The sequence below is a fragment of the Anser anser genome (assembly GCF_964211835.1).
Source record: "Anser anser genome assembly, contig: HAP1_SCAFFOLD_73, whole genome shotgun sequence".
In the NCBI taxonomy this organism is placed as follows: Eukaryota; Metazoa; Chordata; class Aves; order Anseriformes; family Anatidae; genus Anser; species Anser anser.
In genome coordinates this window covers 78,743-149,300 of record NW_028154151.1, presented here as the reverse complement: position 1 = coordinate 149,300, position 70,558 = coordinate 78,743, and the positions used below count along the sequence as shown (strand labels likewise).

Sequence of the window (70,558 nt, the reverse complement as noted above, 5' to 3'; positions counted from 1 at the left end):
AACTGCCTTCGGGATCTGACTAACTCTGGATGCACGCGGTTGTCACCTTAATTTCTCCGTTAGTTTGCTGAAAACAACCCGCTTGGGTGACCTTTGTGTTTGTTTCTTCAAACTTGGATCGAGGAGGTCTCTGTTTCCTTATGTTGATGTTCACGACGAAAGTGCAGAAGGGATGCTTACTGTTGCCCGGGTCAGTCCTGTTGCCAGGATGGGAATGTTTAGCCTACCGGCCCTCTGGTGCTGTTAGGCTGCACTCGGAGTGTGAGCTCTGGGCCTTATTTGGAAAAGACTGCGTTATTTGAGTGTACAAACCCGAGATATTCTGCGGATAGGTGATTCTCAAACCACGTCAGAACCACCGCTGTGACGTGTGCTGGAGTCGGACGCGCGTTTGACTGATCAGGCGGAGCAGGTGAATTGAATTTGTTGCTGGATGGCGAGGTGTTCTGGGGGAAGAGCTAGTCTAAGGAAAACTTCCTCTTACTGCCCCTTCCCATCTCAAATGGCCACTGCCTGGGGAAATTGCTTCTTTATGACATTAACTACAACGTTACAGTGAGGATGAGGAATCATCATTACTCCCATAGTTATTTGCTGCCAGGCCGCAGCGTTGATTTCAGAGATTTAAAAAAAAAAACAACAGGAAAAAGAAAGGAAGTATGTATTCTTTCACATACTCTCTTTTCCCTGAGAGTAAATGTTGTAGCTTCAGCAGTACCCTTCCTCTGGAAACGATTCCCAGTGCCTGCTCAGACACTGGGGAGTAAAATGACAGAACAATGGAGGAGAGCCACCCGATATAAAGAAAGGAAAAAAGGGGTTATGGATGAAGGGAAAGCAACTACATAAAAAATTGGTGCTATCTAAAAATTGGTTAACGGTTTGGGACCTGCAGGTGCTGCCTACACGTGCGTGTGTTGCAGTCGTGCCTGTTGCCACTGCGCAAAATGGAGAGAGCTTCTTTGTCGAATGCAGCATGTTAAAGAATGCGCCATTGCCTGGAAGAAATGCACGGCCTTCCCTCGTGTGGGACTTCTTCCCCATTGATCTGTGGTTTACCTGAAGGTTTACCATAACCTACATAAGTTTCAAAAGCAAGCAAGCAACCAACCAAAAAACAACACCAACATTAAAGAGTGGCAAGGCAGATGCTCATCTGGGGACTCTGACTCATCGGTGACATCACCAAGCAAAGCATTGTGAGCGCTTCGGGTCGGGGCTGCTGTGGCGAGCCTCGCAGCCGGGAGGGAGAGCGGGTACGGTTCGCCTCTGGCGGGTCTGTGTCAGCCCTCTGCCCTGGTGGCTTCGTTAGCAGTGAGAGTTTGACTGCTGTGTTCCCAGCTTTCGCTTCTGCACCGACCGTGTGGCAGAGCCCGCAAGCTGCTTCCTCAGCTGGAAGAGGAAGAGGAGTGACCTCAACTGTGCCGAGGTAAAGCAGAACCGTTGAAAAGATTTGTCAAAGATGCGGCTGGTACCAGCGCAGCCGCTGCAGCTGCAGCAGGTCCTGGAGCATTGGAGAAGATAGAGAGGGGTTTCTTCGTGAAAAGAATGCTGTGAAAGTGTTTTCACGCCAGAAATTAGGAGAAGCGCCTCTGTTGTTTGGATATCCTCTATTGACCTGGCACACGGGCATTACAGCATACCTGGCACACTCTTTGTATTGTTTGTAAAAGAAAAAAAAAAAAAAGTGTTTTAGGGCAGGCCAAAAACCTGCCTTGGCACTTCCACATCGCAGCAGTGCTTGCAGGCCGTGCATCCTGGATGCCAGGCAAGGATCTAAATCCGATGGTGCTGTTGGTAACGTGAAGTTCAGGAAGCACTTCTGGGTTTTTCTGCTCTTCCATGTGAATTTTTGCCCTGTGAAGGTGGTGTACTGAGCTCTTTTCTTACCAACAAATAGGTTTAAAAGCAGTTACAGCAAGGATGAGCTGTGTTAGCAGGAGGCTCTTCTGTGCTTTGACCATGGGAAGATGAATGGTTTACCTATGCACCGTTAAATATAATTTGACACCTAGCACACAACACTTGCAGCCTGTGGGGTGCTTTAACAAGCAGGTAAATCAGCGGAGACTGTTTTGCAGCAAGGCTGATGCTGGGTGATTAAAAAGCAGGGTCACAACAAGGAGAAAAAAAAAAAAAAAAAGCTTTGGAGATCTTTTTTAAAATGAGACTGCTTTTTATGGCATTTAGGGCTGTGAGGTATCCTTGGTTTTTGCTTTCTTCCCATTCCTTAGACCAGATCCATTCATATCCTGAACAGCGTTCTGGGTCTGTTCAGGAAAATGGAAGGCAACAAGCAAAATGATGAGCTCCTTGGGCATTCAAAAGAGCTCAGTCTGGGAAAGATTTCAAGTCCAACTTCCATGCTAAGGAGCACCAGTAATTTTTAGAAGTAGATGCAGAGGAATCTGCATGGCACTAAGTGTGTTTCTGAAGGTGCTAAAGGTCAGAAGTGACGATTCCTCTCAATACTAAAGAAGAGAAGGAAACCTTGCACTTAACTACTGTTTTTATTCCCTTTGTCAAGCAGTCAAAACCAACAACTAATACGGGAACCCAACTTTTCCCCTCTTTACTTTAGATTTGGGAAAATTCCCTGCCAAAATAATACTTCCTGGAAAATTCACTAGTGTTTGTGTGAGTAAAAGGTTCCAACCTTTTATTATTAATTTGTAAGAACTATTTCATCCGCTTTTGTCCAGAAGAGTCAGAAATAATTTGCACAGAAATGTGCAGCATTTTAATGAAAGGCTTCAGAATCACTCTAATTTGAACTTTATCTGGTCTGGTTGCAGGTTTTATGACATTTAGTGTCTTAAAAAAAAATCAAAATATCTGACTTCACATCAGAAAAAAAAAACCTGCTTGTGGCTAAATAAAATCTGTTGCAGCTCTGGTCATTGAAAAATCATTGGCTGTTAAATTGGACCTAAGTCATCTTTTCTAACCTTTCATGATCTTGCAGCAATGGATGATGATGGATATATGGATTAGGGAACAGCACGTGATGGCAAACCTGTGGTATTTGCTACAGCGCAGAAAGAAAACAAATTGCTTCCAAAAAATCAAACTAATTCAAAATTCTTGGTATCATGCAGCCATGCCACTGGCAAAGTGAGCATTGCCCTGCCTCTCAAAGCTTGCTGTATCCTTGATCTGCTGTCTTCCTGCTGTTAATTGATTGCAACTCTACGTGTCTGATCAGGGCTACGAGTTGTTCTCGATATGGATACCATACGACATATACTGTGCACGCTTGTGTGTATAGATATGTTTATCCTGTATGCATGTACATATTTGATCTGGATAGGCTGGAGCGATGGGCTGAGGTCAACTGTATGAAGATCAACAAGGCCAAGTGCCGGGTCCTGCACCTGGGGCGCAACAACCCCAAGCAGAGCTACAGGCTGGGAGATGAGTGGCTGGAAAGCTGCCTGGCCGAGAAGGACCTGGGAGTGTTGGTTGACAGTCGGCTGAATATGAGCCAGCAGTGTGCCCAGGTGGCCAAGAAGGCCAACAGCATCCTGGCCTGTATAAGAAGCAGTGTGGCCAGCAGGTCTAGGGAAGTGATTGTGCCCCTGTACTCGGCTCTGGTGAGGCCGCACCTTGAGTACTGTGTTCAGTTTTGGGCCCCTCGCTACAGGAAGGACATGGACGTGCTCGAGCGAGTCCAGAGAAGGGCGACCAAGCTGGTGAGGGGTCTGGAGAACAAGTCTTACGAGGAGCGGCTGAGGGAGCTGGGCTTGTTCAGCCTGGAGAAGAGGAGGCTCAGGGGCGACCTTATCGCTCTCTACAGTTACCTTAAAGGAGGCTGTAAAGAGGTGGGGGTTGGTCTGTTCTCCTACGTGCCTGGTGACAGGACGAGGGGGAATGGGCGAAAGTTGCGACAGGGGAGTTTTAGGTTGGATGTTAGGAAGTACTTCTTTACCGAAAGGGTTATTAAGCATTGGAACGGGCTGCCCAGGGAGGTGGTGGAGTCACCATCCCTGGAGGTCTTTAAAAGACGTTTAGATGTAGAGCTTAGCGATATGGTTTAGTGGAGTACTTAGTGTTAGGTCGGAGGTTGGACTCGATGATCTTGAGGTCTCTTCCAACCTAGAAATCCGTGATACTGTGTGATACATATGTATGCATATTTGTGTGCTGGCCCCCAGATCACTCATGGTATAAAGCATTGGCCTCGAAGGCATACTCATCAAAATATTTGGTAGATCCTCCATTTTTTTCTAGTTCCCTCAAAATGAGAGAGTTTTTACGCGCTCTCTGTGTCAAAAAGGCAAAACTTCTGATTTCCACTGTCGCTCTCGCTAACTTTCTATCACTCACTCCTCGTGTGTGTGTCTAAACACATATGTGTGTATGCGTATGCACATTTGTGTATTTCTGTGCACTGGTGTGTTTTTTGCTGTACAGGTAATAAAGACGGGGAAAGGTTTTAGTGTTTTCTTAATAGGTGAAGAAATCTTGAAGACCAGAGATTGGAACATACTGAATTTTGAATTAAAAAAAAAAAAAAAAAAGTCAAATTTTCTGGCTGTGGAAGATGGAGCCTCATTTTTGCAGCCACTTTGAATCACGAGTTCATCTCTAAATGCACTGGGTTTTTTTGTTTTTGTTTTGTTTTGTGGTGTTTTTTTTTTTGGTTTTTATTTTTTGAAGAGCTAACTAACCCTGGCTGTCTCCAGTCTGAGAGAGTGTTCAGATGGACTTGCTTCCTCCATTAGTTATAAGCTGTTTAAAAGCACATCCTATGTTTGAATTGTGGATGAGAGGCTCCCTTGGCAAAGTGAGGAGGCAAATTCTTCCTACCCCTTTATCATTAATTCACGGATTCAGTGTTGGTTCGGCCTCCAGGAGAAGTTAACTGGAAGTCTTTGAAGATCGATAACTTTGCTGAGGTTGTCCAGGTAGGTGAACTCGAAGACCCACAGTGACTGGAACGTGCTATTTAATGCGTCATACTGCGTTCTGTAGAAGTTACTCGTAGCCATAGTTGATCATTGCCTTGCATGTATGATCAGGTGGTTTTTGAAGAAGTGACTCCCTTTTCAGGCTTCCGGATGTGCTCCAAGGCATATTATTGAGGACGTGGAAGAGAACACTTGCTGACAAAGCTCCTGGCAGCTTTACAGAACTTTAGTTTAATATTGTGTTAGTTCCCGTAACAGCTGATTTCAAGGCATTGCTCTCCTCAAGAGACTAATTTGATGAACAGAAGAAAGCTGGAAAAATGCTTGTTACTCATTATTTTTCACTTGTTGGTACTTTGTTTAGGGTTACTTTTAAAAAGAAGATTTCACTGATCACAAGCCAGTGGAAGACTTTCAGCCCAAGCAAGGGTGAAGACAGCTCTCTCCAAGAGCAGAGGAAGTCCCTGTGGAGAGAACCCGAGCTTGTTATCAGAACTTGTCGGCATGTCTAAACAAGGAGACGATTGCTACTTCTATTTCTATTCTACCTGTACCAAGGTATGGCTGGGTTTCTTTTGCTTTGCTTTGCTTTGTTTTTTTGTTGTTTTTTTTTTTTTTTCTTTTTTTTTCAGGAAGGGGTAGAGTAGGAGGAGGAGGCACACTGGTCTTTGGTTAACGTGATAACCAGATAGATTCTGAATTCAATCGTAGCAACCTGAGGCAGTAGCATGGACGTTTTTGAGGCTGTACTATATTTTCCTTGTTGGTTTCCTTTTGGTTACAGGGAGACAACTGTTCCTTCCGCCACTGTGAAGCTGCTCTGGGGAACGAGACAGTCTGCACGCTGTGGCAGGAGGGTCGTTGTTTCAGGAATGTCTGCCGATTCAGACACATGGAAATCGATGTGAGTGCCTAAAGATGTGTTCTCAAAATAAATCAACAAAAGCATTTTTCAGTGCTGTAGGTGTGCTGATTGTGCTTTTGCAGGACAGAGTCCTTTGCTTTGGAATTACACTGGTTTCTGTTAGCAGGGGAGGGGGTGGGAGGAAGGAGAGGGAAATAAAATCAATGCCTTAGGTATGTCTTAGCAAGATTTTCTTTTATTAGACGCCGACAGTATTTTCTCAACAGATGCAGAATAACCGCTAACTAGACTGCTAAAAGCTGCTGGAGCAGGGGGGTAATAAACAGGCTGTACTAGCCTCCTGAGAGCAGGCTTGATAATGATCTATCAGGTCTCTTGTGTCCCGGAGTCCTTCAGATAATGCTGTTCTAGCTGCCTGGGCTAGGAAGCAGTGGGGAAAGTTAAAGGTGCAGAAGAACGAAGTCTCCGAGAAGTAGTTCTGGATAGAGTTAACGTAGGCAATTTAAGATGTTCTTTTTCCCTCTGAATAATCCTAGTATAATCCTGGGTGTATTAGTTTAACCCACCCTAAACTGATGTCTGAGAGTGCCTGTCTTCTCAAACTGAATGATGACAAGGCTAAACGTGCATAGTGGTTACAGCTTCTGCAAACTTTGTGAATATGCCCGGAAATACTATACTTCCGTGATAAACTGACCTTTGGAATGATGTTTCAGCACTGTATTGTGACAGCCCTATCGCTGTCGTGACCTGGAACCGTGCATCTCTTTGCAAACCTTAGGTGCATGTTATCACGAGCTTGTCTTTCTTTCTGTCTTCAGAAAAAGCGCGCTGAGATTCCCTGCTACTGGGAGAAGCAGCCAGTAGGCTGTCAGAAAGCCAACTGTGCTTTTCATCACGCAAAGGGACGTTACATCGATGGCGTCTTCTTACCACCAAGCAAGAGTGAGTTTAGGTCCTTTTTCTTTAAGTATTGAAGAATTAATTTTGCATATTACTTAGTGGGTGCCAATAGTGTAGGAGACATCAGGTAACCGTTCATTTGTGAGTGCAGGAAAAGGTCTGCAGTCCTAGGTGGTCAGCTAAACCGAGTGTACTGCTGCTGTACTGCTGGTATTTGTTTTCTGCTTTCATGCTCAGCTTCTCTCTGCTTTGTGTGATATTTGCCTTGCAGTTTGCTTTCTGTTGTTTCGTCTTCTGCTGGGTGGCAGGGAGATGTGTTGTTGTTTGAAGGCAAGTCATTGTTCACGGTGTAAACAGTGGCGGGATGGGCAAAAGGAGATGCTGCATTCATTGCCTGTGCAGGTTATCTGCCTTAGCTACCATCTTCGTGCATTGTGGTCAAAGTTTTAAACTGCCATATTACTGATGATCCTCCTCTTCCTCTAGCTACACTGCCAAGTCCGCCTGAGTCCGCGGACGATGATTTGAAAGTGGCTCAGATGTCACTGCAGCAAAACAAACTTTCTGTCCAGTCCAATCCCTCTCCATAGCTAAGGCGGGTGATGAAAGTGGAAAACTCGGAAAATGTCCCAAGCCCTACACACCCTCCAGTTGTAATCAATGCTGCAGATGATGATGAAGATGATGATGGTGAGCATGGTTTGGTTCCTGGAAGGAATTTGTGCTGTAAATGATTGTGTAAGTCTTTGGTTCTTGGAAGGAATTTGTGCTGTAAATGAATGTATAAATCACAGATGACCTGAGGTCTGACTAGCGATAGGGCAGGCAGTCCGCTCAGGTCACTGGTGGCTTTGTCTGGCAGTCAGTGGACAGAACCTGAAATGTTGGAGGAAAGCTTAGAACCACTCTTGGCTTTAGCTGGTCTGTTGTGTAAAGCTCTATGTGAAACTAGGAAGGAAATTCCTTTTTTTTTGTCTGAAGAGTAATATGTCGTGTAGTAGTTAAAGCTGCAGAGAGAATCTAGAGTCCTAGATGTTTTGTCCTAGGGTAGTCTACTTACGAGTTCATCAGGTCAGTGTAGCTGTATTAAAAAAAAAAAAAAACAAAAAAAACCCAACTTTTTTATAGGAACCATGGACTGAAGTGTCATTGCATGAGCTAAATAATCACGAACAATCTGGCCTATGCATAACTGAATAGATTTTTCCCCTTCAGACCAGCTTTCTGCGGAAGGAGAAGAAACTAAAACTCCCGTCCAGCAACCAGCTGAGGAAGGCCAAAATGGATTACGGATGATTTCCACTCGGAAAGCCAGTGCTACTACTGCTAAACAAGGTATTCCAGCACCTGTAGTAGGATAAATCGGCAGGATAACTTGACAATTAACTCAAAAGCAATGTGGCGTAAAAACACAACAGAATGTAGGGGTGCTGAATGGACTCGGTTATTTCCATGATCTCATTTCTCCCTGATACCATCATGTGCCCATTGGGTCAGAAAGTTGAACTGCTTTTCTTTCCTTTTGGAGAACAAAACAGGGTCACAGCATGGAGTTTAAATGGCTGCACGTGCAGCCTGGCAACCACTGTTGAAAGCCATATCTAACGATAGAGGGATCTAATATCACGTAAATGGATTAAAATTAAAACTACAGTTTTTACCCTGAAGGGTGAAAGGAGGGGCAAAATGCCATTGATTCTATGGTTGTTTCACTTGTGAGGAGTGTTGACAGGCTTTATTCTAAATACTTCTGAAAGTTCCTGAGCACTAAGAAGCCTGAGGATCTGTGGTCCTCAGTGAGTGCCTCTAAGCCTTAGTCTCATTAACTGTTTTCTGTTTTCAGAGGACGGTCTGAATTTTGGAATAAAAACACTTGAAGAAATCAAATTGCAGAAAATGAAGGAAAAAACTAAGAGACACGGTGGTGAGTTAATATTCCCTGCTTCCTTACCCGGTTCACCTTCATCCTGTGTGATGATTTTTCTTTCAAAAAAAACCTCTTCCAGTAATACCGGGTAGCTGGCTATGCTTTGGTGAATCCAACTATTTTGCCAAAGAAGTGAAATTTGATTGGCTTCAGAATGGCAGGTGATGGTGGCTGGGAGCTGCTTGAGGGATAGACTTCCATGTTTAGCTGGGGGCATCGAGCAACCTGATTCTCAGCCAGCTGGTATTCTAGATGGGAATTCCAAGGGGAACCAGAGGCAAACTAGTCACCTCTCTTATTTGCATGCTCTGGTCACTGTATGTTTGACAGTAATGAATAATTAAAGTTTTTTGTTCTTCGTGATAGTTTTTTCTGTTTGGTAAACTTCCTTATGTTTTGCTTGCTCTGAGCAGAAGGTCCTTCAAGATCTTCTCTTCCTCCCGTCGATTCTATGATTTTTCCTGCTCCGGAAAAGGAAAATGTCCGGACAGTGGTGAGAACTGTGACACTGTCTACAGAGGAAGGTAATAATTCATGCTTTTGTTTTGATTTCATTACTCCTAAACTGGAAGGTTAAGCAAGAAGGAAGGCAATTCACCCCTGTTAGCCTCCTGGTGCTGCCGCCTTCTGTTCAAAACATGCTTTTATGCTGAAAGTCCCTGGTTGTACTGGAAAGCTTTGGTGCTCAGGTTAAGTGCAGTAGCAGGAGAAAGAAAAAAATGTGTCAGTATGCAAATAGGGGGATAACTGAAAAACAGGAGAGTAACGAGAAGAAAGAGCTCTAGAGGACAGTGCTATGTAAGAAGCAATTTCTGAAGCTTTAAAGAGGCTGACAGTGGCACGTGTGGACAGTAGTGCGATAGGAGTCTGTGTATAAATTATATTGTTTAGAGTTGTGCAAATTCCTTTGAAAGGGAAAGAAGTGAAGAAGTACTTCTACCCATAGACATTCACCTTAGAAAGGAATATTTCTCAGCATTTGTACCTAATAATATTCTGCTTGCTTATGCAGCTCTGTTCTGCACAAAGTATAGCTGTCAAGCAGACTCAGATTCATTCTCGACTACATTCAGCTGGAATTTGAGGGAAACACTGAGACTATGGATACTTTTTCTAAGTTAATTATAGTTGAAATATGAGTTTGTGTGGTTTAGCTGTCAAAACAGTGCCTTGCTGGGTTCTTTTTGGACATGGGCTAACAGTATACTATTTCTATTGGCTACTGGTTTCTATGAAATAGAAAAATTTTACTTTTGTTTTAGGGGAGGAACCTGTGGTTCGACTAGATCTTGCTGAGAAACAAGGAAAACGGAAAGCCTCCGTGGGTAAGAACTTTTTATGAGCTGTTATTTAGGTGCCGCCTTCTCTATATGACTGCATTGAAGAGTATTTTTGACGTATGAGAGGAAAATGCGTTGCAGTGGAGATCTGTGTTGACTGCAGAAATGGCAAAAAAACCATTTAGCAGCTGAAAGGCAATTTTATGAAAATATGCTTGAAAAATAGAAGCTTGTGGTTGACTGTTCTCAAATCTTCCTGCAAAGAAATGTTCTTAAAATATTCCTTGTTTTCTCTGTCTGAAGCTGATGTAAGCGCCCTTCCGGTGAAGCGCAGCCTTGCTGAAAGGCTGGGGAAGAAGGTGGAGGTTCCGGGAAATGCTGACAAAGCACCAAAGAGAGGTACAGCTACTAAACAGGCATCTGGATGTGATTCACGGGTTTTGTAGTTAGGCTTTCTGTTTGTCCTTTTCCTGCGATGTTTCTTTTTGCATGTTGGCTGAGGTCTTAATCACCGGGATTCAAAGTTACCTTTCCTGCCTTGTTTTTGAATGTGAACACAAAGTTGACGTTTATGCAGCCTCCCTAATTTGGTCTTTTTCTGTTTTGCAGTTCAAGTTCCCAAGTCTGTGAAGGAGAGGCTAGGATTACCTTCTCAACGGACTAGTACTGCGAAAGGTAACAACTGGCTATTAAATATACTTTCTCCTTCTTCCTTTCCGTGAACTTAGACCGTTTTCATACAGCCCTAAAAAGGAATTCAAATGAAAACAAAGAACTGATTCCTCTTGCTCGAGTGCTGAAGCTCTTCTGACAGCCACTATCAGAAATCTGGCTCTAGGTGTGTGTTTATTTTCCGCTTGTGCCTTGTCAAGGTTTTAAGCTGCTTCTGTGAACCATCATATACAATTAGAATAGAGCCACTGCCGGGAGCAGGAATTTGAAATGCAGTCTGAAAAAGTAATCAAGTAAACTAGCATTTCTGTGTAGCAACTCTCTCTGGATAGGGCTGGTCTTCAAAATACAACAAGTGGCTCAGAGGAGGAGGAGAATGTTAGGCTATTGTCCTAAGATGCGTTATTGGGAACGCTCAGGCTTAGTTTTCCTTAGTACTGTGACAAATTTTGGAGACTTAAACTATTGTTGGACTCTCTTTAAATGTTGGTGCTTCTCATTTCTTGATGATGACAGGGAAGGCTGCTAAGCCAAAGGGAGAGGTCCATGTGAAAACACTGGAGGAAATCCGTCGTGAGAGAGCTCTTCAGAGACGAGAATGTCAAGCCAAAGCCCAGGCTGAATGGCATGGTAAAACCAAAGATCCCAGCGCAGGGGCAAAAATTGAGGGTGAGCCCAAGAAGCAGAGCGTGCTCACTCTTTCCGGGCCCAGCAAAGTGCAGTCGAAGGAGCCGGCAGGTAAAGCCAAGCCAGAAGGAGAAGTGCGTGTTAAAACCCTGGAAGAAATAAAGCGCGAGAAAGCTCTGCGGATGCAGCAGAGTGGAGGAAATGTGCCAGCTCCCCCAGCACAACCTGGACCTGCCCCAGCCGGGCAGAAATCGTTATGGAACACAAAGCTATCAGGTAATAAGATGCTTTAATACCTGCCCCGGTGAGGTGCTTCCCATATTGAGCAAGTTCCGTTTGCTCAGGATCTGCTTTGCTTTTTCCTTCAATGCGGAGGATAAAAGAGTTTAAGGCTACAAAGTTCAAAGGCAAAGAAGGGCCAGAACATGCAACCATGTCTGTTTTCGTTAATTACGTGATGGTATTCTGTATTTCCCACTAGAAAATTAACACATTGAGGGGCTTTTTAGTCTAATTTTGGTATTCTGTTTTTTTCTGCCATCTGTTTATGGTATGAAGTCCTCCCTGCGTTGAGTTCAAGTTCACCTTCCTCTTTGGCATGTGTTGCTTAACTTGACACGTGTATGTGTTTGTAAAGCATGCTTCAGCGTCTTAATGTGGGGGGCCAGTTTCTGTCAAAAATGACAGAGGATCAAAGGCCTCGTTGTTAAGATTATATCAACTTTGTAAAATGAGATTGTGTGAGGGAGATAAGGAGGGCTTAAAGGCTGCATGCACTGCACATTGTAGCCTTTCTCTCTGTCTCATGGGACACGAGGAAATAAACACACAAAGAAAACAAGTACCCAGCTTTCTTTCGTTTCTTCTCCTGCCAGCCAGATGTTAGGTCAGGAATGGGAGACTAGAATATGACTCTACAAATTTGGATTTTGTAGAACAACTTAATAGATTTTGTGGGACATCACTGCAGGGGAGAGGAAGCTGGTACAACAGTTGCATACACTCTCTTGTCTTACTATACCTGCTGCTTTTCCTTTCCTAGAGGGAGCAAGACTTTAAATACAAAAGCTGTCAACATTTGTGAATCTTACTAGACTTCATACAACGTCTTAGAGTATTGCTTGCACTTGGGATCGCTCTGTGTCTGAGTTTCCCTCGTCCTGGATTATGATTTACTGTAGCTATTCAGTTCCTTTGTTCCTTTGTATGGATTGTTGGTAGACGGAGTTTACTATGTGGAAGATATTGCTGAGAATCCAGGCAATGGCAGTGTAATTCTGCTGGCCAAATACAGTTAACTGTGTAGACGGGCCGTGGAAATGAGGAAGAGAACGTGGATTTTTCATGAGGCAGAGCAAGACTGTATCAGTTCTCTCTTCCTTTTACTCTAGCCAACTTTAACATGTTTGCGAAGCCTTGGGATGGGAAAGTCGCTTCCCCCAAGAAGAAGGCACTGAAACGTAAGGCACCTGGCAGTTTTCCCTCTGCTGTAGCAGCTGTGAAGCCACGGACTGCCTCTGACGCTGACACAATGGGACCTCCAGCCAAAAAAGCAGCTATGGTAAGGACAGGGGCTAATGCAGAAATGGATCCCTTGTAAAATTTACACCCTCCTCTAGGAGAAAAGATGGAAAACTCAAAAGTTCTACAGGCTTTCTGTTTCCTTTTAAATCCAGTAGCTGCCTACAGAATTCTTGTAGTACCCTTCCATATTTATTAGATTAATGGCACTATTTACTTAGTCCTCTGTGATTCTGTGATTTCTCTGGTGTGGAGGATTTTGTCCATTAATGCTGTGTTCTTAAAAGACACAAGATCATTAGTAACCTCCAAGTGAATATTAACTTTCTTCAGGAGCACCTTGGTTTTGTATTTTGGCTAAGGCTCCGCAATGCCAGAGGAGAAGCAGCATGGAGGAAAAAGCTAGTAAGGAATCTTTTACCCATGAGTCCTAAATACTGTTTTGCTGCTTTCTAGGCTGTTCCAGCCACGCTGGAGCACGTCCCAGCCACCAGACTTGAAGAAAATCCCCAAAACAGGTGATGACCACAACTTGTTCTTTTTCTCAATCGGTGTATATCCCCAGTGAAACATAAGTTCTGTCACACGTGGGGAAAAAAGGAGGGTTCTGAGATAATTAAAGCCCAAATCCATCAGAGGAATAAGTCACGTGAAATGACTTTCTAGCAGCTAGCAGGAATGCTTAATTAGACTTACTTTCTTTAAATGCTGCAAGTCGGTACAGCTTTCCAGTGACTTCTTGCTCTGTCTGAATACCTAAATGAGGATGAGGTGAAGTTCTCCTACTTCCTCGTGAGGTGATAAATGATGAGTAGTGTCCTCTGCCTTTTGGTCCTCAAGAATGCCACCCGAACAAACATACAAGGTGACAAGAGTGCAGGGAGAGCAGAGGGAAGTGATGGCTGCAGATCAGCTTCCTGTAGTGGGGAGCAAACTCTGCTGAGTGTGCCGTGGGAAAAATGACTAACTTAGCAAACAGATATTTGCAGATGGAGACTTCTTAACATTTTTACAGGAAAATTAAGCAAGGTGGCAAAGTGCCTCTTGCTACAACAATTGAACCATCTTTGCTAGACTCCAGGTGCTCTGGCTTCACAGAGAAACCCCCAAACTGAAAAATGTACCTGCTAATATATTGGGCTCTAAATGTCGCCCTGGGTTAATTGAATAACAATCCCTGGGTAAGATTGAAGTGCAGGAGGGGTTGGCTACGGTTTTAAGAGCCGGTTTGCAGAAAAGGGATTTCCCGTTAAGAAATGGCATATACTGATTGTTCTCTTCCTTGCTCTGCCAAGACCTGAAGCACATCTTGGAAGCCAGGCAGAATCTGTGGAGCCAATGGAGTTCTCAAGCTCGACTTCAGCTTCTTCCCAGCTAGAAGAAGCAAGGACACGCCGGCTGAGTTCCACAGGCAACGCGCCCGTATCTGTAGACGAGGATTTAGAGACGCTACTTTGGGAACTCTCAGACGGCATACTGGAAGCCGAGCTCGACTTGGACCCAGGGAAGGATGAGGATGACCTCCTCCTTGAGCTTTCCAAGATGATTGATGATTGAACTGCATAGTCCTATGGTATATTAAAAAAACAAAAAAAAACAAAAAAAAAACAACTCTTCTTCTTGTTGGATACCCCGAGGTGATCCTTTTTCTAACTGAGGCTTTGCAATGAGACTTAAAGCACAGTTGGAACTGGTAGAAATTGGCAGGGTCTGCACTCAGTTGTCCTAAGTTTCCCTGCTGGTCAGAGTTAAGGTCTTGTGCATGGTTCCGTAACTATAGGTGGCTACCTTTGATATCAAGAGGACAAAGCACTTGTTTCTTTTGGCACAGAAAGATGTCCATCGGCACGCTGTGGTGGCTGTGAATTGACGTAGTGATGGAGCGATGCTCTGAAGGCTTAAACGGAAAGCTTCTTCCTTCCGCCCCCCCTTGGCACAGCTCGATGTTGGGCACATTGTGAAGCCTGGGTGTTCTGATTTCTCGGACAGTTGATACCCAAATCCCGGAGTTACTATGTCAACTCTTGACTTTTATTTGTGTATGCCATTGTTTTGACTGTAATCTTTTCAGATGATGAAGCTGTAGGGGCGGGAGGGAGCAGAATAATTATTCTAGCGTTGTGGACCAAACATGCTGCCAGGAGTGGTGGTGGTGGGGTCAGCCCACCCGGCCTTACTTTCAATTATCAGGGATGATAAAATGGTGTGAAAAGCAGCAGCTCTGCGATACGGCTACGCTACCCCCACTCCCTTCTCTTGTGCTGTACCAAAGTTCCCCCAAGCTTTGGTTGGTGCTTTTTGCTGGTGACAGTAGGACTCCAGGGCGAGTAGTCGGGACTCTCCTGCAGTAACTGGGTCAATTAAGGGTTGGTTTAAGTGCCTCCTGGTTTTTAAAATTGCTCCCCTGAGCTGCTGGCTCTGCTGCCTGCTACAGCAAATGTTCGGGTGCCGTCAGCGTCGCACTTGGGCGTGGGCACTGACTCTGCGGAGGAGAGCTGAGGCTCGGGTGTATTGTGTACCCTGCCGCCAGTGATCGTTTTCCCCTAGCAGATCTATTTTGAATTATTTCCCTAAATTTTAGAGGAACTTTAGGCTCTTTGTGCTATGATTTGTGAAGCTGTAGGGGCCCTCAGGCATTTGCTGCTGGCAGAGAAAAACCGCTTGTCGAATTTGTTGTAAATACTTTCTGTTTGGACAACAACGCCTGTGTGTGTGTGTGTGTGTGTGTGTGTGTGTACGTGCGTGCTTTGATGACCCCCTGCGACGCCCCAGCTCCGCGAGGGAAGCTTTGAAGCGGCTCTGGGAAAACCTCTGCGGAAGAAACTGCTGCTGGCGACTTGCGGAAAACGGACTCCACAATCAGTGAGATTGTAAAGTAGGTATGTTTATTCAGCGCTGGGCAGCACGGGAGGTCGTGGGCATGAAGATTGATGACTCTTCCTCGTCACCGCTAGTTGACCTCTTGTCTTTGCACAGACTCAGTTGCTCCTTGGCTCTTGTCCACCTGCAGGACCAGTTTCTCCGAGTTTCTTAAGACAGGCTCACTCTCTTATTAGGAGACTGACCTTGGTAAGGGGCCCAAGGCTTCTTGCTTTAGTTAATTGGCACAATGCACCATAGTTAGCAAAGACACTAAGTAGCATCCTAGTTTAATGCCGTCAGCGCTCTATCTCTACTTGATAAGATTCTCCTAACTCCCTCTCTCACTGGAGCCCACGCAGCCCTCCGTCCTGCCGAAGGACTTCACGGGGACTTCTGCCGGCTCCGGGTGCCCGCACACAGACAGAAATGGCTTTGAGAGAAAACAATCAGGAGGAGGAGAGCTCAGAGACTGCGGCCGGCTTCGGCCACCTTCCCCTCGCTTTCCCTCTCCGTGTTCAAACCGAGCACTGTTCTGCCGTCAACCTTCGCTGCCTCTGCCCGCGGCGCTGGGCTTTCGCGTGTGCCATTGCTCCTCTACATATTTTATCCTTCCTTTTGTAAGGAATGGTCCAGCAATTCGTGTCACTAAGGGATTTGAAGGGTTAACATCGAGGCCCGGGTCTAGGTGATAAGAGAACAAAGGGGTTTTTAGGGAAAAGTGCTGACTACTGCAGGGGATGTTGCTAGAGTTTCTGAAATCCGGCGCAGAGGCTCCCAAACGAGGAGGAAGGGGGAGATGAAGGACAATTGAAGGACAAAAGCCTGGGAGGAAGACAACCAGCATTCAGCCCGAGCAAGCCCCGAGAGACCACCAGAGACTGATACGCAGGCGCCCCTGGGAGGGGTTTCGGATTCCGGAAACCAATTCTAATAACCCTGCCTCTTCTCGAAGTAGTAATGAATATGTATTAGCCTGGGAGCATCAAAACCAGCCGCCTTACGTAACAGGTGTGCGTCCTGGGGGAGCAGAGACTCCCGGCGCACCCAGCGCTGCTTGCTTGCCTCTATTCGTTTAATAAATTGTAAACTTTGATTGTAATCCTATTTGGATTTATAACAGCCATTTATAACACTTTTTATATTTGTATTTTATTTAAGGCTGTCTTGCCCCCCTCCCCCCCCCAGCCTCGCTGCTCACCAATAAAGCTGGCGCAGGGACTCCTGCCTGCGACCATAGAGACGCGGTCCTCCCGGCCTGCTAGAGCGGCCCCCCACGCTCCTCCAGCATCCCAGCGTCCCTTGTGCGCTCCCGCCCGGCCTCAGGGGCTTCCGGAGGCGGCCCAGCAGGGGCGGCGGGAGCAGCGAGGCGGCGGCAGCCATGGCGTACCGCGGGCAGGACCAGAAGGTGCAGACGGTGATGGTGCAGCCCATCGTAGCCTTCCTGCGGCCGGGGAGCGACGGGGGAGCGGGTGGGGGGCGGCCCGGGCCTCAGGGGTCTCGGCCCGGACCTTGAGGCCTTGTCCCGGGGCCCTGGGGCCTCGTTGCAGGGTTTGAGGCCTTGTCTTGAGGCCTTGTCCCGGGCCTGGAGCTCTTGTCCCCGTGCTGAGCCCTTCACGCAGTGCCCCAGAACCTCATCTTCCGCTACCTGCAGAGCGTGAGTAGCGCGGGGAGAGGACGGGGAGGGGATGGGGATGGGGATTTGGAGGGGGTGGGGGGAGCGGGGAGGGTCCGGGGATCTCCCTCGCTGAGTTTTCGGCTCCCACCCGTTGCTCGGGGCAGGTTTGTGGGGAATGGAGAGCTGTGCGGCGTGCTGGTGGGTACAAGGAGCTGCTGCGCAGCCCGGCGTTTCCCCCTCGTGTTAACGGGAGTGGGATCGTGCAGCCGGGCGTGCAGGAGTGTTCCCTTGTGACTGGAAACGTGTCCTTCAGCAAACGTGTAGTATTCACCCAGTCATATAAGACTCTAAAATGTCAGACTGTTAATTGAAACTGCCCCTGAGAGTTGCTCCTTGGAGTTTTTGGGAGCTCTAGCGGCTATGGTTAGCGGGTATTTCTGAACACACGAGAGAGAACAAAACTGCTCGCGGTGTTTGTGTTCCAATTTACTCTCCTCCTTCGTTCTGCAGAGCTCGAGGATCCAGGTGTGGCTGAGCAAGTGAACGTGCGGATAGAAGGCTGCATCATCGTGAGTGTCAGCACGACCCCACGTTACATCGTTAGTTTGTTTTCCCTCATTCACAATCCTATTTTTTCTTGTCAAGAAAAACTAGCCCAAGGGAAAAAAGAAATCGTGCTTCTCTAACAATTAGTCTTCGTTGTCCAGCCTGGGTCAGCACAGCTGACGATGGTTCGTGTTGTTGCTGAACTAATTGCCACTGTTGCCGATTTCTAGGGCTTTGACGAGTACGTGAATTTGGCGCTGGACGACGCAGAGGAGATTCACTCCAAGGCAAAATCAAGGAAACAGCTGGGTGTGTCGTGTGTCTGTGCAACCCGAGTGACGCGCGGTCTGAAACCTGCCCGGGTGAGCCTTCTAGGTAGCAGCACTGAGACGTACCAACCGTGTGACGAGCCTTGCTGTTGAAGTTCAGTGAGCAATTCCTGGCTACATCTCTGTCCCTGATGATTTTTGAGCTGCTGATTTTGCTGGATGAAGGAGAATCTGTCCCTGCCTGAGACCAGTTCTGGTCTTTGAAACGTGTAACACCAGGCGGCCTGCACTCTGCATGATGGGCAAAACCCTGCTCAACCACACAAAACACTTTCTGAAAACACGAGATTATTCTCAGGTTCTGGGCTCTCTCTAATCCCCTCTTTCCCTTCTCTTTGCTGCAGGCTGGATCGTGTTAAAAGGGGACAACATCACTCTTCTACAGAGCGTTTCTAAGTAGAATTTGCCATCCTTAGAACAAAGGTGGCTGCCGTGCTGCGGAGTGACTGAGTGCCAGGGGAACGCGGCCCACTGGTAGATAGGAAGTTATTTGTAACTGGGGTTGCATGCTGAGGTCAAAAGTCTTTCCTTTGTGGGAGCGAGTTGTTTGTAGCTTGAAACAATACGTGATGTATTTCACAAATAGCCATTTTTCACATTAACTGTAAATGTAAACCACAAATCTGCCTGTTTTCAGTCTCTTCCTTCTGTGAATGGAGAAGGAGGAGAAATATAGAAGCGTGGGCTTTTCTTTTTGCTGTGGATCTGATAAGTTTCGATAACGCTATGTGCTTTCTTGACCATTACATCTGCGTTATGTGGCCAGGGTGGACTCGTTCAGGGCACGGAAGCCCCACACAGTCCTTGAGCTAGCAGGGTGCTAAGGAGGGTGTTGGAGATTTTGCATACAATTGCAGCCCTTTGTTGCTGCAGTGACAGGTTCCTCAGATTCTTTCTAAACAGGGTTTAGCTTGTTGAGAATCTTTTTGGGAGTGTTTATTGTGGATCAGTCAGTAAAAGTATCTTAGTGGGCCCGTGAGGGATTTGGGGCTGTGGTGCAGTAACCCAGTGTTTACAAGTGTTACTGCTATGCATGCTTGTCCAATAACGTCTCCAGATCAGAGAGTGAGAGCGGGCAACTGGTTTGGATTAAATCTGTCACTTCTTGCTGCTTTGGACAGAGCCTGTAGATTAAACCCTTGTGCTGTTCAATAAGCTGGGGTATCAGATGTGTCGGTTGGGTTTTTATCATTTGATTTATTTTTTTTATCCGTTTGGAGATCTGTCTTTTCTATTTAAGTTTCCCCAAGAGAGCTGAGTTGCTTGATGCATCGACCAAAGAGAAGTTCCCCGGCTGACTTGGGACAGCCAGTCCCCTCGTTTTTCTGATCACAAAAAAAAAAAAAAAAAAAAGAAAAAGAAAAAAATCGAAGAAGAAAAATTTTGACTGTAACTGTAACTCAGAAACTAAGATTACCTAAATGGAGAGAAATGAATTTTGATGCACAGGCTGTGCTAGAAATCTGTTAATCAGCATTCAGTTTTTCAAAACTTCAATTTGTGTATCATCATCATGAAAATTAATAAATTCAAGGTGGGAGATCCTTTCCTGAAAGGGAAGGACAGAAATACGAGTCTTGCTGTGGGGCCTACCCAGCGCAGTTCTGCCATTCCGAGAAGTAATACGTCAGGAGTGTCACAGCAGACGTTCCCAGGAAGAAACCTTTGAGGGGCAGCGTGACACACTTGATTGGCTAAAGCAGCTTCAGCTGGACAGCCTGCTGCCGGGATGGGTAATTCTAAGTTGTGTTCAAGTTGCTGAGTTCCTTTCAGCATGTAGTAAAGATGTAACGTGCCGATGTCGTTTGGGAACAGGAGGCATTACGTGTCACCAGCAGTGGGCACGTAGGGAACAAAACAGTATCTTACGAGGTCCTCCACATCTGCCTTTCATTTTGTCCTTGGTTTGCCAGCTGGAGCTTTCAGGAGGTGAGGAAGGAGGCTGTCCCAGTGAATAGTTCAGGTGTTGCAGGGTATTTGTGATGCAGTGCTTGTAAAATTTACCTGCCCGCATCTCCTGTTACAGGCAGCCCCCCGTGGGCCCTGTGAGATGGGGAGCTGCTGCCCGGGGTTAGGCCCAAGGTGCCCTGTCAGGCCCAGGGCCGCCCTTCCCCTTCCCCTCGCCCTGCCCTTCCCTCCCGCTCCTCAGCCCTTGCTCAGGCCTTTTGGGCCGTCTGGCCGTCCGTCTGTCCATCCATCCGGCCGTCTGGCCGTCCATCTGGCCCTGTGTCCCTCCATCCCACCGCCCTGCCCCGTCCCTGCCGTCTCCCTAGGGAAGCAAAGAGTCCCTGGGCTGCCTTCAGGGGGGAGGTTCTGCTCAGGAAATTAAAGCTTCCCCCTTAACGGGCGCCTTGCGAGTTATTTTGAGTTCCAACCTTCTGCCTTCCTTTCGTAGCAGTGCCTCTGAGGGGTGCGCTGTAAGGTAGCCGTCATCTGGCGCGCTGCTCCTGCGTTTCCCAAAGGAACTGCCTTCGGGATCTGACTAACTCTGGATGCACGCGGTTGTCACCTTAATTTCTCCGTTAGTTTGCTGAAAACAACCCGCTTGGGTGACCTTTGTGTTTGTTTCTTCAAACTTGGATCGAGGAGGTCTCTGTTTCCTTATGTTGATGTTCACGACGAAAGTGCAGAAGGGATGCTTACTGTTGCCCGGGTCAGTCCTGTTGCCAGGATGGGAATGTTTAGCCTACCGGCCCTCTGGTGCTGTTAGGCTGCACTCGGAGTGTGAGCTCTGGGCCTTATTTGGAAAAGACTGCGTTATTTGAGTGTACAAACCCGAGATATTCTGCGGATAGGTGATTCTCAAACCACGTCAGAACCACCGCTGTGACGTGTGCTGGAGTCGGACGCGCGTTTGACTGATCAGGCGGAGCAGGTGAATTGAATTTGTTGCTGGATGGCGAGGTGTTCTGGGGGAAGAGCTAGTCTAAGGAAAACTTCCTCTTACTGCCCCTTCCCATCTCAAATGGCCACTGCCTGGGGAAATTGCTTCTTTATGACATTAACTACAACGTTACAGTGAGGATGAGGAATCATCATTACTCCCATAGTTATTTGCTGCCAGGCCGCAGCGTTGATTTCAGAGATTTAAAAAAAAAAACAACAGGAAAAAGAAAGGAAGTATGTATTCTTTCACATACTCTCTTTTCCCTGAGAGTAAATGTTGTAGCTTCAGCAGTACCCTTCCTCTGGAAACGATTCCCAGTGCCTGCTCAGACACTGGGGAGTAAAATGACAGAACAATGGAGGAGAGCCACCCGATATAAAGAAAGGAAAAAAGGGGTTATGGATGAAGGGAAAGCAACTACATAAAAAATTGGTGCTATCTAAAAATTGGTTAACGGTTTGGGACCTGCAGGTGCTGCCTACACGTGCGTGTGTTGCAGTCGTGCCTGTTGCCACTGCGCAAAATGGAGAGAGCTTCTTTGTCGAATGCAGCATGTTAAAGAATGCGCCATTGCCTGGAAGAAATGCACGGCCTTCCCTCGTGTGGGACTTCTTCCCCATTGATCTGTGGTTTACCTGAAGGTTTACCATAACCTACATAAGTTTCAAAAGCAAGCAAGCAACCAACCAAAAAACAACACCAACATTAAAGAGTGGCAAGGCAGATGCTCATCTGGGGACTCTGACTCATCGGTGACATCACCAAGCAAAGCATTGTGAGCGCTTCGGGTCGGGGCTGCTGTGGCGAGCCTCGCAGCCGGGAGGGAGAGCGGGTACGGTTCGCCTCTGGCGGGTCTGTGTCAGCCCTCTGCCCTGGTGGCTTCGTTAGCAGTGAGAGTTTGACTGCTGTGTTCCCAGCTTTCGCTTCTGCACCGACCGTGTGGCAGAGCCCGCAAGCTGCTTCCTCAGCTGGAAGAGGAAGAGGAGTGACCTCAACTGTGCCGAGGTAAAGCAGAACTGTTGAAAAGATTTGTCAAAGATGCGGCTGGTACCAGCGCAGCCGCTGCAGCTGCAGCAGGTCCTGGAGAAGATAGAGAGGGGTTTCTTCGTGAAAAGAATGCTGTGAAAGTGTTTTCACGCCAGAAATTAGGAGAAGCGCCTCTGTTGTTTGGATATCCTCTATTGACCTGGCACACGGGCATTACAGCATACCTGGCACACTCTTTGTATTGTTTGTAAAAGAAAAAAAAAAAAAGTGTTTTAGGGCAGGCCAAAAACCTGCCTTGGCACTTCCACATCGCAGCAGTGCTTGCAGGCCGTGCATCCTGGATGCCAGGCAAGGATCTAAATCCGATGGTGCTGTTGGTAACGTGAAGTTCAGGAAGCACTTCTGGGTTTTTCTGCTCTTCCATGTGAATTTTTGCCCTGTGAAGGTGGTGTACTGAGCTCTTTTCTTACCAACAAATAGGTTTAAAAGCAGTTACAGCAAGGATGAGCTGTGTTAGCAGGAGGCTCTTCTGTGCTTTGACCATGGGAAGATGAATGGTTTACCTATGCACCGTTAAATATAATTTGACACCTAGCACACAACACTTGCAGCCTGTGGGGTGCTTTAACAAGCAGGTAAATCAGCGGAGACTGTTTTGCAGCAAGGCTGATGCTGGGTGATTAAAAAGCAGGGTCACAACAAGGAGAAAAAAAAAAAAAAAAAGCTTTGGAGATCTTTTTTAAAATGAGACTGCTTTTTATGGCATTTAGGGCTGTGAGGTATCCTTGGTTTTTGCTTTCTTCCCATTCCTTAGACCAGATCCATTCATATCCTGAACAGCGTTCTGGGTCTGTTCAGGAAAATGGAAGGCAACAAGCAAAATGATGAGCTCCTTGGGCATTCAAAAGAGCTCAGTCTGGGAAAGATTTCAAGTCCAACTTCCATGCTAAGGAGCACCAGTAATTTTTAGAAGTAGATGCAGAGGAATCTGCATGGCACTAAGTGTGTTTCTGAAGGTGCTAAAGGTCAGAAGTGACGATTCCTCTCAATACTAAAGAAGAGAAGGAAACCTTGCACTTAACTACTGTTTTTATTCCCTTTGTCAAGCAGTCAAAACCAACAACTAATACGGGAACCCAACTTTTCCCCTCTTTACTTTAGATTTGGGAAAATTCCCTGCCAAAATAATACTTCCTGGAAAATTCACTAGTGTTTGTGTGAGTAAAAGGTTCCAACCTTTTATTATTAATTTGTAAGAACTATTTCATCCGCTTTTGTCCAGAAGAGTCAGAAATAATTTGCACAGAAATGTGCAGCATTTTAATGAAAGGCTTCAGAATCACTCTAATTTGAACTTTATCTGGTCTGGTTGCAGGTTTTATGACATTTAGTGTCTTAAAAAAAAAATCAAAATATCTGACTTCACATCAGAAAAAAAAAAACCTGCTTGTGGCTAAATAAAATCTGTTGCAGCTCTGGTCATTGAAAAATCATTGGCTGTTAAATTGGACCTAAGTCATCTTTTCTAACCTTTCATGATCTTGCAGCAATGGATGATGATGGATATATGGATTAGGGAACAGCACGTGATGGCAAACCTGTGGTATTTGCTACAGCGCAGAAAGAAAACAAATTGCTTCCAAAAAATCAAACTAATTCAAAATTCTTGGTATCATGCAGCCATGCCACTGGCAAAGTGAGCATTGCCCTGCCTCTCAAAGCTTGCTGTATCCTTGATCTGCTGTCTTCCTGCTGTTAATTGATTGCAACTCTACGTGTCTGATCAGGGCTACGAGTTGTTCTCGATATGGATACCATACGACATATACTGTGCACGCTTGTGTGTATAGATATGTTTATCCTGTATGCATGTACATATTTGATCTGGATAGGCTGGAGCGATGGGCTGAGGTCAACTGTATGAAGATCAACAAGGCCAAGTGCCGGGTCCTGCACCTGGGGCGCAACAACCCCAAGCAGAGCTACAGGCTGGGAGATGAGTGGCTGGAAAGCTGCCTGGCCGAGAAGGACCTGGGAGTGTTGGTTGACAGTCGGCTGAATATGAGCCAGCAGTGTGCCCAGGTGGCCAAGAAGGCCAACAGCATCCTGGCCTGTATAAGAAGCAGTGTGGCCAGCAGGTCTAGGGAAGTGATTGTCCCCCTGTACTCGGCTCTGGTGAGGCCGCACCTTGAGTACTGTGTTCAGTTTTGGGCCCCTCGCTACAGGAAGGACATGGACGTGCTCGAGCGAGTCCAGAGAAGGGCGACCAAGCTGGTGAGGGGTCTGGAGAACAAGTCTTACGAGGAGCGGCTGAGGGAGCTGGGCTTGTTCAGCCTGGAGAAGAGGAGGCTCAGGGGCGACCTTATCGCTCTCTACAGTTACCTTAAAGGAGGCTGTAAAGAGGTGGGGGTTGGTCTGTTCTCCTACGTGCCTGGTGACAGGACGAGGGGGAATGGGCGAAAGTTGCGACAGGGGAGTTTTAGGTTGGATGTTAGGAAGTACTTCTTTACCGAAAGGGTTATTAAGCATTGGAACGGGCTGCCCAGGGAGGTGGTGGAGTCACCATCCCTGGAGGTCTTTAAAAGACGTTTAGATGTAGAGCTTAGCGATATGGTTTAGTGGAGTACTTAGTGTTAGGTCGGAGGTTGGACTCGATGATCTTGAGGTCTCTTCCAACCTAGAAATCTGTGATACTGTGTGATACATATGTATGCATATTTGTGTGCTGGCCCCCAGATCACTCATGGTATAAAGCATTGGCCTCGAAGGCATACTCATCAAAATATTTGGTAGATCCTCCATTTTTTTCTAGTTCCCTCAAAATGAGAGAGTTTTTACGCGCTCTCTGTGTCAAAAAGGCAAAACTTCTGATTTCCACTGTCGCTCTCGCTAACTTTCTATCACTCACTCCTCGTGTGTGTGTGTCTAAACACATATGTGTGTATGCGTATGCACATTTGTGTATTTCTGTGCACTGGTGTGTTTTTTGCTGTACAGGTAATAAAGACGGGGAAAGGTTTTAGTGTTTTCTTAATAGGTGAAGAAATCTTGAAGACCAGAGATTGGAACATACTGAATTTTGAATTAAAAAAAAAAAAAAAAGTCAAATTTTCTGGCTGTGGAAGATGGAGCCTCATTTTTGCAGCCACTTTGAATCACGAGTTCATCTCTAAATGCACTGGGTTTTTTTGTTTTTGTTTTGTTTTGTGTTTTTTTTTTTTTGGTTTTTATTTTTTGAAGAGCTAACTAACCCTGGCTGTCTCCAGTCTGAGAGAGTGTTCAGATGGACTTGCTTCCTCCATTAGTTATAAGCTGTTTAAAAGCACATCCTATGTTTGAATTGTGGATGAGAGGCTCCCTTGGCAAAGTGAGGAGGCAAATTCTTCCTACCCCTTTATCATTAATTCACGGATTCAGTGTTGGTTCGGCCTCCAGGAGAAGTTAACTGGAAGTCTTTGAAGATCGATAACTTTGCTGAGGTTGTCCAGGTAGGTGAACTCGAAGACCCACAGTGACTGGAACGTGCTATTTAATGCGTCATACTGCGTTCTGTAGAAGTTACTCGTAGCCATAGTTGATCATTGCCTTGCATGTATGATCAGGTGGTTTTTGAAGAAGTGACTCCCTTTTCAGGCTTCCGGATGTGCTCCAAGGCATATTATTGAGGACGTGGAAGAGAACACTTGCTGACAAAGCTCCTGGCAGCTTTACAGAACTTTAGTTTAATATTGTGTTAGTTCCCGTAACAGCTGATTTCAAGGCATTGCTCTCCTCAAGAGACTAATTTGATGAACAGAAGAAAGCTGGAAAAATGCTTGTTACTCATTATTTTTCACTTGTTGGTACTTTGTTTAGGGTTACTTTTAAAAAGAAGATTTCACTGATCACAAGCCAGTGGAAGACTTTCAGCCCAAGCAAGGGTGAAGACAGCTCTCTCCAAGAGCAGAGGAAGTCCCTGTGGAGAGAATCCGAGCTTGTTATCAGAACTTGTCGGCATGTCTAAACAAGGAGACGATTGCTACTTCTATTTCTATTCTACCTGTACCAAGGTATGGCTGGGTTTCTTTTGCTTTGCTTTGCTTTGTTTTTTTGTTGTTGTTTTTTTTTTTTTTTTCTTTTTTTTCAGGAAGGGGTAGAGTAGGAGGAGGAGGCACACTGGTCTTTGGTTAACGTGATAACCAGATAGATTCTGAATTCAATCGTAGCAACCTGAGGCAGTAGCATGGACGTTTTTGAGGCTGTACTATATTTTCCTTGTTGGTTTCCTTTTGGTTACAGGGAGACAACTGTTCCTTCCGCCACTGTGAAGCTGCTCTGGGGAACGAGACAGTCTGCACGCTGTGGCAGGAGGGTCGTTGTTTCAGGAATGTCTGCCGATTCAGACACATGGAAATCGATGTGAGTGCCTAAAGATGTGTTCTCAAAATAAATCAACAAAAGCATTTTTCAGTGCTGTAGGTGTGCTGATTGTGCTTTTGCAGGACAGAGTCCTTTGCTTTGGAATTACACTGGTTTCTGTTAGCAGGGGAGGGGGTGGGAGGAAGGAGAGGGAAATAAAATCAATGCCTTAGGTATGTCTTAGCAAGATTTTCTTTTATTAGACGCCGACAGTATTTTCTCAACAGATGCAGAATAACCGCTAACTAGACTGCTAAAAGCTGCTGGAGCAGGGGGGTAATAAACAGGCTGTACTAGCCTCCTGAGAGCAGGCTTGATAATGATCTATCAGGTCTCTTGTGTCCCGGAGTCCTTCAGATAATGCTGTTCTAGCTGCCTGGGCTAGGAAGCAGTGGGGAAAGTTAAAGGTGCAGAAGAACGAAGTCTCCGAGAAGTAGTTCTGGATAGAGTTAACGTAGGCAATTTAAGATGTTCTTTTTCCCTCTGAATAATCCTAGTATAATCCTGGGTGTATTAGTTTAACCCACCCTAAACTGATGTCTGAGAGTGCCTGTCTTCTCAAACTGAATGATGACAAGGCTAAACGTGCATAGTGGTTACAGCTTCTGCAAACTTTGTGAATATGCCCGGAAATACTATACTTCCGTGATAAACTGACCTTTGGAATGATGTTTCAGCACTGTATTGTGACAGCCCTATCGCTGTCGTGACCTGGAACTGTGCATCTCTTTGCAAACCTTAGGTGCATGTTATCACGAGCTTGTCTTTCTTTCTGTCTTCAGAAAAAGCGCGCTGAGATTCCCTGCTACTGGGAGAAGCAGCCAGTAGGCTGTCAGAAAGCCAACTGTGCTTTTCATCACGCAAAGGGACGTTACATCGATGGCGTCTTCTTACCACCAAGCAAGAGTGAGTTTAGGTCCTTTTTCTTTAAGTATTGAAGAATTAATTTTGCATATTACTTAGTGGGTGCCAATAGTGTAGGAGACATCAGGTAACCGTTCATTTGTGAGTGCAGGAAAAGGTCTGCAGTCCTAGGTGGTCAGCTAAACCGAGTGTACTGCTGCTGTACTGCTGGTATTTGTTTTCTGCTTTCATGCTCAGCTTCTCTCTGCTTTGTGTGATATTTGCCTTGCAGTTTGCTTTCTGTTGTTTCGTCTTCTGCTGGGTGGCAGGGAGATGTGTTGTTGTTTGAAGGCAAGTCATTGTTCACGGTGTAAACAGTGGCGGGATGGGCAAAAGGAGATGCTGCATTCATTGCCTGTGCAGGTTATCTGCCTTAGCTACCATCTTCGTGCATTGTGGTCAAAGTTTTAAACTGCCATATTACTGATGATCCTCCTCTTCCTCTAGCTACACTGCCAAGTCCGCCTGAGTCCGCGGACGATGATTTGAAAGTGGCTCAGATGTCACTGCAGCAAAACAAACTTTCTGTCCAGTCCAATCCCTCTCCATAGCTAAGGCGGGTGATGAAAGTGGAAAACTCGGAAAATGTCCCAAGCCCTACACACCCTCCAGTTGTAATCAATGCTGCAGATGATGATGAAGATGATGATGGTGAGCATGGTTTGGTTCCTGGAAGGAATTTGTGCTGTAAATGATTGTGTAAGTCTTTGGTTCTTGGAAGGAATTTGTGCTGTAAATGAATGTATAAATCACAGATGACCTGAGGTCTGACTAGCGATAGGGCAGGCAGTCCGCTCAGGTCACTGGTGGCTTTGTCTGGCAGTCAGCGGACAGAACCTGAAATGTTGGAGGAAAGCTTAGAACCACTCTTGGCTTTAGCTGGTCTGTTGTGTAAAGCTCTATGTGAAACTAGGAAGGAAATTCCTTTTTTTTTGTCTGAAGAGTAATATGTTGTGTAGTAGTTAAAGCTGCAGAGAGAATCTAGAGTCCTAGATGTTTTGTCCTAGGGTAGTCTACTTACGAGTTCATCAGGTCAGTGTAGCTGTATTAAAAAAAAAAAAAAACAAAAAAAACCCAACTTTTTTATAGGAACCATGGACTGAAGTGTCATTGCATGAGCTACATAATCACGAACAATCTGGCCTATGCATAACTGAATAGATTTTTCCCCTTCAGACCAGCTTTCTGCGGAAGGAGAAGAAACTAAAACTCCCGTCCAGCAACCAGCTGAGGAAGGCCAAAATGGATTACGGATGATTTCCACTGGGAAAGCCAGTGCTACTACTGCTAAACAAGGTATTCCAGCACCTGTAGTAGGATAAATCGGCAGGATAACTTGACAATTAACTCAAAAGCAATGTGGCGTAAAAACACAACAGAATGTAGGGGTGCTGAATGGACTCGGTTATTTCCATGATCTCATTTCTCCCTGATACCATCATGTGCCCATTGGGTCAGAAAGTTGAACTGCTTTTCTTTCCTTTTGGAGAACAAAACAGGGTCACAGCATGGAGTTTAAATGGCTGCACGTGCAGCCTGGCAACCACTGTTGAAAGCCATATCTAACGATAGAGGGATCTAATATCACGTAAATGGATTAAAATTAAAACTACAGTTTTTACCCTGAAGGGTGAAAGGAGGGGCAAAATGCCATTGATTCTATGGTTGTTTCACTTGTGAGGAGTGTTGACAGGCTTTATTCTAAATACTTCTGAAAGTTCCTGAGCACTAAGAAGCCTGAGGATCTGTGGTCCTCAGTGAGTGCCTCTAAGCCTTAGTCTCATTAACTGTTTTCTGTTTTCAGAGGACGGTCTGAATTTTGGAATAAAAACACTTGAAGAAATCAAATTGCAGAAAATGAAGGAAAAAACTAAGAGACACGGTGGTGAGTTAATATTCCCTGCTTCCTTACCCGGTTCACCTTCATCCTGTGTGATGATTTTTCTTTCAAAAAAAACCTCTTCCAGTAATACCGGGTAGCTGGCTATGCTTTGGTGAATCCAACTATTTTGCCAAAGAAGTGAAATTTGATTGGCTTCAGAATGGCAGGTGATGGTGGCTGGGAGCTGCTTGAGGGATAGACTTCCATGTTTAGCTGGGGGCATCGAGCAACCTGATTCTCAGCCAGCTGGTATTCTAGATGGGAATTCCAAGGGCAACCAGAGGCAAACTAGTCACCTCTCTTATTTGCATGCTCTGGTCACTGTATGTTTGACAGTAATGAATAATTAAAGTTTTTTGTTCTTCGTGATAGTTTTTTCTGTTTGGTAAACTTCCTTATGTTTTGCTTGCTCTGAGCAGAAGGTCCTTCAAGATCTTCTCTTCCTCCCGTCGATTCTATGATTTTTCCTGCTCCGGAAAAGGAAAATGTCCGGACAGTGGTGAGAACTGTGACACTGTCTACAGAGGAAGGTAATAATTCATGCTTTTGTTTTGATTTCATTACTCCTAAACTGGAAGGTTAAGCAAGAAGGAAGGCAATTCACCCCTGTTAGCCTCCTGGTGCTGCCGCCTTCTGTTCAAAACATGCTTTTATGCTGAAAGTCCCTGGTTGTACTGGAAAGCTTTGGTGCTCAGGTTAAGTGCAGTAGCAGGAGAAAGAAAAAAATGTGTCAGTATGCAAATAGGGGGATAACTGAAAAACAGGAGAGTAACGAGAAGAAAGAGCTCTAGAGGACAGTGCTATGTAAGAAGCAATTTCTGAAGCTTTAAAGAGGCTGACAGTGGCACGTGTGGACAGTAGTGCGATAGGAGTCTGTGTATAAATTATATTGTTTAGAGTTGTGCAAATTCCTTTGAAAGGGAAAGAAGTGAAGAAGTACTTCTACCCATAGACATTCACCTTAGAAAGGAATATTTCTCAGCATTTGTACCTAATAATATTCTGCTTGCTTATGCAGCTCTGTTCTGCACAAAGTATAGCTGTCAAGCAGACTCAGATTCATTCTCGACTACATTCAGCTGGAATTTGAGGGAAACACTGAGACTATGGATACTTTTTCTAAGTTAATTATAGTTGAAATATGAGTTTGTGTGGTTTAGCTGTCAAAACAGTGCCTTGCTGGGTTCTTTTTGGACATGGGCTAACAGTATACTATTTCTATTGGCTACTGGTTTCTATGAAATAGAAAAATTTTACTTTTGTTTTAGGGGAGGAACCTGTGGTTCGACTAGATCTTGCTGAGAAACAAGGAAAACGGAAAGCCTCCGTGGGTAAGAACTTTTTATGAGCTGTTATTTAGGTGCCGCCTTCTCTATATGACTGCATTGAAGAGTATTTTTGACGTATGAGAGGAAAATGCGTTGCAGTGGAGATCTGTGTTGACTGCAGAAATGGCAAAAAAAACATTTAGCAGCTGAAAGGCAATTTTATGAAAATATGCTTGAAAAATAGAAGCTTGTGGTTGACTGTTCTCAAATCTTCCTGCAAAGAAATGTTCTTAAAATATTCCTTGTTTTCTCTGTCTGAAGCTGATGTAAGCGCCCTTCCGGTGAAGCGCAGCCTTGCTGAAAGGCTGGGGAAGAAGGTGGAGGTTCCGGGAAATGCTGACAAAGCACCAAAGAGAGGTACAGCTACTAAACAGGCATCTGGATGTGATTCACGGGTTTTGTAGTTAGGCTTTCTGTTTGTCCTTTTCCTGCGATGTTTCTTTTTGCATGTTGGCTGAGGTCTTAATCACCGGGATTCAAAGTTACCTTTCCTGCCTTGTTTTTGAATGTGAACACAAAGTTGACGTTTATGCAGCCTCCCTAATTTGGTCTTTTTCTGTTTTGCAGTTCAAGTTCCCAAGTCTGTGAAGGAGAGGCTAGGATTACCTTCTCAACGGACTAGTACTGCGAAAGGTAACAACTGGCTATTAAATATACTTTCTCCTTCTTCCTTTCCGTGAACTTAGACCGTTTTCATACAGCCCTAAAAAGGAATTCAAATGAAAACAAAGAACTGATTCCTCTTGCTCGAGTGCTGAAGCTCTTCTGACAGCCACTATCAGAAATCTGGCTCTAGGTGTGTGTTTATTTTCCGCTTGTGCCTTGTCAAGGTTTTAAGCTGCTTCTGTGAACCATCATATACAATTAGAATAGAGCCACTGCCGGGAGCAGGAATTTGAAATGCAGTCTGAAAAAGTAATCAAGTAAACTAGCATTTCTGTGTAGCAACTCTCTCTGGATAGGGCTGGTCTTCAAAATACAACAAGTGGCTCAGAGGAGGAGGAGAATGTTAGGCTATTGTCCTAAGATGCGTTATTGGGAACGCTCAGGCTTAGTTTTCCTTAGTACTGTGACAAATTTTGGAGACTTAAACTATTGTTGGACTCTCTTTAAATGTTGGCGCTTCTCATTTCTTGATGATGACAGGGAAGGCTGCTAAGCCAAAGGGAGAGGTCCATGTGAAAACACTGGAGGAAATCCGTCGTGAGAGAGCTCTTCAGAGACGAGAATGTCAAGCCAAAGCCCAGGCTGAATGGCATGGTAAAACCAAAGATCCCAGCGCAGGGGCAAAAATTGAGGGTGAGCCCAAGAAGCAGAGCGTGCTCACTCTTTCCGGGCCCAGCAAAGTGCAGTCGAAGGAGCCGGCAGGTAAAGCCAAGCCAGAAGGAGAAGTGCGTGTTAAAACCCTGGAAGAAATAAAGCGCGAGAAAGCTCTGCGGATGCAGCAGAGTGGAGAAAATGTGCCAGCTCCCCCAGCACAACCTGGACCTGCCCCAGCCGGGCAGAAATCGTTATGGAACACAAAGCTATCAGGTAATAAGATGCTTTAATACCTGCCCCGGTGAGGTGCTTCCCATATTGAGCAAGTTCCGTTTGCTCAGGATCTGCTTTGCTTTTTCCTTCAATGCAGAGGATAAAAGAGTTTAAGGCTGCAAAGTTCAAAGGCAAAGAAGGGCCAGAACATGCAACCATGTCTGTTTTCGTTAATTACGTGATGGTATTCTGTATTTCCCACTAGAAAATTAACACATTGAGGGGCTTTTTAGTCTAATTTTGGTATTCTGTTTTTTTCTGCCATCTGTTTATGGTATGAAGTCCTCCCTGCGTTGAGTTCAAGTTCACCTTCCTCTTTGGCATGTGTTGCTTAACTTGACACGTGTATGTGTTTGTAAAGCATGCTTCAGCGTCTTAATGTGGGGGGCCAGTTTCTGTCAAAAATGACAGAGGATCAAAGGCCTCGTTGTTAAGATTATATCAACTTTGTAAAATGAGATTGTGTGAGGGAGATAAGGAGGGCTTAAAGGCTGCATGCACTGCACATTGTAGCCTTTCTCTCTGTCTCATGGGACACGAGGAAATAAACACACAAAGAAAACAAGTACTGAGCTTTCTTTCGTTTCTTCTCCTGCCAGCCAGATGTTAGGTCAGGAATGGGAGACTAGAATATGACTCTACAAATTTGGATTTTGTAGAACAACTTAATAGATTTTGTGGGACATCACTGCAGGGGAGAGGAAGCTGGTACAACAGTTGCATACACTCTCTTGTCTTACTATACCTGCTGCTTTTCCTTTCCTAGAGGGAGCAAGACTTTAAATACAAAAGCTGTCAACATTTGTGAATCTTACTAGACTTCATACAACGTCTTAGAGTATTGCTTGCACTTGGGATCGCTCTGTGTCTGAGTTTCCCTCGTCCTGGATTATGATTTACTGTAGCTATTCAGTTCCTTTGTTCCTTTGTATGGATTGTTGGTAGACGGAGTTTACTATGTGGAAGATATTGCTGAGAATCCAGGCAATGGCAGTGTAATTCTGCTGGCCAAATACAGTTAACTGTGTAGACGGGCCGTGGAAATGAGGAAGAGAACGTGGATTTTTCATGAGGCAGAGCAAGACTGTATCAGTTCTCTCTTCCTTTTACTCTAGCCAACTTTAACATGTTTGCGAAGCCTTGGGATGGGAAAGTCGCTTCCCCCAAGAAGAAGGCACTGAAACGTAAGGCACCTGGCAGTTTTCCCTCTGCTGTAGCAGCTGTGAAGCCACGGACTGCCTCTGACGCTGACACAATGGGACCTCCAGCCAAAAAAGCAGCTATGGTAAGGACAGGGGCTAATGCAGAAATGGATCCCTTGTAAAATTTACACCCTCCTCTAGGAGAAAAGATGGAAAACTCAAAAGTTCTACAGGCTTTCTGTTTCCTTTTAAATCCAGTAGCTGCCTACAGAATTCTTGTAGTACCCTTCCATATTTATTAGATTAATGGCACTATTTACTTAGTCCTCTGTGATTCTGTGATTTCTCTGGTGTGGAGGATTTTGTCCATTAATGCTGTGTTCTTAAAAGACACAAGATCATTAGTAACCTCCAAGTGAATATTAACTTTCTTCAGGAGCACCTTGGTTTTGTATTTTGGCTAAGGCTCCGCAATGCCAGAGGAGAAGCAGCATGGAGGAAAAAGCTAGTAAGGAATCTTTTACCCATGAGTCCTAAATGCTGTTTTGCTGCTTTCTAGGCTGTTCCAGCCACGCTGGAGCATGTCCCAGCCACCAGACTTGAAGAAAATCCCCAAAACAGGTGATGACCACAACTTGTTCTTTTTCTCAATCGGTGTATATCCCCAGTGAAACATAAGTTCTGTCACACGTGGGGAAAAAAGGAGGGTTCTGAGATAATTAAAGCCCAAATCCATCAGAGGAATAAGTCACGTGAAATGACTTTCTAGCAGCTAGCAGGAATGCTTAATTAGACTTACTTTCTTTAAATGCTGCAAGTCGGTACAGCTTTCCAGTGACTTCTTGCTCTGTCTGAATACCTAAATGAGGATGAGGTGAAGTTCTCCTACTTCCTCGTGAGGTGATAAATGATGAGTAGTGTCCTCTGCCTTTTGGTCCTCAAGAATGCCACCCGAACAAACATACAAGGTGACAAGAGTGCAGGGAGAGCAGAGGGAAGTGATGGCTGCAGATCAGCTTCCTGTAGTGGGGAGCAAACTCTGCTGAGTGTGCCGTGGGAAAAATGACTAACTTAGCAAACAGATATTTGCAGATGGAGACTTCTTAACATTTTTACAGGAAAATTAAGCAAGGTGGCAAAGTGCCTCTTGCTACAACAATTGAACCATCTTTGCTAGACTCCAGGTGCTCTGGCTTCACAGAGAAACCCCCAAACTGAAAAATGTACCTGCTAATATATTGGGCTCTAAATGTCGCCCTGGGTTAATTGAATAACAATCCCTGGGTAAGATTGAAGTGCAGGAGGGGTTGGCTACGGTTTTAAGAGCCGGTTTGCAGAAAAGGGATTTCCCGTTAAGAAATGGCATATACTGATTGTTCTCTTCCTTGCTCTGCCAAGACCTGAAGCACATCTTGGAAGCCAGGCAGAATCTGTGGAGCCAATGGAGTTCTCAAGCTCGACTTCAGCTTCTTCCCAGCTAGAAGAAGCAAGGACACGCCGGCTGAGTTCCACAGGCAACGCGCCCGTATCTGTAGACGAGGATTTAGAGACGCTACTTTGGGAACTCTCAGACGGCATACTGGAAGCCGAGCTCGACTTGGACCCAGGGAAGGATGAGGATGACCTCCTCCTTGAGCTTTCCAAGATGATTGATGATTGAACTGCATAGTCCTATGGTATATTAAAAAAACAAAAAAAAACAAAAAAAAAACAACTCTTCTTCTTGTTGGATACCCCGAGGTGATCCTTTTTCTAACTGAGGCTTTGCAATGAGACTTAAAGCACAGTTGGAACTGGTAGAAATTGGCAGGGTCTGCACTCAGTTGTCCTAAGTTTCCCTGCTGGTCAGAGTTAAGGTCTTGTGCATGGTTCCGTAACTATAGGTGGCTACCTTTGATATCAAGAGGACAAAGCACTTGTTTCTTTTGGCACAGAAAGATGTCCATCGGCACGCTGTGGTGGCTGTGAATTGACGTAGTGATGGAGCGATGCTCTGAAGGCTTAAACGGAAAGCTTCTTCCTTCCGCCCCCCCTTGGCACAGCTCGATGTTGGGCACATTGTGAAGCCTGGGTGTTCTGATTTCTCGGACAGTTGATACCCAAATCCCGGAGTTACTATGTCAACTCTTGACTTTTATTTGTGTATGCCATTGTTTTGACTGTAATCTTTTCAGATGATGAAGCTGTAGGGGCGGGAGGGAGCAGAATAATTATTCTAGCGTTGTGGACCAAACATGCTGCCAGGAGTGGTGGTGGTGGGGTCAGCCCACCCGGCCTTACTTTCAATTATCAGGGATGATAAAATGGTGTGAAAAGCAGCAGCTCTGCGATACGGCTACGCTACCCCCACTCCCTTCTCTTGTGCTGTACCAAAGTTCCCCCAAGCTTTGGTTGGTGCTTTTTGCTGGTGACAGTAGGACTCCAGGGCGAGTAGTCGGGACTCTCCTGCAGTAACTGGGTCAATTAAGGGTTGGTTTAAGTGCCTCCTGGTTTTTAAAATTGCTCCCCTGAGCTGCTGGCTCTGCTGCCTGCTACAGCAAATGTTCGGGTGCCGTCAGCGTCGCACTTGGGCGTGGGCACTGACTCTGCGGAGGAGAGCTGAGGCTCGGGTGTATTGTGTACCCTGCCGCCAGTGATCGTTTTCCCCTAGCAGATCTATTTTGAATTATTTCCCTAAATTTTAGAGGAACTTTAGGCTCTTTGTGCTATGATTTGTGAAGCTGTAGGGGCCCTCAGGCATTTGCTGCTGGCAGAGAAAAACCGCTTGTCGAATTTGTTGTAAATACTTTCTGTTTGGACAACAACGCCTGTGTGTGTGTGTGTGTGTGTGTGTGTGTGTACGTGCGTGCTTTGATGACCCCCTGCGACGCCCCAGCTCCGCGAGGGAAGCTTTGAAGCGGCTCTGGGAAAACCTCTGCGGAAGAAACTGCTGCTGGCGACTTGCGGAAAACGGACTCCACAATCAGTGAGATTGTAAAGTAGGTATGTTTATTCAGCGCTGGGCAGCACGGGAGGTCGTGGGCATGAAGATTGATGACTCTTCCTCGTCACCGCTAGTTGACCTCTTGTCTTTGCACAGACTCAGTTGCTCCTTGGCTCTTGTCCACCTGCAGGACCAGTTTCTCCCAGTTTCTTAAGATAGGCTCGCTCTCTTATTAGGAGACTGACCTTGGTAAGGGGCCCAAGGCTTCTTGCTTTAGTTAATTGGCACAATGCACCATAGTTAGCAAAGACACTAAGTAGCATCCTAGTTTAATGCCGTCAGCGCTCTATCTCTACTTGATAAGATTCTCCTAACTCCCTCTCTCACTGGAGCCCACGCAGCCCTCCGTCCTGCCGAAGGACTTCACGGGGACTTCTGCCGGCTCCGGGTGCCCGCACACAGACAGAAATGGCTTTGAGAGAAAACAATCAGGAGGAGGAGAGCTCAGAGACTGCGGCCGGCTTCGGCCACCTTCCCCTCGCTTTCCCTCTCCGTGTTCAAACCGAGCACTGTTCTGCCGTCAACCTTCGCTGCCTCTGCCCACGGCGCTGGGCTTTCGCGTGTGCCATTGCTCCTCTACATATTTTATCCTTCCTTTTGTAAGGAATGGTCCAGCAATTCGTGTCACTAAGGGATTTGAAGGGTTAACATCGAGGCCCGGGTCTAGGTGATAAGAGAACAAAGGGGTTTTTAGGGAAAAGTGCTGACTACTGCAGGGGATGTTGCTAGAGTTTCTGAAATCCGGCGCAGAGGCTCCCAAACGAGGAGGAAGGGGGAGATGAAGGACAATTGAAGGACAAAAGCCTGGGAGGAAGACAACCAGCATTCAGCCCGAGCAAGCCCCGAGAGACCACCAGAGACTGATACGCAGGCGCCCCTGGGAGGGGTTTCGGATTCCGGAAACCAATTCTAATAACCCTGCCTCTTCTCGAAGTAGTAATGAATATGTATTAGCCTGGGAGCATCAAAACCAGCCGCCTTACGTAACAGGTGTGCGTCCTGGGGGAGCAGAGACTCCCGGCGCACCCAGCGCTGCTTGCTTGCCTCTATTCGTTTAATAAATTGTAAACTTTGATTGTAATCCTATTTGGATTTATAACAGCCATTTATAACACTTTTTATATTTGTATTTTATTTAAGGCTGTCTTGCCCCCCTCCCCCCCCCAGCCTCGCTGCTCACCAATAAAGCTGGCGCAGGGACTCCTGCCTGCGACCATAGAGACGCGGTCCTCCCGGCCTGCTAGAGCGGCCCCCCACGCTCCTCCAGCATCCCAGCGTCCCTTGTGCGCTCCCGCCCGGCCTCAGGGGCTTCCGGAGGCGGCCCAGCAGGGGCGGCGGGAGCAGCGAGGCGGCGGCAGCCATGGCGTACCGCGGGCAGGACCAGAAGGTGCAGACGGTGATGGTGCAGCCCATCGTAGCCTTCCTGCGGCCGGGGAGCGACGGGGGAGCGGGTGGGGGGCGGCCCGGGCCTCAGGGGTCTCGGCCCGGACCTTGAGGCCTTGTCCCGGGGCCCTGGGGCCTCGTTGCAGGGTTTGAGGCCTTGTCTTGAGGCCTTGTCCCGGGCCTGGAGCTCTTGTCCCCGTGCTGAGCCCTTCACGCAGTGCCCCAGAACCTCATCTTCCGCTACCTGCAGAGCGTGAGTAGCGCGGGGAGAGGACGGGGAGGGGATGGGGATGGGGATTTGGAGGGGGTGGGGGGAGCGGGGAGGGTCCGGGGATCTCCCTCGCTGAGTTTTCGGCTCCCACCCGTTGCTCGGGGCAGGTTTGTGGGGAATGGAGAGCTGTGCGGCGTGGTGGTGGGTACAAGGAGCTGCTGCGCAGCCCGGCGTTTCCCCCTCGTGTTAACGGGAGTGGGATCGTGCAGCCGGGCGTGCAGGAGTGTTCCCTTGTGACTGGAAACGTGTCCTTCAGCAAACGTGTAGTATTCACCCAGTCATATAAGACTCTAAAATGTCAGACTGTTAATTGAAACTGCCCCTGAGAGTTGCTCCTTGGAGTTTTTGGGAGCTCTAGCGGCTATGGTTAGCGGGTATTTCTGAACACACGAGAGAGAACAAAACTGCTCGCGGTGTTTGTGTTCCAATTTACTCTCCTCCTTCGTTCTGCAGAGCTCGAGGATCCAGGTGTGGCTGAGCAAGTGAACGTGCGGATAGAAGGCTGCATCATCGTGAGTGTCAGCACGACCCCACGTTACATCGTTAGTTTGTTTTCCCTCATTCACAATCCTATTTTTTCTTGTCAAGAAAAACTAGCCCAAGGGAAAAAAGAAATCGTGCTTCTCTAACAATTAGTCTTCGTTGTCCAGCCTGGGTCAGCACAGCTGACGATGGTTCGTGTTGTTGCTGAACTAATTGCCACTGTTGCCGATTTCTAGGGCTTTGACGAGTACGTGAATTTGGCGCTGGACGACGCAGAGGAGATTCACTCCAAGGCAAAATCAAGGAAACAGCTGGGTGTGTCGTGTGTCTGTGCAACCCGAGTGACGCGCGGTCTGAAACCTGCCCGGGTGAGCCTTCTAGGTAGCAGCACTGAGACGTACCAACCGTGTGACGAGCCTTGCTGTTGAAGTTCAGTGAGCAATTCCTGGCTACATCTCTGTCCCTGATGATTTTTGAGCTGCTGATTTTGCTGGATGAAGGAGAATCTGTCCCTGCCTGAGACCAGTTCTGGTCTTTGAAACGTGTAATACCAGGCGGCCTGCACTCTGCATGATGGGCAAAACCCTGCTCAACCACACAAAACACTTTCTGAAAACACGAGATTATTCTCAGGTTCTGGGCTCTCTCTAATCCCCTCTTTCCCTTCTCTTTGCTGCAGGCTGGATCGTGTTAAAAGGGGACAACATCACTCTTCTACAGAGCGTTTCTAAGTAGAATTTGCCATCCTTAGAACAAAGGTGGCTGCCGTGCTGCGGAGTGACTGAGTGCCAGGGGAACGCGGCCCACTGGTAGATAGGAAGTTATTTGTAACTGGGGTTGCATGCTGAGGTCAAAAGTCTTTCCTTTGTGGGAGCGAGTTGTTTGTAGCTTGAAACAATACGTGATGTATTTCACAAATAGCCATTTTTCACATTAACTGTAAATGTAAACCACAAATCTGCCTGTTTTCAGTCTCTTCCTTCTGTGAATGGAGAAGGAGGAGAAATATAGAAGCGTGGGCTTTTCTTTTTGCTGTGGATCTGATAAGTTTCGATAACGCTATGTGCTTTCTTGACCATTACATCTGCGTTATGTGGCCAGGGTGGACTCGTTCAGGGCACGGAAGCCCCACACAGTCCTTGAGCTAGCAGGGTGCTAAGGAGGGTGTTGGAGATTTTGCATACAATTGCAGCCCTTTGTTGCTGCAGTGACAGGTTCCTCAGATTCTTTCTAAACAGGGTTTAGCTTGTTGAGAATCTTTTTGGGAGTGTTTATTGTGGATCAGTCAGTAAAAGTATCTTAGTGGGCCCGTGAGGGATTTGGGGCTGTGGTGCAGTAACCCAGTGTTTACAAGTGTTACTGCTATGCATGCTTGTCCAATAACGTCTCCAGATCAGAGAGTGAGAGCGGGCAACTGGTTTGGATTAAATCTGTCACTTCTTGCTGCTTTGGACAGAGCCTGTAGATTAAACCCTTGTGCTGTTCAATAAGCTGGGGTATCAGATGTGTCGGTTGGGTTTTTATCATTTGATTTATTTTTTTTATCCGTTTGGAGATCTGTCTTTTCTATTTAAGTTTCCCCAAGAGAGCTGAGTTGCTTGATGCATCGACCAAAGACAAGTTCCCCGGCTGACTTGGGACAGCCAGTCCCCTCGTTTTTCTGATCACAAAAAAAAAAAAAAAAAAAAAAGAAAAAGAAAAAAATCGAAGAAGAAAAATTTTGACTGTAACTGTAACTCAGAAACTAAGATTACCTAAATGGAGAGAAATGAATTTTGATGCACAGGCTGTGCTAGAAATCTGTTAATCAGCATTCAGTTTTTCAAAACTTCAATTTGTGTATCATCATCATGAAAATTAATAAATTCAAGGTGGGAGATCCTTTCCTGAAAGGGAAGGACAGAAATACGAGTCTTGCTGTGGGGCCTACCCAGCGCAGTTCTGCCATTCCGAGAAGTAATACGTCAGGAGTGTCACAGCAGACGTTCCCAGGAAGAAACCTTTGAGGGGCAGCGTGACACACTTGATTGGCTAAAGCAGCTTCAGCTGGACAGCCTGCTGCCGGGATGGGTAATTCTAAGTTGTGTTCAAGTTGCTGAGTTCCTTTCAGCATGTAGTAAAGATGTAACGTGCCGATGTCGTTTGGGAACAGGAGGCATTACGTGTCACCAGCAGTGGGCACGTAGGGAACAAAACAGTATCTTACGAGGTCCTCCACATCTGCCTTTCATTTTGTCCTTGGTTTGCCAGCTGGAGCTTTCAGGAGGTGAGGAAGGAGGCTGTCCCAGTGAATAGTTCAGGTGTTGCAGGGTATTTGTGATGCAGTGCTTGTAAAATTTACCTGCCCGCATCTCCTGTTACAGGCAGCCCCCCGTGGGCCCTGTGAGATGGGGAGCTGCTGCCCGGGGTTAGGCCCAAGGTGCCCTGTCAGGCCCAGGGCCGCCCTTCCCCTTCCCCTCGCCCTGCCCTTCCCTCCCGCTCCTCAGCCCTTGCTCAGGCCTTTTGGGCCGTCTGGCCGTCCGTCTGTCCATCCATCCGGCCGTCTGGCCGTCCATCTGGCCCTGTGTCCCTCCATCCCACCGCCCTGCCCCGTCCCTGCCGTCTCCCTAGGGAAGCAAAGAGTCCCTGGGCTGCCTTCAGGGGGGAGGTTCTGCTCAGGAAATTAAAGCTTCCCCCTTAACGGGCGCCTTGCGAGTTATTTTGAGTTCCAACCTTCTGCCTTCCTTTCGTAGCAGTGCCTCTGAGGGGTGCGCTGTAAGGTAGCCATCATCTGGCGCGCTGCTCCTGCGTTTCCCAAAGGAACTGCCTTCGGGATCTGACTAACTCTGGATGCACGCGGTTGTCACCTTAATTTCTCCGTTAGTTTGCTGAAAACAACCCGCTTGGGTGACCTTTGTGTTTGTTTCTTCAAACTTGGATCGAGGAGGTCTCTGTTTCCTTATGTTGATGTTCACGACGAAAGTGCAGAAGGGATGCTTACTGTTGCCCGGGTCAGTCCTGTTGCCAGGATGGGAATGTTTAGCCTACCGGCCCTCTGGTGCTGTTAGGCTGCACTCGGAGTGTGAGCTCTGGGCCTTATTTGGAAAAGACTGCGTTATTTGAGTGTACAAACCCGAGATATTCTGCGGATAGGTGATTCTCAAACCACGTCAGAACCACCGCTGTGACGTGTACTGGAGTCGGACGTGCGTTTGACTGATCAGGCGGAGCAGGTGAATTGAATTTGTTGCTGGATGGCGAGGTGTTCTGGGGGAAGAGCTAGTCTAAGGAAAACTTCCTCTTACTGCCCCTTCCCATCTCAAATGGCCACTGCCTGGGGAAATTGCTTCTTTATGACATTAACTACAACGTTACAGTGAGGATGAGGAATCATCATTACTCCCATAGTTATTTGCTGCCAGGCCGCAGCGTTGATTTCAGAGATTTAAAAAAAAAAACAACAGGAAAAAGAAAGGAAGTATGTATTCTTTCACATACTCTCTTTTCCCTGAGAGTAAATGTTGTAGCTTCAGCAGTACCCTTCCTCTGGAAACGATTCCCAGTGCCTGCTCAGACACTGGGGAGTAAAATGACAGAACAATGGAGGAGAGCCACCCGATATAAAGAAAGGAAAAAAGGGGTTATGGATGAAGGGAAAGCAACTACATAAAAAATTGGTGCTATCTAAAAATTGGTTAACGGTTTGGGACCTGCAGGTGCTGCCTACACGTGCGTGTGTTGCAGTCGTGCCTGTTGCCACTGCGCAAAATGGAGAGAGCTTCTTTGTCGAATGCAGCATGTTAAAGAATGCGCCATTGCCTGGAAGAAATGCACGGCCTTCCCTCGTGTGGGACTTCTTCCCCATTGATCTGTGGTTTACCTGAAGGTTTACCATAACCTACATAAGTTTCAAAAGCAAGCAAGCAACCAACCAAAAAACAACACCAACATTAAAGAGTGGCAAGGCAGATGCTCATCTGGGGACTCTGACTCATCGGTGACATCACCAAGCAAAGCATTGTGAGCGCTTCGGGTCGGGGCTGCTGTGGCGAGCCTCGCAGCCGGGAGGGAGAGCGGGTACGGTTCGCCTCTGGCGGGTCTGTGTCAGCCCTCTGCCCTGGTGGCTTCGTTAGCAGTGAGAGTTTGACTGCTGTGTTCCCAGCTTTCGCTTCTGCACCGACCGTGTGGCAGAGCCCGCAAGCTGCTTCCTCAGCTGGAAGAGGAAGAGGAGTGACCTCAACTGTGCCGAGGTAAAGCAGAACCGTTGAAAAGATTTGTCAAAGATGCGGCTGGTACCAGCGCAGCCGCTGCAGCTGCAGCAGGTCCTGGAGCATTGGAGAAGATAGAGAGGGGTTTCTTCGTGAAAAGAATGCTGTGAAAGTGTTTTCACGCCAGAAATTAGGAGAAGCGCCTCTGTTGTTTGGATATCCTCTATTGACCTGGCACACGGGCATTACAGCATACCTGGCACACTCTTTGTATTGTTTGTAAAAGAAGAAAAAAAAAAAGTGTTTTAGGGCAGGCCAAAAACCTGCCTTGGCACTTCCACATCGCAGCAGTGCTTGCAGGCCGTGCATCCTGGATGCCAGGCAAGGATCTAAATCCGATGGTGCTGTTGGTAACGTGAAGTTCAGGAAGCACTTCTGGGTTTTTCTGCTCTTCCATGTGAATTTTTGCCCTGTGAAGGTGGTGTACTGAGCTCTTTTCTTACCAACAAATAGGTTTAAAAGCAGTTACAGCAAGGATGAGCTGTGTTAGCAGGAGGCTCTTCTGTGCTTTGACCATGGGAAGATGAATGGTTTACCTATGCACCGTTAAATATAATTTGACACCTAGCACACAACACTTGCAGCCTGTGGGGTGCTTTAACAAGCAGGTAAATCAGCGGAGACTGTTTTGCAGCAAGGCTGATGCTGGGTGATTAAAAAGCAGGGTCACAACAAGGAGAAAAAAAAAAAAAAAAGCTTTGGAGATCTTTTTTAAAATGAGACTGCTTTTTATGGCATTTAGGGCTGTGAGGTATCCTTGGTTTTTGCTTTCTTCCCATTCCTTAGACCAGATCCATTCATATCCTGAACAGCGTTCTGGGTCTGTTCAGGAAAATGGAAGGCAACAAGCAAAATGATGAGCTCCTCGGGCATTCAAAAGAGCTCAGTCTGGGAAAGATTTCAAGTCCAACTTCCATGCTAAGGAGCACCAGTAATTTTTAGAAGTAGATGCAGAGGAATCTGCATGGCACTAAGTGTGTTTCTGAAGGTGCTAAAGGTCAGAAGTGACGATTCCTCTCAATACTAAAGAAGAGAAGGAAACCTTGCACTTAACTACTGTTTTTATTCCCTTTGTCAAGCAGTCAAAACCAACAACTAATACGGGAACCCAACTTTTCCCCTCTTTACTTTAGATTTGGGAAAATTCCCTGCCAAAATAATACTTCCTGGAAAATTCACTAGTGTTTGTGTGAGTAAAAGGTTCCAACCTTTTATTATTAATTTGTAAGAACTATTTCATCTGCTTTTGTCCAGAAGAGTCAGAAATAATTTGCACAGAAATGTGCAGCATTTTAATGAAAGGCTTCAGAATCACTCTAATTTGAACTTTATCTGGTCTGGTTGCAGGTTTTATGACATTTAGTGTCTTAAAAAAAAATCAAAATATCTGACTTCACATCAGAAAAAAAAAACCTGCTTGTGGCTAAATAAAATCTGTTGCAGCTCTGGTCATTGAAAAATCATTGGCTGTTAAATTGGACCTAAGTCATCTTTTCTAACCTTTCATGATCTTGCAGCAATGGATGATGATGGATATATGGATTAGGGAACAGCACGTGATGGCAAACCTGTGGTATTTGCTACAGCGCAGAAAGAAAACAAATTGCTTCCAAAAAATCAAACTAATTCAAAATTCTTGGTATCATGCAGCCATGCCACTGGCAAAGTGAGCATTGCCCTGCCTCTCAAAGCTTGCTGTATCCTTGATCTGCTGTCTTCCTGCTGTTAATTGATTGCAACTCTACGTGTCTGATCAGGGCTACGAGTTGTTCTCGATATGGATACCATACGACATATACTGTGCACGCTTGTGTGTATAGATATGTTTATCCTGTATGCATGTACATATTTGATCTGGATAGGCTGGAGCGATGGGCTGAGGTCAACTGTATGAAGATCAACAAGGCCAAGTGCCGGGTCCTGCACCTGGGGCGCAACAACCCCAAGCAGAGCTACAGGCTGGGAGATGAGTGGCTGGAAAGCTGCCTGGCCGAGAAGGACCTGGGAGTGTTGGTTGACAGTCGGCTGAATATGAGCCAGCAGTGTGCCCAGGTGGCCAAGAAGGCCAACAGCATCCTGGCCTGTATAAGAAGCAGTGTGGCCAGCAGGTCTAGGGAAGTGATTGTCCCCCTGTACTCGGCTCTGGTGAGGCCGCACCTTGAGTACTGTGTTCAGTTTTGGGCCCCTCGCTACAGGAAGGACATGGACGTGCTCGAGCGAGTCCAGAGAAGGGCGACCAAGCTGGTGAGGGGTCTGGAGAACAAGTCTTACGAGGAGCGGCTGAGGGAGCTGGGCTTGTTCAGCCTGGAGAAGAGGAGGCTCAGGGGCGACCTTATCGCTCTCTACAGTTACCTTAAAGGAGGCTGTAAAGAGGTGGGGGTTGGTCTGTTCTCCTACGTGCCTGGTGACAGGACGAGGGGGAATGGGCGAAAGTTGCGACAGGGGAGTTTTAGGTTGGATGTTAGGAAGTACTTCTTTACCGAAAGGGTTATTAAGCATTGGAACGGGCTGCCCAGGGAGGTGGTGGAGTCACCATCCCTGGAGGTCTTTAAAAGACGTTTAGATGTAGAGCTTAGCGATATGGTTTAGTGGAGTACTTAGTGTTAGGTCGGAGGTTGGACTCGATGATCTTGAGGTCTCTTCCAACCTAGAAATCCGTGATACTGTGTGATACATATGTATGCATATTTGTGTGCTGGCCCCCAGATCACTCATGGTATAAAGCATTGGCCTCGAAGGCATACTCATCAAAATATTTGGTAGATCCTCCATTTTTTTCTAGTTCCCTCAAAATGAGAGAGTTTTTACGCGCTCTCTGTGTCAAAAAGGCAAAACTTCTGATTTCCACTGTCGCTCTCGCTAACTTTCTATCACTCACTCCTCGTGTGTGTGTCTAAACACATATGTGTGTATGCGTATGCACATTTGTGTATTTCTGTGCACTGGTGTGTTTTTTGCTGTACAGGTAATAAAGACGGGGAAAGGTTTTAGTGTTTTCTTAATAGGTGAAGAAATCTTGAAGACCAGAGATTGGAACATACTGAATTTTGAATTAAAAAAAAAAAAAAAAAAGTCAAATTTTCTGGCTGTGGAAGATGGAGCCTCATTTTTGCAGCCACTTTGAATCACGAGTTCATCTCTAAATGCACTGGGTTTTTTTGTTTTTGTTTTGTTTTGTGGTGTTTTTTTTTTTGGTTTTTATTTTTTGAAGAGCTAACTAACCCTGGCTGTCTCCAGTCTGAGAGAGTGTTCAGATGGACTTGCTTCCTCCATTAGTTATAAGCTGTTTAAAAGCACATCCTATGTTTGAATTGTGGATGAGAGGCTCCCTTGGCAAAGTGAGGAGGCAAATTCTTCCTACCCCTTTATCATTAATTCACGGATTCAGTGTTGGTTCGGCCTCCAGGAGAAGTTAACTGGAAGTCTTTGAAGATCGATAACTTTGCTGAGGTTGTCCAGGTAGGTGAACTCGAAGACCCACAGTGACTGGAACGTGCTATTTAATGCGTCATACTGCGTTCTGTAGAAGTTACTCGTAGCCATAGTTGATCATTGCCTTGCATGTATGATCAGGTGGTTTTTGAAGAAGTGACTCCCTTTTCAGGCTTCCGGATGTGCTCCAAGGCATATTATTGAGGACGTGGAAGAGAACACTTGCTGACAAAGCTCCTGGCAGCTTTACAGAACTTTAGTTTAATATTGTGTTAGTTCCCGTAACAGCTGATTTCAAGGCATTGCTCTCCTCAAGAGACTAATTTGATGAACAGAAGAAAGCTGGAAAAATGCTTGTTACTCATTATTTTTCACTTGTTGGTACTTTGTTTAGGGTTACTTTTAAAAAGAAGATTTCACTGATCACAAGCCAGTGGAAGACTTTCAGCCCAAGCAAGGGTGAAGACAGCTCTCTCCAAGAGCAGAGGAAGTCCCTGTGGAGAGAACCCGAGCTTGTTATCAGAACTTGTCGGCATGTCTAAACAAGGAGACGATTGCTACTTCTATTTCTATTCTACCTGTACCAAGGTATGGCTGGGTTTCTTTTGCTTTGCTTTGCTTTGTTTTTTTGTTGTTGTTTTTTTTTTTTCTTTTTTTTTCAGGAAGGGGTAGAGTAGGAGGAGGAGGCACACTGGTCTTTGGTTAACGTGATAACCAGATAGATTCTGAATTCAATCGTAGCAACCTGAGGCAGTAGCATGGACGTTTTTGAGGCTGTACTATATTTTCCTTGTTGGTTTCCTTTTGGTTACAGGGAGACAACTGTTCCTTCCGCCACTGTGAAGCTGCTCTGGGGAACGAGACAGTCTGCACGCTGTGGCAGGAGGGTCGTTGTTTCAGGAATGTCTGCCGATTCAGACACATGGAAATCGATGTGAGTGCCTAAAGATGTGTTCTCAAAATAAATCAACAAAAGCATTTTTCAGTGCTGTAGGTGTGCTGATTGTGCTTTTGCAGGACAGAGTCCTTTGCTTTGGAATTACACTGGTTTCTGTTAGCAGGGGAGGGGGTGGGAGGAAGGAGAGGGAAATAAAATCAATGCCTTAGGTATGTCTTAGCAAGATTTTCTTTTATTAGACGCCGACAGTATTTTCTCAACAGATGCAGAATAACCGCTAACTAGACTGCTAAAAGCTGCTGGAGCAGGGGGGTAATAAACAGGCTGTACTAGCCTCCTGAGAGCAGGCTTGATAATGATCTATCAGGTCTCTTGTGTCCCGGAGTCCTTCAGATAATGCTGTTCTAGCTGCCTGGGCTAGGAAGCAGTGGGGAAAGTTAAAGGTGCAGAAGAACGAAGTCTCCGAGAAGTAGTTCTGGATAGAGTTAACGTAGGCAATTTAAGATGTTCTTTTTCCCTCTGAATAATCCTAGTATAATCCTGGGTGTATTAGTTTAACCCACCCTAAACTGATGTCTGAGAGTGCCTGTCTTCTCAAACTGAATGATGACAAGGCTAAACGTGCATAGTGGTTACAGCTTCTGCAAACTTTGTGAATATGCCCGGAAATACTATACTTCCGTGATAAACTGACCTTTGGAATGATGTTTCAGCACTGTATTGTGACAGCCCTATCGCTGTCGTGACCTGGAACTGTGCATCTCTTTGCAAACCTTAGGTGCATGTTATCACGAGCTTGTCTTTCTTTCTGTCTTCAGAAAAAGCGCGCTGAGATTCCCTGCTACTGGGAGAAGCAGCCAGTAGGCTGTCAGAAAGCCAACTGTGCTTTTCATCACGCAAAGGGACGTTACATCGATGGCGTCTTCTTACCACCAAGCAAGAGTGAGTTTAGGTCCTTTTTCTTTAAGTATTGAAGAATTAATTTTGCATATTACTTAGTGGGTGCCAATAGTGTAGGAGACATCAGGTAACCGTTCATTTGTGAGTGCAGGAAAAGGTCTGCAGTCCTAGGTGGTCAGCTAAACCGAGTGTACTGCTGCTGTACTGCTGGTATTTGTTTTCTGCTTTCATGCTCAGCTTCTCTCTGCTTTGTGTGATATTTGCCTTGCAGTTTGCTTTCTGTTGTTTCGTCTTCTGCTGGGTGGCAGGGAGATGTGTTGTTGTTTGAAGGCAAGTCATTGTTCACGGTGTAAACAGTGGCGGGATGGGCAAAAGGAGATGCTGCATTCATTGCCTGTGCAGGTTATCTGCCTTAGCTACCATCTTCGTGCATTGTGGTCAAAGTTTTAAACTGCCATATTACTGATGATCCTCCTCTTCCTCTAGCTACACTGCCAAGTCCGCCTGAGTCCGCGGACGATGATTTGAAAGTGGCTCAGATGTCACTGCAGCAAAACAAACTTTCTGTCCAGTCCAATCCCTCTCCATAGCTAAGGCGGGTGATGAAAGTGGAAAACTCGGAAAATGTCCCAAGCCCTACACACCCTCCAGTTGTAATCAATGCTGCAGATGATGATGAAGATGATGATGGTGAGCATGGTTTGGTTCCTGGAAGGAATTTGTGCTGTAAATGATTGTGTAAGTCTTTGGTTCTTGGAAGGAATTTGTGCTGTAAATGAATGTATAAATCACAGATGACCTGAGGTCTGACTAGCGATAGGGCAGGCAGTCCGCTCAGGTCACTGGTGGCTTTGTCTGGCAGTCAGTGGACAGAACCTGAAATGTTGGAGGAAAGCTTAGAACCACTCTTGGCTTTAGCTGGTCTGTTGTGTAAAGCTCTATGTGAAACTAGGAAGGAAATTCCTTTTTTTTTGTCTGAAGAGTAATATGTCGTGTAGTAGTTAAAGCTGCAGAGAGAATCTAGAGTCCTAGATGTTTTGTCCTAGGGTAGTCTACTTACGAGTTCATCAGGTCAGTGTAGCTGTATTAAAAAAAAAAAAAAACAAAAAAAAACCAACTTTTTTATAGGAACCATGGACTGAAGTGTCATTGCATGAGCTACATAATCACGAACAATCTGGCCTATGCATAACTGAATAGATTTTTCCCCTTCAGACCAGCTTTCTGCGGAAGGAGAAGAAACTAAAACTCCCGTCCAGCAACCAGCTGAGGAAGGCCAAAATGGATTACGGATGATTTCCACTGGGAAAGCCAGTGCTACTACTGCTAAACAAGGTATTCCAGCACCTGTAGTAGGATAAATCGGCAGGATAACTTGACAATTAACTCAAAAGCAATGTGGCGTAAAAACACAACAGAATGTAGGGGTGCTGAATGGACTCGGTTATTTCCATGATCTCATTTCTCCCTGATACCATCATGTGCCCATTGGGTCAGAAAGTTGAACTGCTTTTCTTTCCTTTTGGAGAACAAAACAGGGTCACAGCATGGAGTTTAAATGGCTGCACGTGCAGCCTGGCAACCACTGTTGAAAGCCATATCTAACGATAGAGGGATCTAATATCACGTAAATGGATTAAAATTAAAACTACAGTTTTTACCCTGAAGGGTGAAAGGAGGGGCAAAATGCCATTGATTCTATGGTTGTTTCACTTGTGAGGAGTGTTGACAGGCTTTATTCTAAATACTTCTGAAAGTTCCTGAGCACTAAGAAGCCTGAGGATCTGTGATCCTCAGTGAGTGCCTCTAAGCCTTAGTCTCATTAACTGTTTTCTGTTTTCAGAGGACGGTCTGAATTTTGGAATAAAAACACTTGAAGAAATCAAATTGCAGAAAATGAAGGAAAAAACTAAGAGACACGGTGGTGAGTTAATATTCCCTGCTTCCTTACCCGGTTCACCTTCATCCTGTGTGATGATTTTTCTTTCAAAAAAAAACTCTTCCAGTAATACCGGGTAGCTGGCTATGCTTTGGTGAATCCAACTATTTTGCCAAAGAAGTGAAATTTGATTGGCTTCAGAATGGCAGGTGATGGTGGCTGGGAGCTGCTTGAGGGATAGACTTCCATGTTTAGCTGGGGGCATCGAGCAACCTGATTCTCAGCCAGCTGGTATTCTAGATGGGAATTCCAAGGGCAACCAGAGGCAAACTAGTCACCTCTCTTATTTGCATGCTCTGGTCACTGTATGTTTGACAGTAATGAATAATTAAAGTTTTTTGTTCTTCGTGATAGTTTTTTCTGTTTGGTAAACTTCCTTATGTTTTGCTTGCTCTGAGCAGAAGGTCCTTCAAGATCTTCTCTTCCTCCCGTCGATTCTATGATTTTTCCTGCTCCGGAAAAGGAAAATGTCCGGACAGTGGTGAGAACTGTGACACTGTCTACAGAGGAAGGTAATAATTCATGCTTTTGTTTTGATTTCATTACTCCTAAACTGGAAGGTTAAGCAAGAAGGAAGGCAATTCACCCCTGTTAGCCTCCTGGTGCTGCCGCCTTCTGTTCAAAACATGCTTTTATGCTGAAAGTCCCTGGTTGTACTGGAAAGCTTTGGTGCTCAGGTTAAGTGCAGTAGCAGGAGAAAGAAAAAAATGTGTCAGTATGCAAATAGGGGGATAACTGAAAAACAGGAGAGTAACGAGAAGAAAGAGCTCTAGAGGACAGTGCTATGTAAGAAGCAATTTCTGAAGCTTTAAAGAGGCTGACAGTGGCACGTGTGGACAGTAGTGCGATAGGAGTCTGTGTATAAATTATATTGTTTAGAGTTGTGCAAATTCCTTTGAAAGGGAAAGAAGTGAAGAAGTACTTCTACCCATAGACATTCACCTTAGAAAGGAATATTTCTCAGCATTTGTACCTAATAATATTCTGCTTGCTTATGCAGCTCTGTTCTGCACAAAGTATAGCTGTCAAGCAGACTCAGATTCATTCTCGACTACATTCAGCTGGAATTTGAGGCAAACACTGAGACTATGGATACTTTTTCTAAGTTAATTATAGTTGAAATATGAGTTTGTGTGGTTTAGCTGTCAAAACAGTGCCTTGCTGGGTTTTTTTTGGACATGGGCTAACAGTATACTATTTCTATTGGCTACTGGTTTCTATGAAATAGAAAAATTTTACTTTTGTTTTAGGGGAGGAACCTGTGGTTCGACTAGATCTTGCTGAGAAACAAGGAAAACGGAAAGCCTCCGTGGGTAAGAACTTTTTATGAGCTGTTATTTAGGTGCCGCCTTCTCTATATGACTGCATTGAAGAGTATTTTTGACGTATGAGAGGAAAATGCGTTGCAGTGGAGATCTGTGTTGACTGCAGAAATGGCAAAAAAACCATTTAGCAGCTGAAAGGCAATTTTATGAAAATATGCTTGAAAAATAGAAGCTTGTGGTTGACTGTTCTCAAATCTTCCTGCAAAGAAATGTTCTTAAAATATTCCTTGTTTTCTCTGTCTGAAGCTGATGTAAGCGCCCTTCCGGTGAAGCGCAGCCTTGCTGAAAGGCTGGGGAAGAAGGTGGAGGTTCCGGGAAATGCTGACAAAGCACCAAAGAGAGGTACAGCTACTAAACAGGCATCTGGATGTGATTCACGGGTTTTGTAGTTAGGCTTTCTGTTTGTCCTTTTCCTGCGATGTTTCTTTTTGCATGTTGGCTGAGGTCTTAATCACCGGGATTCAAAGTTACCTTTCCTGCCTTGTTTTTGAATGTGAACACAAAGTTGACGTTTATGCAGCCTCCCTAATTTGGTCTTTTTCTGTTTTGCAGTTCAAGTTCCCAAGTCTGTGAAGGAGAGGCTAGGATTACCTTCTCAACGGACTAGTACTGCGAAAGGTAACAACTGGCTATTAAATATACTTTCTCCTTCTTCCTTTCCGTGAACTTAGACCGTTTTCATACAGCCCTAAAAAGGAATTCAAATGAAAACAAAGAACTGATTCCTCTTGCTCGAGTGCTGAAGCTCTTCTGACAGCCACTATCAGAAATCTGGCTCTAGGTGTGTGTTTATTTTCCGCTTGTGCCTTGTCAAGGTTTTAAGCTGCTTCTGTGAACCATCATATACAATTAGAATAGAGCCACTGCCGGGAGCAGGAATTTGAAATGCAGTCTGAAAAAGTAATCAAGTAAACTAGCATTTCTGTGTAGCAACTCTCTCTGGATAGGGCTGGTCTTCAAAATACAACAAGTGGCTCAGAGGAGGAGGAGAATGTTAGGCTATTGTCCTAAGATGCGTTATTGGGAACGCTCAGGCTTAGTTTTCCTTAGTACTGTGACAAATTTTGGAGACTTAAACTATTGTTGGACTCTCTTTAAATGTTGGCGCTTCTCATTTCTTGATGATGACAGGGAAGGCTGCTAAGCCAAAGGGAGAGGTCCATGTGAAAACACTGGAGGAAATCCGTCGTGAGAGAGCTCTTCAGAGACGAGAATGTCAAGCCAAAGCCCAGGCTGAATGGCATGGTAAAACCAAAGATCCCAGCGCAGGGGCAAAAATTGAGGGTGAGCCCAAGAAGCAGAGCGTGCTCACTCTTTCCGGGCCCAGCAAAGTGCAGTCGAAGGAGCCGGCAGGTAAAGCCAAGCCAGAAGGAGAAGTGCGTGTTAAAACCCTGGAAGAAATAAAGCGCGAGAAAGCTCTGCGGATGCAGCAGAGTGGAGAAAATGTGCCAGCTCCCCCAGCACAACCTGGACCTGCCCCAGCCGGGCAGAAATCGTTATGGAACACAAAGCTATCAGGTAATAAGATGCTTTAATACCTGCCCCGGTGAGGTGCTTCCCATATTGAGCAAGTTCCGTTTGCTCAGGATCTGCTTTGCTTTTTCCTTCAATGCAGAGGATAAAAGAGTTTAAGGCTGCAAAGTTCAAAGGCAAAGAAGGGCCAGAACATGCAACCATGTCTGTTTTCGTTAATTACGTGATGGTATTCTGTATTTCCCACTAGAAAATTAACACATTGAGGGGCTTTTTAGTCTAATTTTGGTATTCTGTTTTTTTCTGCCATCTGTTTATGGTATGAAGTCCTCCCTGCGTTGAGTTCAAGTTCACCTTCCTCTTTGGCATGTGTTGCTTAACTTGACACGTGTATGTGTTTGTAAAGCATGCTTCAGCGTCTTAATGTGGGGGGCCAGTTTCTGTCAAAAATGACAGAGGATCAAAGGCCTCGTTGTTAAGATTATATCAACTTTGTAAAATGAGATTGTGTGAGGGAGATAAGGAGGGCTTAAAGGCTGCATGCACTGCACATTGTAGCCTTTCTCTCTGTCTCATGGGACACGAGGAAATAAACACACAAAGAAAACAAGTACTGAGCTTTCTTTCGTTTCTTCTCCTGCCAGCCAGATGTTAGGTCAGGAATGGGAGACTAGAATATGACTCTACAAATTTGGATTTTGTAGAACAACTTAATAGATTTTGTGGGACATCACTGCAGGGGAGAGGAAGCTGGTACAACAGTTGCATACACTCTCTTGTCTTACTATACCTGCTGCTTTTCCTTTCCTAGAGGGAGCAAGACTTTAAATACAAAAGCTGTCAACATTTGTGAATCTTACTAGACTTCATACAACGTCTTAGAGTATTGCTTGCACTTGGGATCGCTCTGTGTCTGAGTTTCCCTCGTCCTGGATTATGATTTACTGTAGCTATTCAGTTCCTTTGTTCCTTTGTATGGATTGTTGGTAGACGGAGTTTACTATGTGGAAGATATTGCTGAGAATCCAGGCAATGGCAGTGTAATTCTGCTGGCCAAATACAGTTAACTGTGTAGACGGGCCGTGGAAATGAGGAAGAGAACGTGGATTTTTCATGAGGCAGAGCAAGACTGTATCAGTTCTCTCTTCCTTTTACTCTAGCCAACTTTAACATGTTTGCGAAGCCTTGGGATGGGAAAGTCGCTTCCCCCAAGAAGAAGGCACTGAAACGTAAGGCACCTGGCAGTTTTCCCTCTGCTGTAGCAGCTGTGAAGCCACGGACTGCCTCTGACGCTGACACAATGGGACCTCCAGCCAAAAAAGCAGCTATGGTAAGGACAGGGGCTAATGCAGAAATGGATCCCTTGTAAAATTTACACCCTCCTCTAGGAGAAAAGATGGAAAACTCAAAAGTTCTACAGGCTTTCTGTTTCCTTTTAAATCCAGTAGCTGCCTACAGAATTCTTGTAGTACCCTTCCATATTTATTAGATTAATGGCACTATTTACTTAGTCCTCTGTGATTCTGTGATTTCTCTGGTGTGGAGGATTTTGTCCATTAATGCTGTGTTCTTAAAAGACACAAGATCATTAGTAACCTCCAAGTGAATATTAACTTTCTTCAGGAGCACCTTGGTTTTGTATTTTGGCTAAGGCTCCGCAATGCCAGAGGAGAAGCAGCATGGAGGAAAAAGCTAGTAAGGAATCTTTTACCCATGAGTCCTAAATGCTGTTTTGCTGCTTTCTAGGCTGTTCCAGCCACGCTGGAGCACGTCCCAGCCACCAGACTTGAAGAAAATCCCCAAAACAGGTGATGACCACAACTTGTTCTTTTTCTCAATCGGTGTATATCCCCAGTGAAACATAAGTTCTGTCACACGTGGGGAAAAAAGGAGGGTTCTGAGATAATTAAAGCCCAAATCCATCAGAGGAATAAGTCACGTGAAATGACTTTCTAGCAGCTAGCAGGAATGCTTAATTAGACTTACTTTCTTTAAATGCTGCAAGTCGGTACAGCTTTCCAGTGACTTCTTGCTCTGTCTGAATACCTAAATGAGGATGAGGTGAAGTTCTCCTACTTCCTCGTGAGGTGATAAATGATGAGTAGTGTCCTCTGCCTTTTGGTCCTCAAGAATGCCACCCGAACAAACATACAAGGTGACAAGAGTGCAGGGAGAGCAGAGGGAAGTGATGGCTGCAGATCAGCTTCCTGTAGTGGGGAGCAAACTCTGCTGAGTGTGCCGTGGGAAAAATGACTAACTTAGCAAACAGATATTTGCAGATGGAGACTTCTTAACATTTTTACAGGAAAATTAAGCAAGGTGGCAAAGTGCCTCTTGCTACAACAATTGAACCATCTTTGCTAGACTCCAGGTGCTCTGGCTTCACAGAGAAACCCCCAAACTGAAAAATGTACCTGCTAATATATTGGGCTCTAAATGTCGCCCTGGGTTAATTGAATAACAATCCCTGGGTAAGATTGAAGTGCAGGAGGGGTTGGCTACGGTTTTAAGAGCCGGTTTGCAGAAAAGGGATTTCCCGTTAAGAAATGGCATATACTGATTGTTCTCTTCCTTGCTCTGCCAAGACCTGAAGCACATCTTGGAAGCCAGGCAGAATCTGTGGAGCCAATGGAGTTCTCAAGCTCGACTTCAGCTTCTTCCCAGCTAGAAGAAGCAAGGACACGCCGGCTGAGTTCCACAGGCAACGCGCCCGTATCTGTAGACGAGGATTTAGAGACGCTACTTTGGGAACTCTCAGACGGCATACTGGAAGCCGAGCTCGACTTGGACCCAGGGAAGGATGAGGATGACCTCCTCCTTGAGCTTTCCAAGATGATTGATGATTGAACTGCATAGTCCTATGGTATATTAAAAAAAAAAAAAAAAAAAAAAAAAAAACAACTCTTCTTCTTGTTGGATACCCCGAGGTGATCCTTTTTCTAACTGAGGCTTTGCAATGAGACTTAAAGCACAGTTGGAACTGGTAGAAATTGGCAGGATCTGCACTCAGTTGTCCTAAGTTTTCCTGCTGGTCAGAGTTAAGGTCTTGTGCATGGTTCCGTAACTATAGGTGGCTACCTTTGATATCAAGAGGACAAAGCACTTGTTTCTTTTGGCACAGAAAGATGTCCATCGGCACGCTGTGGTGGCTGTGAATTGACGTAGTGATGGAGCGATGCTCTGAAGGCTTAAACGGAAAGCTTCTTCCTTCCGCCCCCCCTTGGCACAGCTCGATGTTGGGCACATTGTGAAGCCTGGGTGTTCTGATTTCTCGGACAGTTGATACCCAAATCCCGGAGTTACTATGTCAACTCTTGACTTTTATTTGTGTATGCCATTGTTTTGACTGTAATCTTTTCAGATGATGAAGCTGTAGGGGCGGGAGGGAGCAGAATAATTATTCTAGCGTTGTGGACCAAACATGCTGCCAGGAGTGGTGGTGGTGGGGTCAGCCCACCCGGCCTTACTTTCAATTATCAGGGATGATAAAATGGTGTGAAAAGCAGCAGCTCTGCGATACGGCTACGCTACCCCCACTCCCTTCTCTTGTGCTGTACCAAAGTTCCCCCAAGCTTTGGTTGGTGCTTTTTGCTGGTGACAGTAGGACTCCAGGGCGAGTAGTCGGGACTCTCCTGCAGTAACTGGGTCAATTAAGGGTTGGTTTAAGTGCCTCCTGGTTTTTAAAATTGCTCCCCTGAGCTGCTGGCTCTGCTGCCTGCTACAGCAAATGTTCGGGTGCCATCAGCGTCGCACTTGGGCGTGGGCACTGACTCTGCGGAGGAGAGCTGAGGCTCGCGTGTATTGTGTACCCTGCCGCCAGTGATCGTTTTCCCCTAGCAGATCTATTTTGAATTATTTCCCTAAATTTTAGAGGAACTTTAGGCTCTTTGTGCTATGATTTGTGAAGCTGTAGGGGCCCTCAGGCATTTGCTGCTGGCAGAGAAAAACCGCTTGTCGAATTTGTTGTAAATACTTTCTGTTTGGACAACAACGCCTGTGTGTGTGTGTGTGTGTGTGTGTGTGTACGTGCGTGCTTTGATGACCCCCTGCGACGCCCCAGCTCCGCGAGGGAAGCTTTGAAGCGGCTCTGGGAAAACCTCTGCGGAAGAAACTGCTGCTGGCGACTTGCGGAAAACGGACTCCACAATCAGTGAGATTGTAAAGTAGGTATGTTTATTCAGCGCTGGGCAGCACGGGAGGTCGTGGGCATGAAGATTGATGACTCTTCCTCGTCACCGCTAGTTGACCTCTTGTCTTTGCACAGACTCAGTTGCTCCTTGGCTCTTGTCCACCTGCAGGACCAGTTTCTCCCAGTTTCTTAAGATAGGCTCGCTCTCTTATTAGGAGACTGACCTTGGTAAGGGGCCCAAGGCTTCTTGCTTTAGTTAATTGGCACAATGCACCATAGTTAGCAAAGACACTAAGTAGCATCCTAGTTTAATGCCGTCAGCGCTCTATCTCTACTTGATAAGATTCTCCTAACTCCCTCTCTCACTGGAGCCCACGCAGCCCTCCGTCCTGCCGAAGGACTTCACGGGGACTTCTGCTGGCTCCGGGTGCCCGCACACAGACAGAAATGTCTTTGAGAGAAAACAATCAGGAGGAGGAGAGCTCAGAGACTGCGGCCGGCTTCGGCCACCTTCCCCTCGCTTTCCCTCTCCGTGTTCAAACCGAGCACTGTTCTGCCGTCAACCTTCGCTGCCTCTGCCCGCGGCGCTGGGCTTTCGCGTGTGCCATTGCTCCTCTACATATTTTATCCTTCCTTTTGTAAGGAATGGTCCAGCAATTCGTGTCACTAAGGGATTTGAAGGGTTAACATCGAGGCCCGGGTCTAGGTGATAAGAGAACAAAGGGGTTTTTAGGGAAAAGTGCTGACTACTGCAGGGGATGTTGCTAGAGTTTCTGAAATCCGGCGCAGAGGCTCCCAAACGAGGAGGAAGGGGGAGATGAAGGACAATTGAAGGACAAAAGCCTGGGAGGAAGACAACCAGCATTCAGCCCGAGCAAGCCCCGAGAGACCACCAGAGACTGATACGCAGGCGCCCCTGGGAGGGGTTTCGGATTCCGGAAACCAATTCTAATAACCCTGCCTCTTCTCGAAGTAGTAATGAATATGTATTAGCCTGGGAGCATCAAAACCAGCCGCCTTACGTAACAGGTGTGCGTCCTGGGGGAGCAGAGACTCCCGGCACACCCAGCGCTGCTTGCTTGCCTCTATTCGTTTAATAAATTGTAAACTTTGATTGTAATCCTATTTGGATTTATAACAGCCATTTATAACACTTTTTATATTTGTATTTTATTTAAGGCTGTCTTGCCCCCCTCCCCCCCCCAGCCTCGCTGCTCACCAATAAAGCTGGCGCAGGGACTCCTGCCTGCGACCATAGAGACGCGGTCCTCCCGGCCTGCTAGAGCGGCCCCCCATGCTCCTCCAGCATCCCAGCGTCCCTTGTGCGCTCCCGCCCGGCCTCAGGGGCTTCCGGAGGCGGCCCAGCAGGGGCGGCGGGAGCAGCGAGGCGGCGGCAGCCATGGCGTACCGCGGGCAGGACCAGAAGGTGCAGACGGTGATGGTGCAGCCCATCGTAGCCTTCCTGCGGCCGGGGAGCGACGGGGGAGCGGGTGGGGGGCGGCCCGGGCCTCAGGGGTCTCGGCCCGGACCTTGAGGCCTTGTCCCGGGGCCCTGGGGCCTCGTTGCAGGGTTTGAGGCCTTGTCTTGAGGCCTTGTCCCGGGCCTGGAGCTCTTGTCCCCGTGCTGAGCCCTTCACGCAGTGCCCCAGAACCTCATCTTCCGCTACCTGCAGAGCGTGAGTAGCGCGGGGAGAGGACGGGGAGGGGATGGGGATGGGGATTTGGAGGGGGTGGGGGGAGCGGGGAGGGTCCGGGGATCTCCCTCGCTGAGTTTTCGGCTCCCACCCGTTGCTCGGGGCAGGTTTGTGGGGAATGGAGAGCTGTGCGGCGTGCTGGTGGGTACAAGGAGCTGCTGCGCAGCCCGGCGTTTCCCCCTCGTGTTAACGGGAGTGGGATCGTGCAGCCGGGCGTGCAGGAGTGTTCCCTTGTGACTGGAAATGTGTCCTTCAGCAAACGTGTAGTATTCACCCAGTCATATAAGACTCTAAAATGTCAGACTGTTAATTGAAACTGCCCCTGAGAGTTGCTCCTTGGAGTTTTTGGGAGCTCTAGCGGCTATGGTTAGCGGGTATTTCTGAACACACGAGAGAGAACAAAACTGCTCGCGGTGTTTGTGTTCCAATTTACTCTCCTCCTTCGTTCTGCAGAGCTCGAGGATCCAGGTGTGGCTGAGCAAGTGAACGTGCGGATAGAAGGCTGCATCATCGTGAGTGTCAGCACGACCCCACGTTACATCGTTAGTTTGTTTTCCCTCATTCACAATCCTATTTTTTCTTGTCAAGAAAAACTAGCCCAAGGGAAAAAAGAAATCGTGCTTCTCTAACAATTAGTCTTCGTTGTCCAGCCTGGGTCAGCACAGCTGACGATGGTTCGTGTTGTTGCTGAACTAATTGCCACTGTTGCCGATTTCTAGGGCTTTGACGAGTACGTGAATTTGGCGCTGGACGACGCAGAGGAGATTCACTCCAAGGCAAAATCAAGGAAACAGCTGGGTGTGTCGTGTGTCTGTGCAACCCGAGTGACGCGCGGTCTGAAACCTGCCCGGGTGAGCCTTCTAGGTAGCAGCACTGAGACGTACCAACCGTGTGACGAGCCTTGCTGTTGAAGTTCAGTGAGCAATTCCTGGCTACATCTCTGTCCCTGATGATTTTTGAGCTGCTGATTTTGCTGGATGAAGGAGAATCTGTCCCTGCCTGAGACCAGTTCTGGTCTTTGAAACGTGTAATACCAGGCGGCCTGCACTCTGCATGATGGGCAAAACCCTGCTCAACCACACAAAACACTTTCTGAAAACACGAGATTATTCTCAGGTTCTGGGCTCTCTCTAATCCCCTCTTTCCCTTCTCTTTGCTGCAGGCTGGATCGTGTTAAAAGGGGACAACATCACTCTTCTACAGAGCGTTTCTAAGTAGAATTTGCCATCCTTAGAACAAAGGTGGCTGCCGTGCTGCGGAGTGACTGAGTGCCAGGGGAACGCGGCCCACTGGTAGATAGGAAGTTATTTGTAACTGGGGTTGCATGCTGAGGTCAAAAGTCTTTCCTTTGTGGGAGCGAGTTGTTTGTAGCTTGAAACAATACGTGATGTATTTCACAAATAGCCATTTTTAACATTAACTGTAAATGTAAACCACAAATCTGCCTGTTTTCAGTCTCTTCCTTCTGTGAATGGAGAAGGAGGAGAAATATAGAAGCGTGGGCTTTTCCTTTTGCTGTGGATCTGATAAGTTTCGATAACGCTATGTGCTTTCTTGACCATTACATCTGCGTTATGTGGCCAGGGTGGACTCGTTCAGGGCACGGAAGCCCCACACAGTCCTTGAGCTAGCAGGGTGCTAAGGAGGGTGTTGGAGATTTTGCATACAATTGCAGCCCTTTGTTGCTGCAGTGACAGGTTCCTCAGATTCTTTCTAAACAGGGTTTAGCTTGTTGAGAATCTTTTTGGGAGTGTTTATTGTGGATCAGTCAGTAAAAGTATCTTAGTGGGCCCGTGAGGGATTTGGGGCTGTGGTGCAGTAACCCAGTGTTTACAAGTGTTACTGCTATGCATGCTTGTCCAATAACGTCTCCAGATCAGAGAGTGAGAGCGGGCAACTGGTTTGGATTAAATCTGTCACTTCTTGCTGCTTTGGACAGAGCCTGTAGATTAAACCCTTGTGCTGTTCAATAAGCTGGGGTATCAGATGTGTCGGTTGGGTTTTTATCATTTGATTTATTTTTTTTATCCGTTTGGAGATCTGTCTTTTCTATTTAAGTTTCCCCAAGAGAGCTGAGTTGCTTGATGCATCGACCAAAGAGAAGTTCCCCGGCTGACTTGGGACAGCCAGTCCCCTCGTTTTTCTGATCACAAAAAAAAAAAAAAAAAAAAAGAAAAAGAAAAAAATCGAAGAAGAAAAATTTTGACTGTAACTGTAACTCAGAAACTAAGATTACCTAAATGGAGAGAAATGAATTTTGATGCACAGGCTGTGCTAGAAATCTGTTAATCAGCATTCAGTTTTTCAAAACTTCAATTTGTGTATCATCATCATGAAAATTAATAAATTCAAGGTGGGAGATCCTTTCCTGAAAGGGAAGGACAGAAATACGAGTCTTGCTGTGGGGCCTACCCAGCGCAGTTCTGCCATTCCGAGAAGTAATACGTCAGGAGTGTCACAGCAGACGTTCCCAGGAAGAAACCTTTGAGGGGCAGCGTGACACACTTGATTGGCTAAAGCAGCTTCAGCTGGACAGCCTGCTGCCGGGATGGGTAATTCTAAGTTGTGTTCAAGTTGCTGAGTTCCTTTCAGCATGTAGTAAAGATGTAACGTGCCGATGTCGTTTGGGAACAGGAGGCATTACGTGTCACCAGCAGTGGGCACGTAGGGAACAAAACAGTATCTTACGAGGTCCTCCACATCTGCCTTTCATTTTGTCCTTGGTTTGCCAGCTGGAGCTTTCAGGAGGTGAGGAAGGAGGCTGTCCCAGTGAATAGTTCAGGTGTTGCAGGGTATTTGTGATGCAGTGCTTGTAAAATTTACCTGCCCGCATCTCCTGTTACAGGCAGCCCCCCGTGGGCCCTGTGAGATGGGGAGCTGCTGCCCGGGGTTAGGCCCAAGGTGCCCTGTCAGGCCCAGGGCCGCCCTTCCCCTTCCCCTCGCCCTGCCCTTCCCTCCCGCTCCTCAGCCCTTGCTCAGGCCTTTTGGGCCGTCTGGCCGTCCGTCTGTCCATCCATCCGGCCGTCTGGCCGTCCATCTGGCCCTGTGTCCCTCCATCCCACCGCCCTGCCCCGTCCCTGCCGTCTCCCTAGGGAAGCAAAGAGTCCCTGGGCTGCCTTCAGGGGGGAGGTTCTGCTCAGGAAATTAAAGCTTCCCCCTTAACGGGCGCCTTGCGAGTTATTTTGAGTTCCAACCTTCTGCCTTCCTTTCGTAGCAGTGCCTCTGAGGGGTGCGCTGTAAGGTAGCCGTCATCTGGCGCGCTGCTCCTGCGTTTCCCAAAGGAACTGCCTTCGGGATCTGACTAACTCTGGATGCACGCGGTTGTCACCTTAATTTCTCCGTTAGTTTGCTGAAAACAACCCGCTTGGGTGACCTTTGTGTTTGTTTCTTCAAACTTGGATCGAGGAGGTCTCTGTTTCCTTATGTTGATGTTCACGACGAAAGTGCAGAAGGGATGCTTACTGTTGCCCGGGTCAGTCCTGTTGCCAGGATGGGAATGTTTAGCCTACCGGCCCTCTGGTGCTGTTAGGCTGCACTCGGAGTGTGAGCTCTGGGCCTTATTTGGAAAAGACTGCGTTATTTGAGTGTACAAACCCGAGATATTCTGCGGATAGGTGATTCTCAAACCACGTCAGAACCACCGCTGTGACGTGTGCTGGAGTCGGACGCGCGTTTGACTGATCAGGCGGAGCAGGTGAATTGAATTTGTTGCTGGATGGCGAGGTGTTCTGGGGGAAGAGCTAGTCTAAGGAAAACTTCCTCTTACTGCCCCTTCCCATCTCAAATGGCCACTGCCTGGGGAAATTGCTTCTTTATGACATTAACTACAACGTTACAGTGAGGATGAGGAATCATCATTACTCCCATAGTTATTTGCTGCCAGGCCGCAGCGTTGATTTCAGAGATTTAAAAAAAAAAACAACAGGAAAAAGAAAGGAAGTATGTATTCTTTCACATACTCTCTTTTCCCTGAGAGTAAATGTTGTAGCTTCAGCAGTACCCTTCCTCTGGAAACGATTCCCAGTGCCTGCTCAGACACTGGGGAGTAAAATGACAGAACAATGGAGGAGAGCCACCCGATATAAAGAAAGGAAAAAAGGGGTTATGGATGAAGGGAAAGCAACTACATAAAAAATTGGTGCTATCTAAAAATTGGTTAACGGTTTGGGACCTGCAGGTGCTGCCTACACGTGCGTGTGTTGCAGTCGTGCCTGTTGCCACTGCGCAAAATGGAGAGAGCTTCTTTGTCGAATGCAGCATGTTAAAGAATGCGCCATTGCCTGGAAGAAATGCACGGCCTTCCCTCGTGTGGGACTTCTTCCCCATTGATCTGTGGTTTACCTGAAGGTTTACCATAACCTACATAAGTTTCAAAAGCAAGCAAGCAACCAACCAAAAAACAACACCAACATTAAAGAGTGGCAAGGCAGATGCTCATCTGGGGACTCTGACTCATCGGTGACATCACCAAGCAAAGCATTGTGAGCGCTTCGGGTCGGGGCTGCTGTGGCGAGCCTCGCAGCCGGGAGGGAGAGCGGGTACGGTTCGCCTCTGGCGGGTCTGTGTCAGCCCTCTGCCCTGGTGGCTTCGTTAGCAGTGAGAGTTTGACTGCTGTGTTCCCAGCTTTCGCTTCTGCACCGACCGTGTGGCAGAGCCCGCAAGCTGCTTCCTCAGCTGGAAGAGGAAGAGGAGTGACCTCAACTGTGCCGAGGTAAAGCAGAACCGTTGAAAAGATTTGTCAAAGATGCGGCTGGTACCAGCGCAGCCGCTGCAGCTGCAGCAGGTCCTGGAGCATTGGAGAAGATAGAGAGGGGTTTCTTCGTGAAAAGAATGCTGTGAAAGTGTTTTCACGCCAGAAATTAGGAGAAGCGCCTCTGTTGTTTGGATATCCTCTATTGACCTGGCACACGGGCATTACAGCATACCTGGCACACTCTTTGTATTGTTTGTAAAAGAAAAAAAAAAAAAAGTGTTTTAGGGCAGGCCAAAAACCTGCCTTGGCACTTCCACATCGCAGCAGTGCTTGCAGGCCGTGCATCCTGGATGCCAGGCAAGGATCTAAATCCAATGGTGCTGTTGGTAACGTGAAGTTCAGGAAGCACTTCTGGGTTTTTCTGCTCTTCCATGTGAATTTTTGCCCTGTGAAGGTGGTGTACTGAGCTCTTTTCTTACCAACAAATAGGTTTAAAAGCAGTTACAGCAAGGATGAGCTGTGTTAGCAGGAGGCTCTTCTGTGCTTTGACCATGGGAAGATGAATGGTTTACCTATGCACCGTTAAATATAATTTGACACCTAGCACACAACACTTGCAGCCTGTGGGGTGCTTTAACAAGCAGGTAAATCAGCGGAGACTGTTTTGCAGCAAGGCTGATGCTGGGTGATTAAAAAGCAGGGTCACAACAAGGAGAAAAAAAAAAAAAAAAAAGCTTTGGAGATCTTTTTTAAAATGAGACTGCTTTTTATGGCATTTAGGGCTGTGAGGTATCCTTGGTTTTTGCTTTCTTCCCATTCCTTAGACCAGATCCATTCATATCCTGAACAGCGTTCTGGGTCTGTTCAGGAAAATGGAAGGCAACAAGCAAAATGATGAGCTCCTCGGGCATTCAAAAGAGCTCAGTCTGGGAAAGATTTCAAGTCCAACTTCCATGCTAAGGAGCACCAGTAATTTTTAGAAGTAGATGCAGAGGAATCTGCATGGCACTAAGTGTGTTTCTGAAGGTGCTAAAGGTCAGAAGTGACGATTCCTCTCAATACTAAAGAAGAGAAGGAAACCTTGCACTTAACTACTGTTTTTATTCCCTTTGTCAAGCAGTCAAAACCAACAACTAATACGGGAACCCAACTTTTCCCCTCTTTACTTTAGATTTGGGAAAATTCCCTGCCAAAATAATACTTCCTGGAAAATTCACTAGTGTTTGTGTGAGTAAAAGGTTCCAACCTTTTATTATTAATTTGTAAGAACTATTTCATCTGCTTTTGTCCAGAAGAGTCAGAAATAATTTGCACAGAAATGTGCAGCATTTTAATGAAAGGCTTCAGAATCACTCTAATTTGAACTTTATCTGGTCTGGTTGCAGGTTTTATGACATTTAGTGTCTTAAAAAAAAATCAAAATATCTGACTTCACATCAGAAAAAAAAAACCTGCTTGTGGCTAAATAAAATCTGTTGCAGCTCTGGTCATTGAAAAATCATTGGCTGTTAAATTGGACCTAAGTCATCTTTTCTAACCTTTCATGATCTTGCAGCAATGGATGATGATGGATATATGGATTAGGGAACAGCACGTGATGGCAAACCTGTGGTATTTGCTACAGCGCAGAAAGAAAACAAATTGCTTCCAAAAAATCAAACTAATTCAAAATTCTTGGTATCATGCAGCCATGCCACTGGCAAAGTGAGCATTGCCCTGCCTCTCAAAGCTTGCTGTATCCTTGATCTGCTGTCTTCCTGCTGTTAATTGATTGCAACTCTACGTGTCTGATCAGGGCTACGAGTTGTTCTCGATATGGATACCATACGACATATACTGTGCACGCTTGTGTGTATAGATATGTTTATCCTGTATGCATGTACATATTTGATCTGGATAGGCTGGAGCGATGGGCTGAGGTCAACTGTATGAAGATCAACAAGGCCAAGTGCCGGGTCCTGCACCTGGGGCGCAACAACCCCAAGCAGAGCTACAGGCTGGGAGATGAGTGGCTGGAAAGCTGCCTGGCCGAGAAGGACCTGGGAGTGTTGGTTGACAGTCGGCTGAATATGAGCCAGCAGTGTGCCCAGGTGGCCAAGAAGGCCAACAGCATCCTGGCCTGTATAAGAAGCAGTGTGGCCAGCAGGTCTAGGGAAGTGATTGTGCCCCTGTACTCGGCTCTGGTGAGGCCGCACCTTGAGTACTGTGTTCAGTTTTGGGCCCCTCGCTACAGGAAGGACATGGACGTGCTCGAGCGAGTCCAGAGAAGGGCGACCAAGCTGGTGAGGGGTCTGGAGAACAAGTCTTACGAGGAGCGGCTGAGGGAGCTGGGCTTGTTCAGCCTGGAGAAGAGGAGGCTCAGGGGCGACCTTATCGCTCTCTACAGTTACCTTAAAGGAGGCTGTAAAGAGGTGGGGGTTGGTCTGTTCTCCTACGTGCCTGGTGACAGGACGAGGGGGAATGGGCGAAAGTTGCGACAGGGGAGTTTTAGGTTGGATGTTAGGAAGTACTTCTTTACCGAAAGGGTTATTAAGCATTGGAACGGGCTGCCCAGGGAGGTGGTGGAGTCACCATCCCTGGAGGTCTTTAAAAGACGTTTAGATGTAGAGCTTAGCGATATGGTTTAGTGGAGTACTTAGTGTTAGGTCGGAGGTTGGACTCGATGATCTTGAGGTCTCTTCCAACCTAGAAATCCGTGATACTGTGTGATACATATGTATGCATATTTGTGTGCTGGCCCCCAGATCACTCATGGTATAAAGCATTGGCCTCGAAGGCATACTCATCAAAATATTTGGTAGATCCTCCATTTTTTTCTAGTTCCCTCAAAATGAGAGAGTTTTTACGCGCTCTCTGTGTCAAAAAGGCAAAACTTCTGATTTCCACTGTCGCTCTCGCTAACTTTCTATCACTCACTCCTCGTGTGTGTGTCTAAACACATATGTGTGTATGCGTATGCACATTTGTGTATTTCTGTGCACTGGTGTGTTTTTTGCTGTACAGGTAATAAAGACGGGGAAAGGTTTTAGTGTTTTCTTAATAGGTGAAGAAATCTTGAAGACCAGAGATTGGAACATACTGAATTTTGAATTAAAAAAAAAAAAAAAAAAGTCAAATTTTCTGGCTGTGGAAGATGGAGCCTCATTTTTGCAGCCACTTTGAATCACGAGTTCATCTCTAAATGCACTGGGTTTTTTTGTTTTTGTTTTGTTTTGTGGTGTTTTTTTTTTTGGTTTTTATTTTTTGAAGAGCTAACTAACCCTGGCTGTCTCCAGTCTGAGAGAGTGTTCAGATGGACTTGCTTCCTCCATTAGTTATAAGCTGTTTAAAAGCACATCCTATGTTTGAATTGTGGATGAGAGGCTCCCTTGGCAAAGTGAGGAGGCAAATTCTTCCTACCCCTTTATCATTAATTCACGGATTCAGTGTTGGTTCGGCCTCCAGGAGAAGTTAACTGGAAGTCTTTGAAGATCGATAACTTTGCTGAGGTTGTCCAGGTAGGTGAACTCGAAGACCCACAGTGACTGGAACGTGCTATTTAATGCGTCATACTGCGTTCTGTAGAAGTTACTCGTAGCCATAGTTGATCATTGCCTTGCATGTATGATCAGGTGGTTTTTGAAGAAGTGACTCCCTTTTCAGGCTTCCGGATGTGCTCCAAGGCATATTATTGAGGACGTGGAAGAGAACACTTGCTGACAAAGCTCCTGGCAGCTTTACAGAACTTTAGTTTAATATTGTGTTAGTTCCCGTAACAGCTGATTTCAAGGCATTGCTCTCCTCAAGAGACTAATTTGATGAACAGAAGAAAGCTGGAAAAATGCTTGTTACTCATTATTTTTCACTTGTTGGTACTTTGTTTAGGGTTACTTTTAAAAAGAAGATTTCACTGATCACAAGCCAGTGGAAGACTTTCAGCCCAAGCAAGGGTGAAGACAGCTCTCTCCAAGAGCAGAGGAAGTCCCTGTGGAGAGAACCCGAGCTTGTTATCAGAACTTGTCGGCATGTCTAAACAAGGAGACGATTGCTACTTCTATTTCTATTCTACCTGTACCAAGGTATGGCTGGGTTTCTTTTGCTTTGCTTTGCTTTGTTTTTTTGTTGTTGTTTTTTTTTTTTCTTTTTTTTTCAGGAAGGGGTAGAGTAGGAGGAGGAGGCACACTGGTCTTTGGTTAACGTGATAACCAGATAGATTCTGAATTCAATCGTAGCAACCTGAGGCAGTAGCATGGACGTTTTTGAGGCTGTACTATATTTTCCTTGTTGGTTTCCTTTTGGTTACAGGGAGACAACTGTTCCTTCCGCCACTGTGAAGCTGCTCTGGGGAACGAGACAGTCTGCACGCTGTGGCAGGAGGGTCGTTGTTTCAGGAATGTCTGCCGATTCACACACATGGAAATCGATGTGAGTGCCTAAAGATGTGTTCTCAAAATAAATCAACAAAAGCATTTTTCAGTGCTGTAGGTGTGCTGATTGTGCTTTTGCAGGACAGAGTCCTTTGCTTTGGAATTACACTGGTTTCTGTTAGCAGGGGAGGGGGTGGGAGGAAGGAGAGGGAAATAAAATCAATGCCTTAGGTATGTCTTAGCAAGATTTTCTTTTATTAGACGCCGACAGTATTTTCTCAACAGATGCAGAATAACCGCTAACTAGACTGCTAAAAGCTGCTGGAGCAGGGGGGTAATAAACAGGCTGTACTAGCCTCCTGAGAGCAGGCTTGATAATGATCTATCAGGTCTCTTGTGTCCCGGAGTCCTTCAGATAATGCTGTTCTAGCTGCCTGGGCTAGGAAGCAGTGGGGAAAGTTAAAGGTGCAGAAGAACGAAGTCTCCGAGAAGTAGTTCTGGATAGAGTTAACGTAGGCAATTTAAGATGTTCTTTTTCCCTCTGAATAATCCTAGTATAATCCTGGGTGTATTAGTTTAACCCACCCTAAACTGATGTCTGAGAGTGCCTGTCTTCTCAAACTGAATGATGACAAGGCTAAACGTGCATAGTGGTTACAGCTTCTGCAAACTTTGTGAATATGCCCGGAAATACTATACTTCCGTGATAAACTGACCTTTGGAATGATGTTTCAGCACTGTATTGTGACAGCCCTATCGCTGTCGTGACCTGGAACCGTGCATCTCTTTGCAAACCTTAGGTGCATGTTATCACGAGCTTGTCTTTCTTTCTGTCTTCAGAAAAAGCGCGCTGAGATTCCCTGCTACTGGGAGAAGCAGCCAGTAGGCTGTCAGAAAGCCAACTGTGCTTTTCATCACGCAAAGGGACGTTACATCGATGGCGTCTTCTTACCACCAAGCAAGAGTGAGTTTAGGTCCTTTTTCTTTAAGTATTGAAGAATTAATTTTGCATATTACTTAGTGGGTGCCAATAGTGTAGGAGACATCAGGTAACCGTTCATTTGTGAGTGCAGGAAAAGGTCTGCAGTCCTAGGTGGTCAGCTAAACCGAGTGTACTGCTGCTGTACTGCTGGTATTTGTTTTCTGCTTTCATGCTCAGCTTCTCTCTGCTTTGTGTGATATTTGCCTTGCAGTTTGCTTTCTGTTGTTTCGTCTTCTGCTGGGTGGCAGGGAGATGTGTTGTTGTTTGAAGGCAAGTCATTGTTCACGGTGTAAACAGTGGCGGGATGGGCAAAAGGAGATGCTGCATTCATTGCCTGTGCAGGTTATCTGCCTTAGCTACCATCTTCGTGCATTGTGGTCAAAGTTTTAAACTGCCATATTACTGATGATCCTCCTCTTCCTCTAGCTACACTGCCAAGTCCGCCTGAGTCCGCGGACGATGATTTGAAAGTGGCTCAGATGTCACTGCAGCAAAACAAACTTTCTGTCCAGTCCAATCCCTCTCCATAGCTAAGGCGGGTGATGAAAGTGGAAAACTCGGAAAATGTCCCAAGCCCTACACACCCTCCAGTTGTAATCAATGCTGCAGATGATGATGAAGATGATGATGGTGAGCATGGTTTGGTTCCTGGAAGGAATTTGTGCTGTAAATGATTGTGTAAGTCTTTGGTTCTTGGAAGGAATTTGTGCTGTAAATGAATGTATAAATCACAGATGACCTGAGGTCTGACTAGCGATAGGGCAGGCAGTCCGCTCAGGTCACTGGTGGCTTTGTCTGGCAGTCAGTGGACAGAACCTGAAATGTTGGAGGAAAGCTTAGAACCACTCTTGGCTTTAGCTGGTCTGTTGTGTAAAGCTCTATGTGAAACTAGGAAGGAAATTCCTTTTTTTTTGTCTGAAGAGTAATATGTCGTGTAGTAGTTAAAGCTGCAGAGAGAATCTAGAGTCCTAGATGTTTTGTCCTAGGGTAGTCTACTTACGAGTTCATCAGGTCAGTGTAGCTGTATTAAAAAAAAAAAAAAACAAAAAAAACCCAACTTTTTTATAGGAACCATGGACTGAAGTGTCATTGCATGAGCTAAATAATCACGAACAATCTGGCCTATGCATAACTGAATAGATTTTTCCCCTTCAGACCAGCTTTCTGCGGAAGGAGAAGAAACTAAAACTCCCGTCCAGCAACCAGCTGAGGAAGGCCAAAATGGATTACGGATGATTTCCACTGGGAAAGCCAGTGCTACTACTGCTAAACAAGGTATTCCAGCACCTGTAGTAGGATAAATCGGCAGGATAACTTGACAATTAACTCAAAAGCAATGTGGCGTAAAAACACAACAGAATGTAGGGGTGCTGAATGGACTCGGTTATTTCCATGATCTCATTTCTCCCTGATACCATCATGTGCCCATTGGGTCAGAAAGTTGAACTGCTTTTCTTTCCTTTTGGAGAACAAAACAGGGTCACAGCATGGAGTTTAAATGGCTGCACGTGCAGCCTGGCAACCACTGTTGAAAGCCATATCTAACGATAGAGGGATCTAATATCACGTAAATGGATTAAAATTAAAACTACAGTTTTTACCCTGAAGGGTGAAAGGAGGGGCAAAATGCCATTGATTCTATGGTTGTTTCACTTGTGAGGAGTGTTGACAGGCTTTATTCTAAATACTTCTGAAAGTTCCTGAGCACTAAGAAGCCTGAGGATCTGTGGTCCTCAGTGAGTGCCTCTAAGCCTTAGTCTCATTAACTGTTTTCTGTTTTCAGAGGACGGTCTGAATTTTGGAATAAAAACACTTGAAGAAATCAAATTGCAGAAAATGAAGGAAAAAACTAAGAGACACGGTGGTGAGTTAATATTCCCTGCTTCCTTACCCGGTTCACCTTCATCCTGTGTGATGATTTTTCTTTCAAAAAAAACCTCTTCCAGTAATACCGGGTAGCTGGCTATGCTTTGGTGAATCCAACTATTTTGCCAAAGAAGTGAAATTTGATTGGCTTCAGAATGGCAGGTGATGGTGGCTGGGAGCTGCTTGAGGGATAGACTTCCATGTTTAGCTGGGGGCATCGAGCAACCTGATTCTCAGCCAGCTGGTATTCTAGATGGGAATTCCAAGGGGAACCAGAGGCAAACTAGTCACCTCTCTTATTTGCATGCTCTGGTCACTGTATGTTTGACAGTAATGAATAATTAAAGTTTTTTGTTCTTCGTGATAGTTTTTTTCTGTTTGGTAAACTTCCTTATGTT

General features: G+C 46.1%; 1 protein-coding gene and 1 pseudogene across 2 annotated transcripts; both read left to right on the top strand.

The window, feature by feature from the left end:
• The first annotated feature begins 25,797 nt into the window (after positions 1-25,797).
• Positions 25,798-31,992, top strand: LOC310890483 (zinc finger CCCH domain-containing protein 11A-like; annotated as a pseudogene). Its single transcript has 11 exons — positions 25,798-25,980; positions 26,210-26,329; positions 27,112-27,235; positions 27,680-27,883; positions 28,409-28,528; positions 29,037-29,117; positions 29,534-29,644; positions 30,383-30,445; positions 30,704-30,799; positions 31,010-31,075; positions 31,589-31,992. The product of its transcript is annotated as a zinc finger CCCH domain-containing protein 11A-like (transcript).
• Positions 31,993-58,216: 26,224 nt separating this feature from the next.
• On the top strand, positions 58,217-59,491 carry LOC310890482 (small nuclear ribonucleoprotein E-like; the record flags this gene model as incomplete). The annotated part of the gene is given in 5 exon segments (XM_083852830.1): positions 58,217-58,255; positions 58,727-58,745; positions 58,748-58,785; positions 58,993-59,071; positions 59,436-59,491. Coding segments are annotated over 5 exon segments (231 nt in total), but the record flags the coding sequence as incomplete, so codon positions are not given.
• Between the last annotated feature and the right edge of the window lie 11,067 nt (positions 59,492-70,558).